This window comes from Arachis ipaensis, chromosome B8 (genome assembly GCF_059453495.1).
Source record: "Arachis ipaensis isolate K30076 ecotype BB chromosome B8, ASM5945349v1, whole genome shotgun sequence".
In the NCBI taxonomy this organism is placed as follows: domain Eukaryota; kingdom Viridiplantae; phylum Streptophyta; class Magnoliopsida; order Fabales; family Fabaceae; genus Arachis; species Arachis ipaensis.
The window spans coordinates 22,104,344-22,176,432 of NC_142443.1; the positions used below are offsets into that span (position 1 = coordinate 22,104,344).

The following is a 72,089-nucleotide window of genomic DNA, read 5'->3' on the forward strand; positions in this document are numbered from 1 at the left end:
ACTTTACCACTAATGGTTTTAAGAGGGATGCATATATAAAAATTGTAAGAACCGGAATAACCGCTTTAATAAACTAATAATTTAATGGCCCAGAATAAGTTTGGAAACTTAGAAATAATAATTAAAAAATATAGAGGTAAAATTTGAATTCAATCATTTTTCTAAGTGGGAAAATGTATCTTTTGCGAAAATTTTTTATAAAAACGCGTATCGGCACTTAACCCGACAATACTGGCTCTAGTATGACCGATACCGCATATTAAGAAAAATAAGATTTTGAAAATTGAATTTATTATTTTGGAAAGACAAAAATAATTTAGAATTGAAAACCGGACACTAATTCTAAAGGTTTTGGCCCAAAGTGGGCCAAAACGGACCGAAAATGCTAATGGGTTGGACTGGAAGCCCAACATATAAATACACATTTAATGAAATTTTAGCTCATTTCAGCACACCCAAAGAGTGAGGGGCGCTGTTTTGAGAGAAGGAAGAAGAGAGGAGAAGTTACTATTCATCTCCTCCTTCATTTGGCCATAACTTGAGCTACAGAGTACCGATTGACGAACTGTTTGCGGTCACGCGTCGCTCTCATTGAGCCCGTCATTTAACAGAGCTTTACTCATAAGAACTCGTGTCTCATGCTCCAGTTTCCTGTCCTAACATTTTTGCATTTTTGAGTAGATTTTTGTGTTTTGGTTGTTTAGGGATGATCTAGCATTAGATTATTATTGAATTTTATCCTTAATATTGTTGGGTAAGCTTGATAGTTGGTAAGTTTTGGAAGTGGTGTTGGTGCTTGAGGCTTGTTGATCTTGTTGGAATCAAGCTTTGGGTGTTTGTACTTTTTGGGAAATCGGCCAAGGTATGGTTTCGATTTTCTCTATGTAATATGTAATATTTCTGGACACTTAGGCTAGTGGACCATATGATAGGATTGAAATGATTGTTGATAATTGTTGGATTGATGATGTATGATGATTTTGATGAATGTGATGATTTTGATGAGAGTGTGATGACTGGATATTTGCACAACACAAATTCCTTCGGCAAGTGTATCGAATTGCTAAGTAATAACTCACTGTTGAGTGAGGTCGATCCCACAGGGATTGATGGACTAAGAAACTTTAGTTAGGTGATTTATCTAGTCAAGCAAATATTTGATGATTTTGTATAATTGAATGAACATAATGTAATTGACAACGACAGTAAATATGCTAAATTAAATTGCTGAAGAATAAAGAGCTGAAAGTAAATTGTGAAAGGTAAATGGCGGAAACTTAAATGACAAGAAACTAAAGAGCTGAAACTTAAATGACAAGAAAGTAAAAGCAAGAATGTAAATAGCAATGAAAGATAAAATTGCATGAAATGTAAATGGGTTATAGGTGCTGGGAATCAAAGATAACAAGAGATTCAAAGTAATTGAAAGGAATAGCAACAATGGGTGAGATTCATTAGGGATTGAAGACATTGTAATCCTTCATGAACTAATGGGTCTCACTCCTTCTCAATCATATAAAGTAGATCTATGGCGGATTGTCAATAATTGAGTTCTAATTCCTTGGCAACTCAATTTCTCTTAACACAATCAATTGCTAATTTCTTGATCTAATTGTTCATGAGAAGAGGTTAAGCTCAAGTTTCTAATCCATAAGCCACACAACCCTTAGGACCTCAATTCAAAGAGGTTTTATGTCACATACCAACTAAGAATGTGTTGATCAAAAGAGTTATGAGGGAGAAGTTTCAAACTGAATCCTATTATCCCTTTTCCAAGGCTCACATAGAGATTCAAGTATATCCAAACCCCCTTCCGGTAGTGAATGGATCTATGAAGTACAAAAGCTTTCCCTTAGCCACAACAAGCGGATTAAGAAGAAGAAGAATTGCATTAATTCATTAGAATTACAATAGAGCTCCTCCCCCTAATGATGTGGGGTTTAGTTCATCATCGCTCTGGAAAACTCAGAAAAAATAAAGTACATGAAAAGTAAAACTAAGTACAATGAAGAAAGAAAAGTAGTCAGAGTTTCCCAATTCGGATCTCCAATCCTCTGATCCTCCTCTTTCTAAGTTCAAAACTCTTCCTATATATACTACTCTTCTGATCTTCAAGTTAGTCTTCAAGTATTTAGTGGGCCCTTGGCCTTAACTGAAACAGTGAGGGAAATGTGAAGCCCTTCTCATAGCGTTGGCACTAGCGTTAACAATGTTATCAATGTTGCATTCTGGCGTTAATACTGGCGTTAGTGTGCTAACGCTGCCACCAACGCCAGCGCCTGTTGTGTGTACGCATGTTGACTTGTGTGTTCGCATCCTTGTAAGTTTTGCCTCATGTTGCGTACACACACTATTTCGTGCGTACGCATACTGACCAATTTTCCTCTGGTGCGCACACACACTGCTTCGTGCGTACGCACACTAGCCAAATCTTCTAACCCCAACTCGTGCTTTGATCGAAGACGTTAGTGTGTTAACGTTGGTGGCCTTAGCACACTAATGTTGGGCACAACGTTAGCACTGGTGTTGGTGTGCTAACGTTGCCCATTAACGCTCCCTTCCTTTTTGCCCAACGTTGACACTGGCGTTAGTGGACTAATTTTGCCACTAACTCCAGCTTCTTCTTCTCCCTTGGCCATGTTAACGCTGGTGTTAATGGGCTAACTTTGCCACTAACACTAGCTTCTTCTTCCTTGGCAACGTTGGCACTGGCGTTAGTGGGCTAACTTTGCCACTAACGCCAGCTTCTTCTTGCCTTCCTCTACTTCTTCTTTGCCTGTCATCAATCAAACAAGTGCATCAAAATTTTGCCATAATCACAAGATAATGCATCATTCATTGCATCAAGTAGTTCTTGCATAAATCTCATGAAAATGATTATAATTCACTAATGTTTGATGAATCAAGACATGCATAAGTAACTCATCCAAATGCTTGCTTATTGATGAAGATAATGCATGAAACTAGCCTAAAACATGCTAAAAATGGCTTGTGAAACTAGCCAAGATGCCCTAGCATCAGAGTGTGATGTTGAGTATTGATACTGGGGTTGAATAATGATAATTGTGAGGATTGAATATGAGATAGGATGAATGATGTTTATGATTGGTTAAATTGAGCAAAATTGTTGATATTGATACCTTGATTTGGAAGTTTGTTAAGTTTTGTTGAATTATGGTGGAAAGATTGAGTGAAATAGAGGTTGAGTTGATTGAAGTGTAATAGAATGGTAAAGTGTAGTATGTGATAGTGTTTTGTGATGAAATTGGGTATGTTTTGGTTTGGTTTGGTTTTGGAATTTGGAAACTAGAGAACTTTGATGTTTTTGTGTAAAACTTGATTTTTGGTGAACTTTGGTGGATCATAAATTGATTCTTAGACATTGAAATTGAATGATTTTTATTTCAAATTAAAGATGATTTCAAGAGCTTTAAAATGATATAAAGTTTGAGGAAAATAGAGTTTTGTAGAGGAAGTTATGAGCATTTGAAGTTTGGTATAAAAATCTGATTTCTGCAGCTTTAAGATTTTTCTAAGTTTATTACAGCATGCGTACACGACCATTACACGCAACACGAGTATTCCCTTCAGGTTGGAACACTCGCGTATGCTTGCAGGTGCCGCATACGCAGACACGCAGTTTTTCAACGTGTGCGTATGCACGGCAGGGGTGTGCATACACACAGATCTTGTTTTGTTAAAAAATAGTTTTCTTCATTTTCAATTGGTTCTCTAGCTTTCTAAACTTTTTTAATTACTGTTTAAGATTTCTATCTAGTAATTAGGCCCTAAGACTATTAGAGATGAGTTAGAAAATGAAATTGATGAATTTCTGTTATAATTTTAGAAGACGGTGATTTAGGCTTGGGAAGTTCTGTGGATGGAATGGCTGGAGTGTCTGGGCGGAGTGTTGAGGTGATTATGACTTGAGAAACATGAATGATTATGGCTAATAAGATTAGTATAAGTGGACTTGTGCTATGAGCAGTGATCTTTGAGATTGAGTATATGATTGTGATATGCATTGTTCTCCGTCGTAGAGGCTGTGGTAGTCTCCCGCCTACATTTAGATGTGAGGGCTGTGGCAGTCTCCTGCTCACATGACATGCATTGATTTGGTAAGTTGCTATGTGCCTCGGGCAAGGGTTGTGGCAGTCTCCCGCTTGTCGAGGTAGCGGTAACGGCATAGGGGCTGAGGCAGTCTCCCGCTTACGTTGAAATGTGAGGGTTGAAGCTGAGCTCCCCACTCACATTTTTCTCTGGTTGCAAGGTGGTAGGACACTATCCCACGGAATCATACGGCATCCAGAGGAAGGTGGTAGGGCACTGATGAGCGGATAATTTATACGCTTTTTGACATTGTTTTTAGTATGTTTTTAGTAGGATCTAGTTACTTTTAGGGATGTTTTCATTAGTTTTTATGTTAAATTCACATTTCTGGACTTTACTATGAGTTTGTGTGTTTTTCTGTGATTTCAGGTATTTTCTGGCTGAAATTGAGGGACTTGAGCAAAAATCAGATTCAGAGGTTGAAGAAGGACTGCTGATGCTGTTGGATTCTGACCTCCCTGGACTCAAAGTGGATTTTCTGGAGCTACAGAACTCGAAATGGCGCGCTTCCAATTGCGTTGGAAAGTAGACATCCAGGGCTTTCCAGAAATATATAATAGTCCATACTTTGGCCAAGAATTGACGACGTAAACTGGCGTTCAACGCCAGCCTTCTGCCCAAATCTGGCGTCCAGCGCCAGAAAAGAATCCAAAACCAGAGTTGAACGCCCAAACTGGCACAGAAACTGGCGTTCAACTCCACAAATGGCCTCTGCACGTGCAACACTCAGGCTCAGCCCAAACACACACCAAGTGGGCCCCGGAAGTGGATTTATGCATCAATTACTTACTCATGTAAACCCTAGTAGCTAGTTTATTATAAATAGGACCTTTTACTATTGTATTAGACATCTTTGGATTACCTTATGATCCTTTGATCACGTTTTAGGGGGCTGGCCATCTCGGCCATGTCTGGACCTTCCACTTATGTATTTTCAACGGTAGAGTTTCTACACTCCATAGATTAAGGTGTGGAGCTCTGCTGTTCCTCAAAGATTAATGCAAAGTACTACTGTTTTCTATTCAATTCATCTTATTTCGCTTATAAGATATCCATTCGCACCCAAGAACGTGATGAAGGTGATGATTATGTGTGACGCTCATCACCATCTCCCCTATGAACGCGTGCCTGACAAACACTTCTGTTCTACATGAAATAAGCTAGAATGAATATCTCTTAGATCTCTTAACCGGAATCTTCGTGGCGTAAGCTAGAATGATGGCGGCATTCAAGAGAATCCGGAAAGTCTAAACCTTGTCTGTGGTATTCCGAGTAGGATTCAATGATTGAATGACTGTGACGAGCTTCAAACTCGCGAGTGCTGGGCGTTGGTGACAGACGCAAAAGGAGGGTGAATCCTATTCCAGCATGATCGAGAACCGACAGATGAATGGCCGTGCTGTGACAGAGCATGTGAGCATATCTTTCACTGAGAGGAGGGGATGTAGCCACTGACAACGGTGATGCCCTTGCATAAAGCCAGCCATGGAAAGGAGTAAGATTGATTGGATGAAGATAGCAGGAAAGCAGAGGTTCAGAGGAACGAAAAGCATCTCCATTCGCTTATCTGAAATTCCTACCAATGAATTACATAAGTATCTCTATCCTTATTTTATTATATAATATTCGAAAACACCATTATCACTTTATATCTGCCTGACTGAGATTTACAAGGTGACCATAGCTTGCTTCATACCAACAATCTCCGTGGGATTCGACCCTTACTCACGTAAGGTATTACTTGGACGACCCAGTGCACTTGCTGGTTAGTTGTATCGAAGTTGTGACATATTATGAATGTGTAATCACGATTACGCATACCAAGTTGCTCACGTGCCAGGAATAGTTTGAGCCTGGACATCACAATTTCGTGCACCAGGCACTCATCCCTCGAAATTATTCCTCCTGAGTATACGTAACAGAGAGACTAATCCGGGAGTTGCCGATCGAATTTTGTGTCGGGATTGGCACTATAACTGACAAGTGATATCACGAGCCAAATAGGATAGATATTCATCATATGCATCTTCTACTTATTTGTTTGCTTTGCTTAATTTCGGTTATGCTTAAATGAACCACGTGTTTACTTGCTAATTGTTCTACTTGTTGTACATGTACTTTACTTGTGCTTTAATTGTATGAAATTACTTGTGTTTTCTGTTGGGATTGAGGAGATTCGGTAGGCGGTGGCAATAGGATCGCATGGAGCTTAGGCTGACGAAGGCTGTGGGACAGTGGTGCTATGTTAGTTAGAAATTCCTTAAGTTAGAATACCCTATTTACGGTTTAAGTTAATTATTTGTTTCAAGGTTGAATATTCTGTATCAATGTGAAGTTCTAGGATTGCCTTTGGCATCCCAAAACCTTATATCTTACATCACTGGACACTGTTACCATACTGAGAACCTCTGATTCTCATACCATATATTGTTGTTGTTTTTCAGATGCAAGTCACAACCCACCACGGTGAGTTTACGGATACGGTGACAGAGCGGAGGATGATCTTCCTTATGTTTTATTTCACTTTACTTTTGTTGTAGTATTCTCTCACCTTTTGTATATTTAACGTTTTTGCCTTAGAGGCTTTATTTCTAAAAAACTTTGAGAGATAGGCTGTTGCTGTTTTAAACTTCAAAACTCTGTTGTATTGTCTGTATTTGACTAGCCGGCCTAAACTCCGCAGGCTGTGACTAGTCCTCTTTTTTTATATCATACTTATATATATCTGGTTCACATTAGTTATTACCTTGTGTATCCTGGAGCTATCTATAAGGCTTTATATATATTATGTCTTGTTATGTTCGTACCTACGCGCTTAGTTACCGTGTGTGAACATTTCGTGCTTTGTAATTCCACATATGCGTCTTTGAGCTTTTATTCCTTCATCGGGCTCCTACTATTACTATTTCTTTCTATATATATAGTATGGTATGAGCTTTAGAACTGTCGTGGCATTTTGTTATCCTTTGCTTTACGGCTAGAGGTAAGGCTTAAGGTGATAGGGTGTTACAGAAATATAATAGGCCTGATACAACTCTAATAAAATTGACATGTAAGATAGAAATGCCAATGAAAGATATCGGTGTCCTAAAACTATTACTTTAAAAGGTTTTGTGTCATGTTAGGAAAAGTAGCAATATTTCACTAATATAAGAGCATACAATTAACATAAAATGGTGGAGTATTACCAATATCATACTACAATTTTAAAAATATGCATGACGATCAAGATAGGAACAACCAAAATAAACATGCACGGTAACCAATGGCAAAATAGGCCTTTAACTTATAGCTAATTCAATAGTTAGTTGTGCTAGACTATACAAATATTTTTAATTATTTAATAGTCAAATACACATCATAGTTCTTTTACTGTATAATAAATAACAATTATATTATTTGGTATTGTGCAAATTATCGACAAACTAATTTTATAAAGGTAGAGACCATTGTCAAAACATGTAAAAAGATTTATAAAAGCATACTATGCAAGCATTAAACCCAAAACATAATCCTTCATTTCTCTAACACTTAAGGGAAGCTGTTGTGTGTTGCATGTAAAAAATGAGTGACATATCTCCCAAAAGAATTCCTCTCCCACACCTTAATAATGACATTGTCTGAAAATTTTTTGTCAAGGCAGACCCCAAAACAGTTGGCAAGTGCAGAACTTTGAGCAAGATATGGTGCCTCCGACTCTCAACGCCATTGTTCATCGAGCAAAATTTTTAGGCGAACAAGAATAAGCACAGGAGTATCATTGTTAGAGCTGGGTATCCCCCAAATGACAAGAGATGTCATTGGTTTCTAATGGCCAATTTAGATGATGATGCGCAATCTCAACTCAATATACCCATTAATATCAACCATTTTGGATTATATACACTGATAGGTATAGGATCTCTGTAGCATCTTCAATAAAGAAAAAAGTCTCATACACCAACCTTTAGCGACGTATATTCACTCTTAAGAAAAGAATGTACTAGGTTATAAAATTAGGGAGCAGTCACGGTTTTCTTAGTATCAGATTAGTTCCAAAACCCATAAAAATATATGATTTATATCATTAGAAACTTGAATTCGTTATGAACGTGTGAATATAAAATTTACATGATTCCGAGTCCGTTTGTTATATTAATTATTAAATAGAAAAATAGTCACTAAGAAGGCATCAATCTGCTAAAAGAAAGAGTTAAAAGTATTGAGTGATGATTAAAGTAAAGCCCAAGATGCCATGGGAATCTGTTATTGGCTGCATTTATTTTTGAGAACAGGACAAGATAAGACACTGAGAACAAGACATAAAGAACAGAGACACAAAATTTTGTGTTCTTGTATTCTGTTTGGTGATAAAATAGAATAAATTATGAAAATCTAATTTATTCTTATTTTTTTCATTCAATAAATTTGAGACAAAAAATATAATAATAAAAAAATATAATTATGAAAAATTAACAAGAATAATAAAAGAAAAAATAAAAAATAAGTTGTGTCTCTTGTTAATGTTTTCGTGTCCTTCCTGTCAGGATGGACACAATATACACTAATTCAGTGTCTTTGGATGCATTGTCTCTGTCCATGTCTCCTTTGTTAAACACGATTTTGTGTCTCTGTGTCTTTGTCTTAGTGTCCTATTTCTGTAAACAAACGCAGCCATAGGGACGCTTACTATATATAGCTCAGTGGGAATGGCGATATGTATCGCTCACTTGAGACTATGAGTACGGCCTAGTGAGGACCGCGATACTTAATACTCACTTGAGACTGGAAGAATGATTCCCATGAGAACAACAATACATAACACTCATAGAAGGAATGTTTTCTGAGATAGGGACGGCGATACGTAACGCCTATTTCAGGAATGTTGTCGGGTGCGGATAACCAACCGACACGTGAGCTCATGGCCTGCACTAGGAAAGGCATGCGCCATATTGTTTACACATGTGAATTACTTTTGATTGTTTACTATAGCTTTCTACTTGTCTGTGATTATTTCTATTTATCTGCTATATAATTGTACTCTGTTGCGATTTTCTGTTTAGCGAGAACCTAGAAACCAAGACCCTAGGATCCATTTTTCCCATTTACCCTACTAGAAATCTTAGGTTTTCATCCTCTTTCTTCCCACGTTCACAGATGGGATCAACAGTGATATTCTTTGAGGTTCCTCTTGTCTTGAGCTATGAAAACCCTGAGCAGGGTGGAGTCTTCATGTGGGGCATGCCAAGAACCTGCATCTATGCTTTACGCGATCGTGATTTTAGATTCTCTGTACATAGCCCGTATTTTGATCCAGACATGCCATACGAGTCTTACCTGCATCTATGCTTTTGTAGTATTTTAGAGGGATATGATCTTCCAGTAGATCGGTTCTAGTTTAGGAGACCCGTGTGAGGGTTGGGACTGGTTTTTCATATTTTGTCTATGTATATATTTGATGTAGTTACTCTGTATTTGGCATGTACTTTTCGACTCATGTTATATATATATATATATATATATATATATATATATATATATATATATATATATATATATATATATATATATATATATATATATATATATTATCTATCCTCATATATCTATCCTGTAATATTACTGCGATTATTATTATGTGGTTGTGTTCTTATCTTATCTTTTTCAAAATTTGATTTCAAAATATTTTCTCTAACTTCCCAACTTCTTATCTTTTCAAATTTGTTTCAACTAACTAACTAACTTTTTGTTTGTTTCTTAACTTTTTCAAAACTACCTAACTAACTCTCTCTCTCTAATTTTCGAAAATATCTTCCCTCTTTTTCAAAAATTTCTTTTTTATTAACTAATTATTTTTATTTTTTATTTAAAAAAAAAATTTCGAAAAAAAAAAAATACTAAACTTTTTCAAAAACTATTTTCAAAAATCACTAACTCTTTTTCAAAAATTGTTTTCGAAAATTCACTTCCCCCTCTCATCTTCTTCTATTTGTTTATTGATATACTAACATCTTTCCTTCAACTCTCCAAAAATCCGAACCCCCTCTCTCTCTGAGTTCAGATTTTCTTCCCTTCTTTTCTTCTACTAACACAAGGATCCCTATACTGTGGTATAAAGGATCCATATTATTATTACTATTTTTTCTGTGCCATCTTCTTTGTCATATGAGCAGGAGCAAGGACAAGAACATTATTGTTAAAGCAGATCCAGAACCTGAAAGGACTCTGAAGAAAAAAATTTAAGAGAAGCTAAAATACAACAATCCAGAGATAACCTTTCAGAAATTTTCGAACAGGAAAAGGAGATGGCAGCCGAAAATAATAATAATACAAGGAAGATGCTTGGTGACTTCACTGCACCTAATTCCAATTTACATGGAAGAAGCATCTCCATTCCTGCCATTGGAGCAAACAACTTTGAGCTGAAACCTCAATTAGTTTCTCTGATGCAGCAGAACTGCAAGTTTCATGGACTTCCATCTGAAGATCCCTTTCAGTTCTTAACTGAATTCTTGCAGATATGTGATACTGTTAAGACTAATGGAGTAGATCCTGAAGTGTACAGGCTCATGCTTTTCCCTTTTGCTGTAAGAGACAGAGCTAGATTATGGTTGGATTCTCAACCCAAAGACAGCCTGAACTCTTGTGATAAGCTGGTCACGGCTTTCTTAGCCAAGTACTTTCCTCCTCAAAAGCTGAGCAAGCTTAGAGTGGATGTTCAAACTTTCAAACAGAAAGAAGGTGAATCCCTCTATGAAGCTTGGGAAAGATACAAACAGTTGACCAAAAAGTGTCCTTCTGACATGCTTTCAGAATGGACCATCCTGGATATATTCTATGATGGTTTATCTGAGCTATCAAAGATGTCACTGGATACCTCTGCAGGTGGATCCATTCACCTGAAGAAAACGCCTGCAGAAGCTCAAGAACTCATTGACATGGTTGCTAATAACCAGTTCATGTACACTTCTGAGGGGAATCCTGTGAGTAATGGGACGCCTATGAAGAAGGGAGTTCTTGAAGTTGATACTCTGAATGCCATATTGGCTCAGAATAAAATATTGACTCAGCAAGTCAATATGATCTCTCAGAGTCTGAATGGAATGCAAGTTGCATCCAACAGTACTCAAGAGGCTTCTTATGCAGAAGAAGCTTATGATCCTGAGAACCCTGCAATAGCAGAGGTAAATTACTTAGGTGAACCTTATGGAAACACCTATAACTCATCATGGAGAAATCATCCAAATTTCTCATGGAAGGATCAAAAGCCTCAACAAGGCTTTAATAATGGTGGAAGAAACAGGTTTAGCAATAGCAAGCCTTTTCCATCATCCACTCAGCAACAGACAGAGAACTCTGAACAAAATGCTTCTAATTTAGCAAACTTAGTCTCTGATCTGTCTAAGGCCACTGTAAGTTTCATGAATGAAACCAGGTCTTCCATTAGAAATTTGGAAGCACAAGTGGGCCAGCTGAGTAAAAGGATCACTGAAATCCCTCCTAGTACTCTCCCAAGCAATACAGAAGAGAATCCAAAAGGAGAGTGCAAGGCCATTGACATAAGCGCCATGGCCGAACCTGTAAGGGAAGGAGAGGACGTGAATTCCAAGGAGGAAGACCTCCTGGGACGTCCAGTGATCAATAAGGAGCTTCCCTCTGAGGAACCAAAGGACTCTGAGGCTCATCTAGAGACCATAGAGATTCCATTAAACCTCCTTATGCCCTTCATGAGCTCTGATGAGTATTCCTCTTCTGAAGAGAATGAGGATGTTACTGAAGAGCAAACTGCCAAGTTTCTTGGTGCAATCATGAAGCTGAATGCCAAATTATTTGGCATTGATACTTGGGAAGTTGAACTTCCCTTGTTCATCAATGAACTAAGTGATCTGGATCAACTGACATTGCCTCAGAAGAGACAGGATCCTGGAAAGTTCATAATATCCTGCACCATAGGCACCATGATCTTTAAGGCTCTGTGTGATCTTGGTTCAGGAATAAACCTCATGCCCCTCTCTGTAATAGAGAAACTGGGAATCTATGGGGTGCAAGCTGCTAAAATCTCATTAGAGATGGCAGACAGCTCTAGAAAACAGGCTTATGGACAAGTAGAAGACGTATTAGTAAAGGTTGAGAGCCTTTACATCCCTGCTGATTTCATAGTCCTGGATACTGGAAAGAAAGAGGATGAATCCATCATCCTAGGAAGACCTTTCCTGGCCACAGCAAGAGCTGTGATTGATGTTGACAGAGGTGAAATATTCCTTCAATGGAATGAGAACTCCCTTGTGTTTAAAACTCAAGGATCTCCCTCTGCAACCATGGAGAGGAAGCAGAAAAAGCTTCTCTCCAAGCAGAGTTAACCAGAGCCCCCACAGTCAAACTCTAAGTTTGGTGTTGGAGAGTCTCAACAAAGCTCTGCACATCTGTGAGGCTCCATGAGAGCCCACTGTCAAGCTATTGACATTAAAGAAGCGCTTGTTGGGAGGCAACCCAATGTTTATCTAACCCTATCATTCTTGTTTTTCATGTTTTCTTAGGTTCATGATCATGTGGAGTCACAAAATAAATATAAAAATTGAAAACGGAATCAAAAATAGCAGAAGAAAAATCACACCCTGGAGGAGCATCTGTCTGGCGTTCAGCGCCAGAACAGAGCATGGTTCTGGCGCTGAACGCCCAAAATAGGCATCTTATGGGCGCTGAACGCCAGAACAGATATGGTTCTGGTGTTCAACGCCAAAAATGGCAGACAAATGGGCGTTGAACGCCCAAAATGGCCACCAACCTGGCGCTGAACGCCCAGAGTTGTGTGCAAAGGCATTTTACATGCCTAATGGGTGCAGGGATATAAATCCTTGACACCTCAGGATCTGTGGACACCACAGGATCATCTCAGGATCTGTGAACCCCACAAGATCCCCACTTTACCTCCTCATAATCCTAGTTTTTATTTCCACATCTTCTTCTTCATCTATTCCTTCTTCTTTTGCTCGAGGGCAAGCAACATTCTAAGTTTGGTGTGGTAAAACAATTATGTAAAGGATCTATAGCTCAGTGGTAGAACATGTGGCTGCAAATCAAGAGATCCCTGAGATACCTCAGGAGATGCACTTCCCTCCACGTAATTATGGGAAGTAACTGAGGATAGAAATACCAAAAATCACTAGGAATCAAGCCACAAAGGCAAGGAAAAGACATAGAAGAGCTCAAGAACATCATTGAAACGCCATCATCACTAAGGTGGATTCATTCCTTGCTCTTATTTCTTCTGTTTTTCGTTTTTATATGTTATGTGCTTATATATGTTTGTGTCTTCATTACATGATCATTAGTAGTTAGTAACTATGTCTTAAAAATATGAATGTCCTATGAATCCATCACCTCTCTTAAATAAAAACTGTTTTAATTTAAAAGAACAAGAAGTACATGAGTTTCGAATTTATCCTTGAACTTAGCTTAATTATATTGATATGGTGACAATGCTTCTTGTTTTCTGAATGTATGATTGAACAGTGCATATGTCTTTTGAAGTTGTTGTTTAAGAATGTTAAATATGTTGGCTCTTGAAAGAATGATGACTAGGAGACATGTTATTTGATAATCTGAAAAATCATAAAAATGATTCTTGAAGCAAGAAAAAGCAGCAAAGAACAAAGCTTGCAGAAAAAAAAATAGGCGAAAAAAAAAATTTAGAAGAAAAAGAAAAAAGCAAGCAGAAAAAGCCAAAAGCTCTTAAAACCAAGAGGCAAGAGCAAAAAGCCAATAACCCTTAAAACCAAAAGGCAAGGGCAAATAAAAAGGATCCCAAGGCTTTGAGCATCAATGGATAGGAGGACCTAAAGGAATAAAATCCTGGTCTAAGCGGCTAAACCAAGCTGTTCCTAACCATGTGCTTGTGGCGTGAAGGTGTCAAGTGAAAACTTGAGACTAAGCGGTTAAAGTCAAGGTCCAAAGCAAAAGAAGAGTGTGCTTAAGAACCCTGGACACCTCTAATTGGGGACTTTAGCAAAGCTGAGTCACAATCTGAAAAGGTTCACCCGATTATGTGTCTGTGGCATTTATGTATCCGGTGGTAATACTGGAAAACAAAGTGCTTAGGGCCACGGCCAAGACTCATAAAATAGCTGTGTTCAAGAATCATCATACTGAACTAGGAGAATCAATAACACTATTCGAAATCTGAAGTTCCTATAGATGCCAATCATTCTGAACCTCAATGGATAAAGTGAGATGCCAAAACTATTCAAGAGGCAAAAAGCTATAAGTCCCGCTCATATGATTGAAGCTATGTTTCATTGATAGTTTGGAATTTATAGTATGTTCTATTCTTTTTATCCTATTTTGATTTTCAGTTGCTTGGGGACAAGCAACAATTTAAGTTTGGTGTTGTGATGAGCGGATAATTTATACGCTTTTTGACATTGTTTTTAGTATGTTTTTAGTAGGATCTAGTTACTTTTAGGGATGTTTTCATTAGTTTTTATGTTAAATTCACATTTCTGGACTTTACTATGAGTTTGTGTGTTTTTCTGTGATTTCAGGTATTTTCTGGCTGAAATTGAGGGACTTGAGCAAAAATCAGATTCAGAGGTTGAAGAAGGACTGCTGATGCTGTTGGATTCTGACCTCCCTGCACTCAAAGTGGATTTTCTGGAGCTACAGAACTCGAAATGGCGCGCTTTAAATTGCGTTGGAAAGTAGACATCCAGGGCTTTCCAGAAATATATAATAGTCCATACTTTGGCCAAGAATTGACGACGTAAACTGGCGTTCAACGCCAGCCTTCTGCCCAAATCTGGCGTCCAGCGCCAGAAAAGGATCCAAAACCAGAGTTGAACGCCCAAACTGGCACAGAAACTGGCGTTCAACTCCACAAATGGCCTCTGCACGTGCAACACTCAGGCTCAGCCCAAACACACACCAAGTGGGCCCCGGAAGTGGATTTATGCATCAATTACTTACTCATGTAAACCCTAGTAGCTAGTTTATTATAAATAGGACCTTTTACTATTGTATTAGACATCTTTGGATTACCTTATGATCCTTTGATCACGTTTTAGGGGGCTGGCCATCTCGGCCATGTCTGGACCTTCCACTTATGTATTTTCAACGGTAGAGTTTCTACACTCCATAGATTAAGGTGTGGAGCTCTGCTGTTCCTCAAAGATTAATGCAAAGTACTACTGTTTTCTATTCAATTCATCTTATTTCGCTTCTAAGATATCCATTCGCACCCAAGAACGTGATGAAGGTGATGATTATGTGTGACGCTCATCACCATCTCCCCTATGAACGCGTGCCTGACAAACACTTCTGTTCTACATGAAATAAGCTAGAATGAATATCTCTTAGATCTCTTAACCGGAATCTTCGTGGCGTAAGCTAGAATGATGGCGGCATTCAAGAGAATCCGGAAAGTCTAAACCTTGTCTGTGGTATTCCGAGTAGGATTCAATGATTGAATGACTGTGACGAGCTTCAAACTCGCGAGTGCTGGGCGTTGGTGACAGACGCAAAAGGAGGGTGAATCCTATTCCAGCATGATCGAGAACCGACAGATGAATGGCCGTGCTGTGACAGAGCATGTGAGCATATCTTTCACTGAGAGGAGGGGATGTAGCCACTGACAACGGTGATGTCCTTGCATAAAGCCAGCCATGGAAAGGAGTAAGATTGATTGGATGAAGATAGCAGGAAAGCAGAGGTTCAGAGGAACGAAAAGCATCTCCATTCGCTTATCTGAAATTCCTACCAATGAATTACATAAGTATCTCTATCCTTATTCTATTATATAATATTCGAAAACACCATTATCACTTTATATCTGCCTGACTGAGATTTACAAGGTGACCATAGCTTGCTTCATACCAACAATCTCCGTGGGATTCGACCCTTACTCACGTAAGGTATTACTTGGACGACCCAGTGCACTTGCTGGTTAGTTGTATCGAAGTTGTGACATATTATGAATGTGTAATCACGATTACGCATACCAAGTTGCTCACGTGCCAGGAATAGTTTGAGCCTGGACATCACAATTTCGTGCACCAGGCACTCATCCCTCGAAATTATTCCTCCTGAGTATACGTAACAGAGAGACTAATCCGGGAGTTGCCGATCGAATTTTGTGTCGGGATTGGCACTATAACTGACAAGTGATATCACGAGCCAAATAGGATAGACATTCATCATATGCATCTTCTACTTATTTGTTTGCTTTGCTTAATTTCGGTTATGCTTAAATGAACCACGTGTTTACTTGCTAATTGTTCTACTTGTTGTACATGTACTTTACTTGTGCTTTAATTGTATGAAATTACTTGTGTTTTCTGTTGGGATTGAGGAGATTCGGTAGGCGGTGGCAATAGGATCGCATGGAGCTTAGGCTGACGAAGGCTGTGGGACAGTGGTGCTATGTTAGTTAGAAATTCCTTAAGTTAGAATACCCTATTTACGGTTTAAGTTAATTATTTGTTTCAAGGTTGAATATTCTGTATCAATGTGAAGTTCTAGGATTGCCTTTGGCATCCCAAAACCTTATATCTTACATCACTGGACACTGTTACCATACTGAGAACCTCTGATTCTCATACCATATATTGTTGTTGTTTTTCAGATGCAAGTCACAACCCACCACGGTGAGTTTACGGATACGGTGACAGAGCGGAGGATGATCTTCCTTATGTTTTATTTCACTTTACTTTTGTTGTAGTATTCTCTCACCTTTTGTATATTTAACGTTTTTGCCTTAGAGGCTTTATTTCTAAAAAACTTTGAGAGATAGGCTGTTGCTGTTTTAAACTTCAAAACTCTGTTGTATTGTCTGTATTTGACTAGCCGGCCTAAACTCCGCAGGCTGTGACTAGTCCTCTTTTTTTATATCATACTTATATATATCTGGTTCACATTAGTTATTACCTTGTGTATCCTGGAGCTATCTATAAGGCTTTATATATATTATGTCTTGTTATGTTCGTACCTACGCGCTTAGTTACCGTGTGTGAACATTTCGTGCTTTGTAATTCCACATATGCGTCTTTGAGCTTTTATTCCTTCATCGGGCTCCTACTATTACTATTTCTTTCTATATATATAGTATGGTATGAGCTTTAGAACTGTCGTGGCATTTTGTTATCCTTTGCTTTACGGCTAGAGGTAAGGCTTAAGGTGATAGGGTGTTACAGAAATATAATAGGCCTGATACAACTCTAATAAAATTGACATGTAAGATAGAAATGCCAATGAAAGATATCGGTGTCCTAAAACTATTACTTTAAAAGGTTTTGTGTCATGTTAGGAAAAGTAGCAATATTTCACTAATATAAGAGCATACAATTAACATAAAATGGTGGAGTATTACCAATATCATACTACAATTTTAAAAATATGCATGACGATCAAGATAGGAACAACCAAAATAAACATGCACGGTAACCAATGGCAAAATAGGCCTTTAACTTATAGCTAATTCAATAGTTAGTTGTGCTAGACTATACAAATATTTTTAATTATTTAATAGTCAAATACACATCATAGTTCTTTTACTGTATAATAAATAACAATTATATTATTTGGTATTGTGCAAATTATCGACAAACTAATTTTATAAAGGTAGAGACCATTGTCAAAACATGTAAAAAGATTTATAAAAGCATACTATGCAAGCATTAAACCCAAAACATAATCCTTCATTTCTCTAACACTTAAGGGAAGCTGTTGTGTGTTGCATGTAAAAAATGAGTGACATATCTCCCAAAAGAATTCCTCTCCCACACCTTAATAATGACATTGTCTGAAAATTTTTTGTCAAGGCAGACCCCAAAACAGTTGGCAAGTGCAGAACTTTGAGCAAGATATGGTGCCTCCGACTCTCAACGCCATTGTTCATCGAGCAAAATTTTTAGGCGAACAAGAATAAGCACAGGAGTATCATTGTTAGAGCTGGGTATCCCCCAAATGACAAGAGATGTCATTGGTTTCTAATGGCCAATTTAGATGATGATGCGCAATCTCAACTCAATATACCCATTAATATCAACCATTTTGGATTATATACACTGATAGGTATAGGATCTCTGTAGCATCTTCAATAAAGAAAAAAGTCTCATACACCAACCTTTAGCGACGTATATTCACTCTTAAGAAAAGAATGTACTAGGTTATAAAATTAGGGAGCAGTCACGGTTTTCTTAGTATCAGATTAGTTCCAAAACCCATAAAAATATATGATTTATATCATTAGAAACTTGAATTCGTTATGAACGTGTGAATATAAAATTTACATGATTCCGAGTCCGTTTGTTATATTAATTATTAAATAGAAAAATAGTCACTAAGAAGGCATCAATCTGCTAAAAGAAAGAGTTAAAAGTATTGAGTGATGATTAAAGTAAAGCCCAAGATGCCATGGGAATCTGTTATTGGCTGCATTTGTTTTTGAGAACAGGACAAGATAAGACACTGAGAACAAGACATAAAGAACAGAGACACAAAATTTTGTGTTCTTGTATTCTGTTTGGTGATAAAATAGAATAAATTATGAAAATCTAATTTATTCTTATTTTTTTCATTCAATAAATTTGAGACGAAAAATATAATAATAAAAAAATATAATTATGAAAAATTAACAAGAATAATAAAAGAAAAAATAAAAAATAAGTTGTGTCTCTTGTTAATGTTTTCGTGTCCTTCCTGTCAGGATGGACACAATATACACTAATTCAGTGTCTTTGGATGCATTGTCTCTGTCCATGTCTCCTTTGTTAAACACGATTTTGTGTCTCTGTGTCTTTGTCTTAGTGTCCTATTTCTGTAAACAAACGCAGCCATAGGGACGCTTACTATATATAGCTCAGTGGGAATGGCGATATGTATCGCTCACTTGAGACTATGAGTACGGCCTAGTGAGGACCGCGATACTTAATACTCACTTGAGACTGGAAGAATGATTCCCATGAGAACAACAATACATAACACTCATAGAAGGAATGTTTTCTGAGATAGGGACGGCGATACGTAACGCCTATTTCAGGAATGTTGTCGGGTGCGGATAACCAACCGACACGTGAGCTCATGGCCTGCACTAGGAAAGGCATGCGCCATATTGTTTACACATGTGAATTACTTTTGATTGTTTACTATAGCTTTCTACTTGTCTGTGATTATTTCTATTTATCTGCTATATAATTGTACTCTGTTGCGATTTTCTGTTTAGCGAGAACCTAGAAACCAAGACCCTAGGATCCATTTTTCCCATTTACCCTACTAGAAATCTTAGGTTTTCATCCTCTTTCTTCCCACGTTCACAGATGGGATCAACAGTGATATTCTTTGAGGTTCCTCTTGTCTTGAGCTATGAAAACCCTGAGCAGGGTGGAGTCTTCATGTGGGGCATGCCAAGAACCTGCATCTATGCTTTACGCGATCGTGATTTTAGATTCTCTGTACATAGCCCGTATTTTGATCCAGACATGCCATACGAGTCTTACCTGCATCTATGCTTTTGTAGTATTTTAGAGGGATATGATTTTCCAGTAGATCGGTTCTAGTTTAGGAGACCCGTGTGAGGGTTGGGACTGGTTTTTCATATTTTGTCTATGTATATATTTGATGTAGTTACTCTGTATTTGGCATGTACTTTTCGACTCATGTTATATATATATATATATATATATATATATATATATATATATATATATATATATATATATATATATATATATATATATATATATATATATATCCTCATATATCTATCCTGTAATATTACTGCGATTATTATTATGTGGTTGTGTTTTTACCACACCAAAATAGAAACAGTTTTATTTAATCATGCTAATCCGACAAAGTCTTCTAGGAATGTTTGATAAAGAAATTCCGAGTCTAGAGTCAAGTAGACTCGTACGACAAGTAATACCTGAACGATTGATATTGGTCCTGGCGTGTTAAAAGTTTTGTCGTTACAAAACACTTGTACTAAAGGTATCTGAGTGGGTGATTAAAGAGTGGTAGAGACGAATATTCGACACGAATAATCAACAGGCTCTTCCATGTAAAAAAGAGGGAGTGATACCTATAAGGATACTTCGTTAAGTCAAAAAAATCAAATATATATTAGATTTAGGGTTAAGATATCATATCTAACTGATGTAAGGATTTTCGTCGGTTAGGAATTTCACACAAATAATCTCGTCGAAGTATAGTCCAAACAAACAAACAATCCTTAAATCAAAGGTTAGTTTTGGTTGTCACAAGTTCAACCCAATAAAAATAACCGAAAGTATTAGTCTCGGGTTGTTCTCCCTAGAAATTACAATCGAGTGCTCAATTATTGGTTATGAGTTTCACGGGTTGGGTTGAAAAGTGCAAGAAATTAAAAAGGCAAGAATTTAAATGATAATAAAGTAAATCAAACACTAAAGATAACAAATACTAAAGGGAGACATTCATGGCAAGGATTGAGAATCAAGGCTTTCTATCCTAGTCATTAATCATAATACAATAATTAACAAGAGCCAATCCTATTTCGTCATCCCTAACATCGGAAGAAGGTACAATGTTATCTTCACATTGAGAGAAAGTCAAATAAGACTAGTTAATCTCAATCCATAAGTCCTAATCAACTTACTAATTGAATTAGCAAGAGATTAGAGTCAATGGAAATAATATTAACTAACAACTCTAGATCACCAACATAAGTTGGGTATTAATGACTCAAGATTGCCTAATTTCTCTTTCCAAGTCAAGAATGCTCAAAAAGCTACTCTAAAGTCCAACCAAATATTTTGTCAAAAACTTGGAAGGTATAAAAGTGAAGCATCATAAAATTGCAATAATAATAAAATCTACAACTACCCAATGCAAGGAATCAACAATAACAACTAAAGAAAGCAACATTAAACATGAAATACCTCAAATTGCATTAAAGGAAATTGAAATTGACAAGAGTGTTTATAACATAAAATGACATAAAAAAGAAATTAACAAAAGGAACTAAGAGAACAAGGATGTAGAAACAAGAAATTGCAAAGAAAACTAGATGAAAACAAGAACTAGAACCTAAATCTAAGAGAGTTTGACCTAGTTCTACCCTAATTTTAGAGAGAAGAAGGAGCTTCTCTCTCTCTAGAAACTACCTAAAGCATAATTCCTACACTACATAATTGCTCCCCCTTATTCCCTCTTGAATTCTGCATCAAATAGTTTCAGAAATGAGATGGATTTGGGCCTAGAAGGCTCAGAAATCGCCTCCAGCATGTTGCCTTTAATGAGGTCACGTGACCAACGTCACGCGTGCGCTTGGTTGACGCGTGCGCGTCGCCTGGCAAATTGCCTCCTCACGTGTACGCGTGGATAACGCGTGCGCGTGGATTGGAAAATGTCCTCCTCACGCATACGCGTGAATGATGTGTGTGCGTGGCCTTGAATCCTCCAAATGTTCATTTTTTCGTGAGTTCTCCACTTTGCATGCTTTTTTCTTCACTTCTTCCATCCAATCCTTGTCTTATAAACCTGAAATCACTCAACGAACATATCAAGTCATCGAATGGAATTAAAGTGAATTAAATTTAGCAATTTAAATGCCTAAAAAACATGTTTTCACTCTTAAGCACAAATTAGAGAGAATTACAAAAAAAATACTATTTCATTAAATAAATATGAAATAAGTTGATAAAATCCCTTAAATTCAACACAAAATAAATCATAAAATTAGAGTTTATCACTAACAAAGTTGTGGGGCTCCCTCTTATGTGGTGACTAGTGAACAAATAAGTTAATGGGAAAGGGAGCTTCTCTTTAAAGAGGATCAAATATGTTCCCCCTTGGGAGGCTCTTCGACATTGCTGTGAGGACCATGATCCAAATGCTCCGAGATCACTTGTGCGTGGATCAGTCCTTGTGGGGTCAGGTTGTGGGGAGGCTTAGGACCGGTGCGTTGGGCCAATCCATAATAACACTCAAAATATACGCAACAAAAATATCAAATTATTAAATATATACTATAAAAAAAAAAAAAGAGATTATATGCAGTTTCTCGAGCACATATATTTTAGTGTTAAAAATAAGAGAGTTTGCTAATGTTGATTCAAAAGTTAGAAAAAAATAAAAAAAAATATTGGTCACCTTAAATTTATTTTTATTATTAAAATTTGATATTTTTTGTTAAGTGAAATGACCAAAAAAAATTTTAAAAGATAAATATAGAGATTGATTTTTTTTATGTGTATATTTTTCAAATAGTTATCTGAATATCTTCATAAAATTTCATATCAAATGCACAAGCAAGTAGATAATCAAATACAAAAATTATTTACTATTTATAAAAAAAGTAATTTTTTTTATTATTTTGTTAACATTTAAAGACATTTTGAGAATATTTTATAATTAAAATTTTTTTAAGATATTTCTGTTAATAATTTGATAATTCGAGAGCATTCTTGTAGTTAACTATTTTTATTTTTACAAGTGTAATAATTAGTACCATGTTCGAAGACTATTTTTTATTCAATATTATTATATTCTATTTGTGTCCCTAACGTTTAAATCGTCCTATTTGTATCTCTAACGTTTGTAAAAGTGATTCAATGTTATCCTGCCGTCAATTATACATCATGAGCGCTTTAGTTTGAGTTTTAAAAATCTCTTCTTGAAGTTAGAATACAAATGTTTGGGATAGAATTGATGATCTACTCCGAAAAATAGCTCATCAAATATTGAAACTAATTCCTACAACATTTACATAATTCACTTTTATAGGGATATAATTGAATATAAACATAAATAGTGGGTATAATACTAAAATCTAACACATCCAAGTGAGACCTAATTGAGAATGAATACATCCAAGTGAGAATAATTGAAAAATATAATCTGATTTGTTAGTATAATTGATAGTAGGATAACATTGAATCACTTTTATAAACGTTAAGGATATAAATAGGACGATTTAAACATTAGGGACACAAATAGGACTTATCCCAAACGTTGGGGATAAAAATGATACTTTACTCTTAGAATAAAATAACATATAGGTCAATTAATTTGTTGAACAAAAGAAAAACATTAATAAAATCACAATGGTTATGCTCGTATACTACTCAATAAAAGAGACGTTTTTAGTTTTTTTTTTTAGCAATATAAAATGTTAGTTTTTATGATTTTTTTTTTTTTTTAAAACTAGTTTTTATGAACTTTGGTCCTCTATCTTTATGATCTTTTCACGCTCCTTGTAATAGCCCGTAGGAAGTATGTATTAAAATAATTAAAATATTTTTGTCACAAAAGAAAGGAAAAAGAAAAAAAACAGGAAGAAACAACCTTAAAGGGAGGCTGGAAGTCCCTATGAAGGATGGTACAAATATTATTCATGGTTCTAACCATTCAACAATGTTGTTTTGCACTAGCTTCACTTTAACAATCTAATTCCAATCCATAATAATCTCATGAATTCTATTCACTATATATATCATTGTCTACACTAGTGCGAGCAGGGCTTTACTTCTTGGACTGCAACACAAACATTTAGATTATTATTTGTTTTACAAGTCACTTGTCCAAAACCACACTTCTAAACTAAAATAAGCCTTTTCCAATGCGAAAAAAACTCAGTGATGCAAAACAAAAGCATGTGCAAGGATCCATGTACAACTTTTCGTCCGACAGAGAAACTCACGTGCATTTGTCTTCATATAAAGTTAATAATTAAAAATTATTAGATGATTATTTAATCAAATTTATCAAATCATCTAATAATTATTAAGTCACATGCATGTGATCGTCGAGCCTTCACCTTCGTCTAATTTCCACTAGCATCTTGAATAATACACCTAACATAAGAAGATTGATCAACAATAAAAATATTAATATCACGGTTTACCTTAACTAAATGAATTACAGAAGTGGGCAACCAATCATTCAATAAAAAGGAAGATATAATAGTTATATGAAAAGAGTAGACTCAATCTAATTTTTTAGCAGTATTTCGACTAAGAATCATTACCTTTTTGAAAGATCACGGAACAGTTGGATTGAAAATGTCGTTATTGCAGTCTCTTCACACCCGCTAACTATTGACGGATTTGGTTTCCAACGTACAAATTAAAAATCTTTAATTGCTTCATGATTAAAATATGACTTTAATCTAAAATAAACAATAAGCGTATGTATATAGCAAAAGTAAATAAATATCGAAGATCAACTGCAGCACTAAGTGTTTGTTTGGATTAGATTCTTTGAACGAAGAAAGTACTTTTTTAAAAAGAATTTATTAAATTTTAAATATGTTTAAATACATTTTTTTAAACCAACAATAGTTTATTTTTTAATAAAGTAGAAACAAAAGAATTTTCAATCTTTAAATTAAAAAAAAACTTTCTAAATGAAAAATAATTTTTTTAAATAAAATATTAATATTTTTATTTTAAAAACCAATTCAAATTGACTCTAAATATTTAAGAAAAATATTAAGTGACTAATATTTTTTTATATTTGCATTTTCATTTGAGTCAATATTAGTCAACTTTTCATTTCTCTAACTAAAATATTGACCCATAATATTTTCCAAATGCAACAATATCATCTATCCTATATCATTATATTTTTCGTCCTGCACATATAACACTTTGGCATAATGAGAATCATGAGAAAAATCCTAATTAATAATTAGCAAGTAAATTAAAAGAAACATAAGAAAACTACAAAATTTAGAATAAAAGGTTGTCCTCCTCCAATCCGTCAACAACTGATTTTTCCACTGAAAGAATTTCTTCGCATGGAGTTAAAAGTTGAAGACAAATGGGTAGGCATAGAACAAGAAGATGACATAGACAACAAATTAGTATCACTCCTTTGAACAAGCGACCCTTGCTTAAGCATCTTCCTCCTATATTGCATTAACCCAATTAACTGGTTGTAATCTCCACTCTTATTACGCCCATATTGACAATTATTATTTTCTGGCCTTCTTCTTGCAGGACGCACCACATAGAACCAAATTGAAGTGTAAAATATAGCCAAAGTTTTACCCCACATGACCAAGAACAAAAGACTGACCAAAAGCATGTATGTAGCTGTGTAAGCATCATAGGAGCAACATTCCCTCTTATAATTGATGTAAATTTGGCCCTGTTTTGGGGTCCTAGGATGATTTTGTGAGAAGGGTGTTCTAGGTGCATTAATATTTTGTGGCGAAAAGGGGGTCCTATTGGAAACACTTTGTGGCGAGAAGGGTGATTTGGGTGAGGAGGAGTGCGTTGTTGTTGCATGATGAGGGGAAAATATTGAACCAAGACGAGAGGAAAATGAACTTGTTGAGCTTATAGAAGCCGAGGTGGTTAATAGAGGGGAGGAATTGTTGGAAGGATTTGATGGTAATGAGGTGGTTCGGAGATTATGCAAACGCATGTTTTTTATTGTGAGTGTTGGGGTTAAGACTTTGCTGTTATTGTTATCTTGGATGGGGCTAAAGGAGTTCAGGCTGGGGCTGGAGCTGCTGCTAGTGCTAATGCTGCTGCTGCTGCTGCTGTTATCGTTGCTGCTCATGTTGCTCAGGCTGCTCATGCTGCTGCTGCTGCTATTTGATCTTAATTTTCTTTCCTTCCTTTCTTTTCTTTTGTTAGAAAGTGTTCTTACCTGTTAAAACCATCATTATTGGGGACAAAATGTTACATTTTTCTAATAATATAGTTTGAAAAAAAATTATTAAAAAGTATGTAATTGAATGATTGGCTATATTGTAGGAAAATTAAATTCTTAAATGAAATTAAAAAAAAAATCATTAATCAGTGAAATCAATAAAAAAAACTTTAGTTACAAAATTAGATTAATTACATGTTTGTCATGTTTGCTTATTCCGAAATAAATATACAAAAATATTATTTATACATAAATATTTCTATATTTCTTTTATATTTTTTATGTATTTATATATAAATATATATAATTTAATTTTAATATTTATTTTATAACAATTTTGATATACACCTAACATAATTAATATATATTATGGTATGTAGAGAAAAAATAAAAATAAAAACAAACCAATGATGTCTCTTTAATGGCCTTTCTGAGGGCCTGCCACTTGCTCTTTCTCCGGCGAGTCTCTCCTCCGGGAGACAGCAGCATGTCGTCGTCGTCGAGGGTGGCAGTGGGCTTGAAACACGTTAGCAACCTGCTCCTTCTGCTCATACTGCTCGTGTCGCTGCTATTGCTGCTGTTGGTGCTGCTATTGCTATTGCTCCTTTGCATGCCATGATTAATTATGAATTCCATGGAGTCCATCAATATATCTCACAAAACGAATTGAGAAATAGGCCTAATTACTTTGAAGGAAATGGAAGATGAATAAGGAGAAATAGAATAATTCTTATGTTGTTGATGCTAAATAGCCTATGAAGAAAAAGAAAAATAAGAACGTTGTTAATTTGTTATTGTTATAGATAATTATATATATACTGTTGGAGAAAGCGGTTAATTAAACAACTATTAAAGGAGAAAAATAGAGAAGCGTGGTGGCGTTTGAGATTCCGTGGGTTCCGTTAGTTATTACAGTTATTTGATTTGACTTGATTTGCTATCGCTACAACGAAGAAGTGCTTGGCATCTAATAAAATCTTTTAATTAAAGTAATATTAAGTAGTTATTATGGATAAGACTTAGGTTTAATGTCTTTAAATAAATTACGAGATGTAAGTCATGTAACAGAAGAAATAAAATTAAGAGTCAAATTGAATGAAATAAAGTGTAACATTAACAAATTAAAAATAAGTCTATTATTATCATATCAAATCCGTTAACAACGCTTATTTTAACGCCACATCATGTTGAGGTTTAAAAATGAGAAAGCCAGGATAATTGTTGTGGAAGTGACCGCGAGTTATTAATTGGAATGTAAATATAATAATGATTATTTGATTAGTTCAGGGTGGATGTTCTATTTTATTCTATTTATCGTCTACCCAGCGAGTTGCTGTTTGTAGAGCAGTTAACATCAACTTTTTGTTATAATAATTAAATAATAGTAATTTTTTAAGAATTTAATTTTGACGTTAAATTAGTATAAAACATTTTATACAATCGTCTAATCACATTAAAAATAATTGGTTAACTTTAAATTAAACCTCAAAATTATTTCTAAAATTATATTTGAATCTCGAAATAGTATCTTAAGTTAATAGTTATTTAATTTTGTCTTTAAAATTACACTCCATAATTTCTAGTAGTCTTTAAAATATTTTCTGTCTATCCACTTATCATAAAAAAAACTAAACTGTATGCACTGATTCCTAGAACGCTCGCACTTAATGACTAACTGATGTGGTAAAAGAATTTTTTTTTTTTGTAATTTAATCCCTTTCCCCTCCATTAAAACCTAATTCCCAACTTATTCTACTCTTTTCATATAATCATAAAACAACTTTAATTCCCATTTTATTAACAAGTTAAATTGCACATAAGCCACACGCTGCCGTATTGGAATCACATTCCTCAAGGTGGGGTCTTTCTTTGCGATCATCAAATTGAGGTCGTCGTAAATTAAATTGAACGTTGCTCTTCCCATTCTAAATGCTTTTCTAAACTCTTATTTTTTTCGATGTGGGAGTAGTAGTTGTCATGGTTGGAATGGTGGCGGAGCGTGGCGGTAGGGTTGCGGTATTCTTGCACGTCGAGGACTGAGAACGAAGTAAGGATACCGCCATTAAGTTTTTTCATTTTCTTGTTATTCATGTTCTTCTCCTTTTTGTTGCTATTTGTCGTCTCATTCTTCTTCTTAGGCGGCGTTGATGCAGTGGCATTTTCTGGCGGTGGGTTGGCATTCGTGGTAGTTCATTTGAAAGAGTATGGAATGGAGGAAGGTTAAGAGGAATTGTGGGTCTTTAAAAGTTGAGATTTTCATACAATGCAATGAAATAGAAGTATGAAGTGTTGGTGTATAAGAAGACTAAATTGCAAAAATAGGGTTTCTTTCGCTACATCAGCTAGTCATTACAATGCCAACATTGAAAGAATTAGTTTAGCTCAACTTTTCAATAGCAATGATAGACGGAAAATGTTTTAGGGACTATTATGAATATCAGAATACAAGTTTGAGAACAAAATTAGATAACTATTAATTTGGGAGACCATTTTGAGACTCGAGTGTAACTTCAATAATCACTTTGAGACTTAACTCCTTAACTTTTTAGTAAGAAAATTGATTTTATATTAGACAAGTGAATAATAAATATTAATATGTCTATTAATTTATTCCTGCTACACATACAAACCTTTTTGGCAAACAAGTCCAAACAAGTTATTAACCCTAATCCAACAAAACCCACTTACATAACGCGCGCATGAAATCACGCCGCTCTTTTTCGTGTTTCTTATTCTTTTTCTTCGCGTTTCTCGTCCGATGTAAGAACCGGAGTTTTTCACGTAAAGCCGTTTTAATAATAATAATAATTTTAGTACCCGGGATAGATTCAAAATTTAGAAGTTTTAATTTGAAAATAAAAAAGTGAAATTTGATTTTAATGAATTTTTCTGAGTTGGAAAATGTATTTCTTTCGAAAAGTTTTTGTAAAAATACGAACTGACACTACCGGCTCTAGTCTTTCCAGTACTGCGTATTTTGGAAAATAAGATTTTGAAAGTTGATTTATTATTTTGAAAGGATAAATATAATTTAGAATAAAAAACCGGACACTAATTTTAAAGGTTTTAACTCAAAGTGGGCTAAACGGACCAAAAATGCTAACGGGTTGGACTGGACCCAAACCGGACCAAGGCCCAACTTATATAAACCCATTAATGAGCATTTCAGCTCATTTGATGCAAAAAGAGAGAGGGGTGCAATTTGAGAGAAGAAAGGAGACACTACAAGGATTTTGCTCATTTGTGGCAGTTTTTTTTTCTGTTTGTGGCGGTTTCAAACCCCACAAAAAGGATTGTGGCAGTTTCAAAAACTCCCAAAATTGAAGGTGCCACGAGCTCCTTTGTGGTGGTTTTTCACAACCCCCATAATTCCATTTGGTGGCGGTTTTCTATCCCTTTTGTGGGGGTTCTGTGCTAGCGTTTTGTGGCAATTCTTGGCTAATTATTGTGGCGGTTTAGAACCCCATAAAAAGAATTTCCAATTAAAAAAAACACATTCATGTGGGGTTTCAACCTCCACAAAGATGTCAATATTATTCATAAACAATTAATCTGAATACTAGAATTACATTATTATACTACTAAACAATTATCATTTAAAAGAAATCTTTAAATAAGACACATTAAAAATTTAGAAGGAAATTAAAATATTACATATTTGAACAAAATTTATCCCTTATAAAAACTATAAAAACTATAAATATTTATGAGAATGATCAACACTAAACTATAAAAACTACCCATATTTATCCCCTGAGAAGCAACCAGAGAGACATGAGGAAAAGGCTTCTTGATTGTTGATATGTACTGAAATCCTCCAAGTGCAGAAATCGGATAAATCTATATTAATTGATTCTTTATATTAATTGTATTAATAGAAGAACAAGAATGTAAAATGAAAATTATCAGCACAAATCTAGAAAAAATTAGAGTCGGGATCAGGAGATTAGTGCATCCCTCCTATGAGCCGAAAACAGATGAAAAAATGCAACGCAAGAAAAACCAAAAGTGCATACTCCTCCATGCAACAAGTGTGCACATGCACACTCTTATCTATATTTGATTATTTGAATGTTCTTCAACATGGTAAACTAAACAGAACATTAGAAGGCCAACCTCGACCATTTTAGCTCCTGCTTCACATGCAGACAATATCTGTATTAAGAATAATAAATGAAGATCAAACGAATGCTCGAAAAGATGCACAAGGTGTGGACATTAAGGAAGCAAGCATTCATGTTAATAGAATCTCTAAATTAAGCCTTACTTCAGTTGGAGTCATTGTGCCAGGAATGTATAAAACTTCACCATTCTGAATGTAATACATAACATCCTGGTAATTGATCGGAGCGCCCAAAAAAAAAGAAATAAAGAAAAAGAAAAAGAAAATGAAAGAAATAACAAAACATTGTGACCAAGCACTAGCAGTTGTTATCTGACATCCTAATATACTACTAAGATCTCAAAATTCAAACCTTAACAATTGCTGGAATCATAAAAAATTTTGCTCGAGCATTGATTGCAGCTTTTGCATCCTCAATCTTGAGAACAGTCCCAACCTAAGAGCAGATGAGAAGAAATGTAATCTCATGTAACGATTATCTTAAAGGAAGCCTTTTTTTTTCTTTTCAAATTATTTTTATTAGAGTTAATTGAGAGTTTTGATGATCTATATGTCAATACAAATCATAAGAATCTGAAATAAGGTTGTTTTACAACCATTGATAATAATCACAATATGATGCTTCAACCAGCAGATCGAGTCCATGGTGATGCTTTATATACAGACACAATCTCAAATTTCAATGAAACGAGACAATGCAATGATGCTTCTCCATATCATAAACTTGATGTAGGTTCATGTGAACATATACACCAAAACAAAGAATATTGGAAGAAAGAGAAACCAGAAACTTAAATGGTGCAAGCATACTCCGAGTGCCATAGTCGGGTGCTCCTTGACCAGCTAGTTTAGAACCTAAAAAGACCATGATTAGAACAAATCTATCTCCTGCTACATAGGTCTGTATAAGAATAGGCAGAATTCAATTATATGGCAGAACTACAAATCTATGATCTCCAAGAAATAGCCATGTTTAATGATTTTGCACCCAGTGGGATTCTGCCTAGGCAAAACTGATGATTTATTACCTCTTCAGTGACAACACTATAGCTGACTAGGTATCGCTATGCATTTAGGGGATACCCTCCATCACAACCAGATCCACACAAAAAGCCACAGCATGCGAGAAGATCGTTCACACAGAGAGAGATATTCTGCAATTAAATATATAGAGCATAAATTCCTCTTTAAATATCCTCAATAAGATATGTATTTATTGATATTCACACACAGCAATATGTTGCTCAGTAAGAAGAATACTTACCACATCAAAATGAATGCAAAATCGATCTGATAATGACTCTACAACACCAAATGCATGTCCTCAACACAGCATCATATATGCAAAATCGATCTGATAATGAACACATCAACACAGCATCATAAATTTCCTCATTCGATGCTGCGTGTCCTCAACAAAAATAAATAACTTCCCATCTGAGTCACATTCATCATCATTTGAAAAACAGAGAACTCTTCGTAACTGACTCATTTTTAAGAGAGAGAAAAATAAAAAATTCAAAATTTTTGAAGAAATAAAAACAATACCTCCACATGACAGGTGTAAGACATAATGGTAGAACTGCTGTGCAAAGATATGGGAGAAGGATAGAAGTCAACCAAAACCAAAGCCTTCACTGGCCTCATGAATGGCTAGTAACAACCGTTCTTGAAGCTGTTCTTTAGAGGTATACTCTGGAAGGTATAGTTGATTGAAGCTGTAGAAAGTAATTGGGAAAAGGGAAAAAGAAATTAGGATGGGACGGCCATCTGATTTGTAGCATATGAAAAAGAAAACTGCATACAAAACTCACCATGTATGAGCCGACGACAATCAATCTGGAGCTCCATATGCCTTGTGAATCTGAAACCTCTGAGGACCAGAGATGCCTTGCAAGGCCTTAAAACCTTCCAAAGGAACCTGATTACCAACAAGCTTACAACTATAAGTCTATGCCAACAAAAAACAAAACACACAACTACAACAGCACAACCGTTTACACCATACTTTTACAAACAAAACAAAAGTAGAGTATGAAAATTAACAATGTTCATAGTAAATCACCTTTGATGTTCCAGTCGCAAATTTCAGAAATCTTGCCATGTCTTCCTTGTTAAAAGTTTTGACCACCTCCCAAAACCATTGAACGACATTTGACGCCACAGTATAGCCAGTATATTCTGTATTGGCCTTCAAGTCTTCCACTGAAAAGAAATTAATGCTTATTAATGCTTAGAAGGATATCAAAGCACACTACATAATTTAACCAAATAGATAACTCTACGGCATAAAGTAAGGATATTAAAAATTGTAACCTTCTTAAGTCTTTCTTCCAGATTATATCCAATTTGGGATTAGATCGAAGCTAAGCCCTTCCACATTCACTTGGTCTGCTTTCTTTGGTTGTCTCTTGTACTCAAACCAGTCAATTCCTATAATACAGAATGTGTCATATACAATTCACATAATTAAAACCACAAATTTTAAATCTCGTACTAAACAAAAACAAATTCTCACCGTAATGACTTGGAACGACATGAAAATTCGTTCCACGAGATCTGATAGCTTCGAACGCAGCTTCAATCGAAGCTCTCAGAGACTCCAGCTCGCTCACCTTCCAGATCTTCTCATCCAGTGCCACCGAGTCTGTGAAGAAACCGCGCTCTGAGTGCTTCAAGCTGCCAGAGCAAAATCAGAACCAGCAAAAGAAGCCGCCGTGGAAGACGACGCAGAAATGGAATATCTAAGCATTATCTCAACGATTTGAATGGAATCGTCCCTGAAATACTATTCCGAGAGGCGAGAAATCCACAAATTGAGAGGCTCCACGATCACCTCGTCCTCCATTCATAACTCCAGCGGGTGACGTGTTGACGGAGGAAACTTAGCGGCAAGGAGATGAATGGCGGTGGCGATAGAATCCAGATTTTAGGGTTTCAGATCCTCGTTCTCTTTCTCGAGTAACTCCTTTATTTTTATTTTTGGTATGGGCTTGGTAAATATTTGTTTGATTTGGGCTTTTTATAATTTATTAGGTTAAAAACAAACCGTGGGAGTTTTTGTTAAATATTTAAAATAGTTACAAATAAAATTGATTGTGGAGGTTCTGATAACTCTCACTAAAAAACTTCCACAAACAAATAAAAATTTTGTAGTGAGAAGGGGTGATGTTACTATTCACATCCACCTTTTGGGAGCCATAACTTGAGCTACGGAACTCCGATTGACGAGCCGTTTACGGCCACGCGAAGCTCTTGTCAAGCTCTTCATTTCTATCTAAGAGAATCTGGTAAGAAATTGTGTCTTAAACTCCAATTTCCAGACCTAGAATTCTGCATTTTTGGGGTTATAGTTTTGAGTAGATTTTGTGGTTTTGCTTGTTTAGGTGATCTCTAGTAGCGGGTAATTATTGAATTTTACCCATAATCTTGTTGGGTAAGGTAAGGTTTCACTAAATCCTTGTGTTTAGTTATTTTGTGTATCTTAGGTTTTGATTTTGATATATATATATATATATATATATATATATATATATATATATATATATATATATATATGTGATGTTAGTTTGAGCTTTGGTGACTTGTTGGTGAGTTGAAAGCTTGTTGGATTCCAATCTTGGTACGGTGAGCATTTTGGGAAACGACCAAGGTATGGTTTCGGTCTCCTCTATGTAATATGTAATATTAATGGATACTTAGGCTAGTTGACCTTAAGATAGGTTGAAAGATGTGATTGAATGGTTAATTGTATATAAATGTATGCTTGATGATGGTTTGGATGTTGGATGAATGGGTTTGAATGTGATGATTTACATATTATTAGATGATGATTATTGATGAGTTGTGTTGGTGGGTGTTGAGAATTGAAGATGGATGTTGATGATGATATTGATTGTTGGTTATTGTGGTTGATGATGAATGTTGAGAATTATTAAAGTTTTTGAGAGTTATTGGTATTGTTGATGATTGATGATGAGTTGTGAAAATGTTATTGGTGAATGAGGAGAATTATGAGTCCTTATAATGATTTTGGATGTTGTTGAATAAGGATTTTGATGTGTGATGATATGTGTTGAAGATGATCTTGTGGTTTTGAATCGTGTGATTGGTGTGGATGAGTCTTATAATGGATTTGGTTAGTATTAGATATTGTTGGTGATGATTTCTAGAATTGATGAGGAGTTGTTTTGGTTGCTGTGGACTGTGGTTGTTGTTGGTTGATGATGATTATGAGTGTGGATTATGATTGAATTGGAAATTATGGATTGGTAGTGATATATGGTGCAATGGTTGAGTAATTTAGGTGTGGAATTGAGGAGAATGATATGAAAAGGGAAGATGTTGTGTGTGGTAGTGGTTTATGATGACTAAGCAGGTTTCGATTGGTTTTGAATGGAAAGTTGGTTAAAATTGAAGTTTTGAGGTTTTTGATAAAAATTGGTTTTGTGAACTTTGACGGATTATAACTTGTGCCTCAGTTTTCCAAATTTGTTGAAATTGTTTATAATTAAAGTTCATTGAAAAATCTTTCAATTGATATAAAGTTTGTAAAATTTGGATTTTTGTAGAGGAAGTTATGATCATTCAAATTTTGGTGTCAAAATCTGAAATTCTGCAAAGTTACAGAATTTTGTGATTTCTGGTAGGTGCGCACGCACACCCCTGTGATTTTTCGAACCTGTGCATGCACACATCCAATGAAGTTTTACAACTTGTGCGCACGCACACGTTGGGAAGGGCAGTCTGTTGAGGGTGCTAGCACACCTTGTGCGAGCGAACAGAATTGTAAAATTTGGTACTTGTGTTGTACACCTCTATGCGTACGCACACTTTTTGAAAATCTCTTTGGGCGTGCACACGCACACCCCTGTGCATACGCACATGCCCTGTTTTTCAACTAAAATTTTGTTTTTAAACTATTTCACCTTCCCAACAAGCTTGTATACTTCTGTGACACCTAATTAAGACCCTTGGGGCTTATTTTCGGACATTAAAACATGGAAAGGGTCCTAGAAGGTTTGATTTGGTATTATTTTGAAAAGTTAAAGAACGGAGGCTTAGGTTTCTAGTGTACTGAGGATGGGTTTGGTGGAGTGCGAAAGAAGAATGGTATATGAATTAAGAAATTGACAAACTAGTGAGTTCGGAATGGAAAGTTATGAATTGATGATGGTTATGATGAATTGAAAACTTGGAAACGAATGATTATGGTTGATGGAATGAGTATGAGTGGAAGTGTACTATGAGGAGTGGCCTCTGAGATTGAATACGTGATTATGATATGCATTATTATCCGCTGTAGGGGCTGTGGCAGTCTCCCGCCTACGTTCGGATGTGAGGCTTGAAGTTGGGCTTCTCACTCATGTTTATCGCTCAAGAGGAAGGTGGTAGGGCACTCTCCCTCGGAATGTTTTTCCTCTGAAAGGAGAAGGTGGTAGGGCACTCATCCCTCGGAATTTTCCTCCTGAGCATGGGTTTCTCTCTGGTTGCAAGGTGGTAGGGCACTAACCCACGGAATCATGTGGCATCCAGAGGAAGGTGGTAGGGCACTTATTCCTCAGAATTATTCCTCCTGAGTATGCGTAACAGAGAGACTAATCCAGGAGTTGTCGATCGAATTTTCTGTCTAGTTTGGCACTATAACCGACATGTGATATCACAACCAATAGGACAGACATTCATCATATACATCTTCTATTTGTTTGCTTGCTTTGATTACTTGAGCTTGCCTAATTGTATAATATGCCTACTTGCTTCTTGAATTACTTGTATTATATGAATACTATCTGTGTTTTACTTGCGTGCATTATCTGTGTTTGTCTGGTGCTGAGGAGGTTAGGTAGGCGGTGGCGATGGAATCGCACGGAGGGTAGGTTGGTGAAGGCTGTGGGACAGCGGTGACTAGTTTTAGTTAGAAATCCCCTAAGATTAGATACCTTGTTTATTATGTACGGTTTAAGTTATTTATTCTCGTTAAGTTTGACTATCTGTTTAATATGAAGCTCTAGGATTACCTCTGGCATTCCGGGGTCTTACATCTTACGTTACTGGGTACTGTTACCATACTGAGAACCTCCGGTTCTCATTCCATACGTTGTTGTTGTTTTTTAGATGCAAGTCGCAACCCACTGCAGTGAGTTGTGTGATGGTAGCAGAGCGGAGGATCTTATTCTATTTTGTTGTCATTTTGGTTACTTTGATTAGTACTCTCACTTTTGTACTTTACTTTTGCCTTAGAGGCTTACTTTGAGAGTGATAATTCTGTATAAGCTGTTTACTTTGAAACCTCTGTATGTCAGAATTTAACTAGTCGGCCCAAACTCCGCGGGCTGTGGCTAGTATCTTATGATCATTATACTCTTATATAATTATATATATCTTGTTGCCTCACATAGTGTATCATATCTCTTACGCTTATAGCTTTGTGTGAACGTTCGCGCTTTGTAATTCCGTATTTGAGCTTATTTCCTTCATCGGGCTTCTAGAATTATTATTCTTTCTATATATTTTTTTATATATAAGCCTTAGAATTATCGTAAACCCTTGATTAACCTTTGCTTTACGGCATGAGGTAAAGCTTAGGGTAATTAGGGTGTTACATCCGACAGTTTGTATCCCGCATTCCTCCTCTTCCTCCTCCTGCTTCTTCTTCTCCTTTTTCTTCGTGTTCATTCTTCTTCTCGCGTGTTTCATTTTCTTCGTCGTTCTTTTTATTGCTGTTGTTGTTGCTGCATTTTTTTCTCATTCTCTTTCTATTGATTTTGTAACATTATGTATTTTTTCTTTTTTGTTTGATTTTTTCCTCTAAAAAAGAATTAGGAGAAAATGAAATAAGAAGATGAAGAAGAAGCAGAAGATGAGGGGGAGGAAGATGAAGAGTTTTGAATTATGCAGAATTTATTAGAACAAAAATACACTAAAATTTCTTAACAATAACACATAAATTTCTTAGTTTTTACACCGAAATTTTGCTATAAATGCACAAAAATATTTTCATTAATGTATTTTTTTCTTTTTCTTCTTTTTCTTATTTTTTTTCTATCTTTTAGTTTTATGAATGTAGATTCATCATCTTTCAAGTAATTTTGCAGCATCATGTGTTTCTTCTTCTTCTTTGTTTAATTTTTTGTTTTTTTTCCTGTTAAGAGAGTAAAATAATGTGAGTTCAAAAAGACATGCATAAAATGATACCAGAAGCACTAGAACAAAATTCTATGATTTGCTACAAGAAATCGATGAACAAAATTCCTGATAAATGGACAAAAACAGTTGCAAATCACTCAAATATGTACAAAATAATATCAGAAGCACAATACCAATATTCTGTTGTTTAGTTACAGCATAAAGAGGACAATAGAAACAAGTACACCTCAATTCACATGAAATACACCGAAACACAAACTAAAATACATGGCTATTATTTTTTATTACATCGTACAATGTAAATTCAAAAAGATACGCAACTCAATGAAACATGCTTAAAATGATAGCAGAAGTACTAGAACAAAATTCTATTTCTTACAACAAATCAATTAACAAAGTTTCTGATAAATGGACAAAAACAGTTGTAAATCACTCAAATATATACAAAATAATATCAGAAGCACAATAACAATATTCTATTATTTAGTTACAGCACAAAGAGGACAACAGCAACAAGTACACCTCAATTCACACAAAAATACACCGAAAGATAAACAAAATACACCGAAACATAAACCAAAATACACGGGTATTATTTTTTTATTAGATCATACAATGTGAGTTCAAAAAGACATGAAACTCAATGAAACATACATAAAATGATACCAGAAGCAATAGAACAAAATCTATGGGTTGTTACAACAAATCGATGAACAAAATTCCTGATAAATGGACAAAAACAGTTGCAAATCACTCAAATATGTACAAAATAACATCAGAAGCACAATAACAATATTTTGTTGTCTAGTTACAAAATAAAGAAGACAACAGCAATAAGTACACCTCAATTCACATGAAATACACTGAAACACAAACTAAAATACACGGCTATTATTTTTTTATTATATCATACAATGTGAGTTCAAAAAGACATGCAACTCAATGAAATATGCATAAAATTTCTTCTTCTTCTTTTTTCTTATTTCTTTCTTTCTTTTAGTTGAATGAATGTAGGTTCATCATCTTCCAAGTAATTTTGTAACATTATGTGTTTTTTCATCTTCTTTGTTTGATTTTTTTTCTTGTTAAGAGAGTAAAACAAGAAGAAACTTAAGAAGATAAAACAAGAAGAAAAAGAAGAATAAGAAAAAAAAGATGATGATGATGACGATGAAAAAGAAGAAGAAGAAACAGTAAAAGATGAGAATGAGAAAGAAGAAGAGTTTTGAATTATGCAGAACTTCAGAATATAGATACACCGCAATGTCTTAATAATAACACATAAATGTCTTAGTTTTTACACCGAAATTTTGTTACAAATACACAAAAATAGTTTCTTTAATGTTGTATTTTTTTTCTTCTTCTTCTTTTCCTTATTCATTTCTTTCTTTTAGTTAGATGAATATAGGTTCATCCTCTTCATAGTAATTTTTGCAGCATTATGTGTTTCTTTTTCTTCTTCTTTGTTTGATTTTTTTTATTCTTGTTAAGAGAGTAAAACAACAAGAAACTTGAGAAGGTAAAATAAGAAGGAAAAGATGAATAAGAAAAAAAAAAGAAGATGATGATGAAAAAGAAGAAGAAGCAGCAAAAAATAAGAAAGAGGAAGAGAAAGAGTTTTGAATTATACATAACTTGTCAGAATAAAAATACACCGAAATTTCTTAACAATAACACATAAATTTCTTAGTTTTTACACCAAAATTTTGCTACATACCTCAATTAACTCAGAAATGCACCAAAATTACTTAATGATTGCGACACACAAACTCAGTTTGAAAATAACACACAAAAATGACTGAATTATCAACAAAAACACATCCAAATCAATTTTGGATCAAGCAACGTCATCAATATAGAAAAATTCTACGATAATGATAACAATAACAACGATAACGATAACGACAATACGTATAAAAAGAAGACGACGATGACTATAACGATGATGATCATGATGATGAAAATGATAGAGAAGAAGGAGGAAATGGAAGAAGGAGAAGAAATTCCAATGAAAAAAAGAAAGAGGAAAAGGAGGAGGAGGTGGTGTTGGTGACAACGATAATGAAAAAGAAAAATAACGAAAAAAAGGAGAAAACATGCAGCAGAGGCGCGAAGAAGAATGTGCGCGCGTGAGTATAAATGACTTGATTGGACTTGTATATAAAGATTAATTATAATTTATTTCTTAGACTAAAGTACCAAAATTGATCATGAAAGATTGTGACGCTGACAAATCTGATCATAAAAAAATTAAAATTAACGTATAACCATAAAAAATGAGTTTCTCCCGATAAGATTATCTTATATAAACTCAAAAAAACTATTTAAAATTCCCAAACCACCTTTCTAACTTAACCTAACTACTCCCAAATTCTAACCCGACTTTCCCCCACCATCTCAAACTTTTCATTGCCACCACTCCAACCTCATATCCCAAAAAGGCTTCTTGGCTAATCCCCTCGCTGGTTGCTACCAATGCGAACAACTCCTATTCCTTAGCACAATCCTTCACCTCCGATGACGGTGTTTGCAACGGCCAAGATCGCTTCCTCCGCGGCAACAACACCATCAACGCCGACTTCTACAGCTCCGAGGGTGTCATCACACCTCTGCTGTGCCCTATCGTTTGGATTTGGATTCGTGCAACTTGCTGGCAAGTCTCCTGTGAGAGGTGCTTCAGAGACACCGCAGATGTGGTTGTTGGTAGCAGCACATATCTCCAAGGGATGGAGGGAAACCTCCAAAAGCATTGAAAAATATCTCCAAAAAAAAAAAAAAAACGAGGGAGTGATATTGTTGTTAACTTGAAAAATAGCACATTTTTTTGTTTATTCATGTTATGAATCTAATTCGTTTTGGATTTTGCTATGTTTAAATCTAGAGTATATAAACGTTTTTATGGCTGATGGTTGATTTTTTAATTTGTGATTTTTTGTTTTTTATTTTTCTGGATTTTATATATCTTTTATTTTTATTTTTAATCTGGTCTTTTTATAGCTGATTTTAGAGTAGTAGTTTTTAATAAATAGTGAATTATTGGCTTGGTATCTTAATTTTACTTTTTATTTATTTATTTTAGGTTTGCTGGATGAAATTTTAAATTTTCAATTCTTTGGGAGTGTTACAGTAGAGTACATGGTAGTGATAAATAAAAGAGTTGGAAATGGGGTGAGAAAGAATTAGAATAAGGGGATAGTTAGATAAAACAAAAAAAAGAATAATTTAAAAATTTTGAATAAATTTTTAAAAGTTGAATAATTTTATCTAGTAAAATTCATCTTTTATGATTATAAGTGAATTTTAATTCTTTCATAATCAGATTTAGGAGTGACTAAATTTTTTATGGTCAATTTTAATATTTTATTCTTATTTTTTATTATAAAATCTAATATCTGCAATAATAACTAATAAGTATGAGATAATCAAGATGACAAATATATATTTCTTTACTAAAGATTATTTGAATTCAATATTTGAAATAACAAAACATTTTTTATGAATATACGAGAAGAACATTTTATGTGAAAAAAATTGTACACCAGATTCCTGAGTGATAAATTGATGATTAATAAAATACAAACAACTTATTCTATGTCTATAAAAGAAATGTTATTTAAATAAAAAAATTTAATTTTAAAAATAATAAGTAAATAGAAGCTGTTATGAGAAATTAAAAAGGTGTAAATCAATAAGATCTTATATTATATAATTATGCTTTGCAACTTTGGTCAGATTGATTTAATTAGCCCGAAGTTTTCGCAACTTTAATCATATTTTGGGTTAAATTTAAATTAGATTAGATGGGCAATTTTAATTGAGTTCAACTGTAATAATTATGTTGTATTGGTGATAAATCGAATATGAGATAGAACAAATAATAATATGTTCGATTTATTTTTATTTTTTTTACACAAAATTTAGAATAAAAGAGAACAATAAAAAATATTATAAAAATTTAATAGTTATAATAAAAAAATAAAAAATAAGTTGTATCTTCGTTTAATTTTAAAAAAGGACACTAAATATAATATTTTTGTCTATATCTTACTTGTCAAATATAATTTTTTATTTCTTTGTCTATATTTCATTGTTCCATCGTTATAAAGAAACACAGCTCAACATATAAAAAAAATATATTTCAAAAAAATAAAGATAGAAAAATAATTATGTTACTGAAGAATTTTGTGCTAGACTTATAAATATGTTAGGAGAATAAAATAATAAATCCTAAAAAATTGCGAGAGATTTATAGAATTTTGAAAAAAAATTCAAATATTCTTAAAAAATTACAATGATAAATTTAGAAGAAAAATATAATATTAGACGAAATTCATCCTTCTTAATCTTTCATTCCCTAAATGTTATTATCTTTTTGAGTATTCCATCACAAAATTTTAAGAGACTTACTTTATATTTTTTCTTTAAACACTTATAAATTTATCACAATTTCTTGATATTTTATTTTCAAAATCTATAAGTGCAACAAAAATTTTTTTTAAAGAATTTCCTTTGACTTTATTTCACTTGAATTTTGCTTTTTCAACCTCGATTGGAAGTATCAGCTAAACTTGTATTAAAATTTTAATTTGAGGAGCATATACAACTTTTTTTTTTTATTGTTTTTAGAATTTAGAGATCATATTCAATAAAAATATTTTAAAAATAATTATAGAAAGTAAGAGGTAAAAAAAAAATAACAAGTACAAAAAATAAAGAATTAAAAATTACAAGACTTATATTAAAATTGCAAAAATTGATAAGGGCTTGAATGAAAATGACAGAATTTAAATAACAAAAAGGAAAAAACAAAATTGAAAATGACTAAAAAAATGGAATCTCCCGTTATTTACATGGACTCGTGACTCTCATTTCCATACATTAGTGTGACTAGGAATTCTTAGAGTAAGTGAGTGTATGAATGAATAGAAACTCTCCTAATTTATTGAAACTAATCGTATTTATAGAGAAAAAAAAATCATAAACTAATTAGTATAACCTTGGACTTTAAGTAAACTTGTACTTCAAGTAGTCTTATACTTCAAACAAACTTGGACTTCAAATAATCTTGAATCTCAAGTAGTCTTGGGTCTCAAGCAAACTTGGACCCCAAATAGTCTTACCCCTTAAGAAAACTTGGGTTCCAAGTATAAAATAACTTGACCACCAAGCTTAACTCATTTTTTTTTCCAGCTATGATGTACTTCATACATATATGATCTTTAACTTTAACGGTTGAATTCCTTCCAATGTTGATCGTTTGTGCCAAATTTTTGGCACAACGGACTTAAAAAAAAAAGAGTAAATGACCATTTGTACCATGAAAGATACATACGCTGACAAATGTACCCATAGAAGAAGGAAACTCACCTTGTAAGCACGAAAGATGACTTTCGTGTGCCAGAAGTACCCTGACGTTGGTTATGCACTTGGTCCGTTAATATTCAAACCTACGTGGCAACAAAACCCCTCCAAACCTATCTACATGTAGCCCAACGTATACGTCTACAAGAATTGAAACCCTAGCATGCCTTTCTTCTTCCTTTCTTCTCTAATTTTTATCGTAACCCAAAAATTGAAATCATTTCATTTTCGTTTCTTCCTCAAATACGAACACTGACAAATAAAAACCCTCTAACCTCTGGCCATGTCTCTGTGCAGATTTAAATCTGCTATGTGTAGTGCAAGTTACAGTAATGCTTCGAGTTCGAGGAAGAAGAAGGAAAAGAAGCTTGATAGGAGATGCTTCTATGGGCTGGAGTTTGCGTTGATGGAATCTGGCACAGTAACAAACCCAAATAGATGGTTCATTCGATGTCCTCTCTGGAAGATAATGGCTTAGCATTTTTCATTTTTTTTAAGGTTCCATTTTTTTTTATTTTCATTAACTGTTGGATGGGTGTGGATATTTTGATTTTCCAAACAAAAGACTGCAAATATTTTGTGTAGGTGGATGAAATCGAAGAAGGTTGAAAAGGTCTGGCAAGATCGTTAGTTAAAAGGAATACAGAGCATTCTCATACAAGATATGAAGATGGGTTGACAATCACTGCAGTTGAAAAGGAGAATTATGAAAGCTTCTCTATGATTGCAAGGAAAATGGAAAAATTCAAAGGTGAAGTTAGGACAAATAGAGTGTTGCTTGTAACCATAAAATTGATAGTTGTGTTTTGTTTAGCTTGTAACTTGTATTTAGTGATGAAAATATAGGATTGATGTAATCTAAAGATTGTTGTTGTTTATGATCGTCGTTTTTTGTTAAGAATGACAAACTAGTTTAAACCAATTCAGTTTGTTATATTTGACAGAAGTACCCATGAATGATTAATCAGATAGCATAAATAACCATAGCATAAATAACCATGTATATTTGCTTTATTTGACTAAATAGGTCCTATAGAATTAATGAGATGATGTCCAAAATATGTATTTCTCATGTATTAATTTCTGTCATACATAACTGAAACACAAAACTCTAATTCTATAACACTGTCTTTAAAGGTTAAAACAATATACATCACATGATACATTGTGGATTCATAGAGAAACACAAGAGTCTAGTATTTGTTAAAGAGTACTTCATATTACCAAAATAAAATTGAAGAAATTAGAGACTATACTCAGAACATCATAACAGCAGAATGAGACAAAAGAGTCTACTGTTTCTCTTGATCACATGAAAAAAACCAACAAAACAAACAAAAATCTAATTCAGATTAAAACAAGATTGAATTAATACAGCAAATAATATAGTTTTCATTAACTAAACAACTATGATATTAGAGTTGAGTTGTTGCTCCCGCTTGATACAACATTTTTTTTAGATTCCAGATCTCTTTTATCTTTTTTTTTTTAAATCTGGTCTTGTTATAGCTGATTTTAGAGTCGTACTTTTTAATAAATGGTGAATTATTGGTTTGGTATCTTAATTTGCTTTTTATTTATTTATTTTGAGTTTGCTGGATGAAATTTTGATTTTTTAATTCTTTCCGAGTGTTACAGTAGAGTGCATGGTAGTGGTAAAGAGAAGAGTTGGAAATGGAGTGAGGAAGAGTTAGAGTCAGGGGTTAATTAGATAAAAAAAAAAGTAATTTAAAATTTTTGAATAAATTTTTAAGAGTTGGGTAGTTATATCTAGTGAAATTTATTTTTTATGATTATAAGTGAATCTTAATTCTTTCATAGTTAGATTTATCAGTAACTAAATTTTTGATGATCAATTTTGATACTTTACTCTTATTTTTTATTATAAAATTTAATGTCTGCAATAATAACTAATAAGTATGAGATAATCAAAGATGATAAATATATACTTTTTTACTAAAGATGATTTGAATTCAATATATAAAATAAAAACATTTTTTATGAATATATGAGAACATTTTATGTAAAAAAAAATTGTACACCAAATTCCTGAGTGATAAATTGATGATTAATAAAATACAAACAACTTATTCTATGTCTATAAAGAAAATGTTATTTAAATAAAAAAATTTAATTTTAAAAAATATAAATAAATAGAAGATGTTATGAGAAATTAAAAAGGTGTAAATCAATAAAATCTTATATTATATAATTATGCTTTACAACTTTAGTCAGATTGATTTAATTAGCTAAAAGTTTTCGCAACTTTAATCATATTTTGGGTTAAATTTAAATTAGATTATTACATGAGCAATTTTGATTGAGTTCACCTATAATAATCGTGTTGCATTAGTGATAAATTGAATATAAGATAGAATATATAATAAAATGTTCGATTTATTTTTATTTTTTCTTTCACACAAAATATAAAATAAAAAAGATTATAAAAATTTGATAGTAAGAGTAAAAAAAATAAAAAAACAAGTTGTGTCTCTATTTAATATTAGAAAAAACATAAAATATAATATTTTTGTTTATATTTCATTTGTCAAACATAATTTTTTATTTTTGTCTACATCTCATGATTCCATTGTTATAAAGAAACACAGCTCAACATATCCAAAAAAAGTATATCAAAAAAACAAAGGTAAAAAAACAAAGGTAGAAAAACAATTATGTTCCTGAAGAATTTTGTGATGGACCTATAAATATGTTAGGAGAATAAAATAATAAATCCTAAAAAATTCTGAGAGCTTTATAGAATTTTAGAAAAAAAAAGTTAACATTTTTTAAAAAAATTACAATGATAAATTTAAAAGAAAAATGTAATATTAGACAAAATTCATCCTTCTTAATCTTTCGTTCTCTATATGTTATTATCTTTTTCAATATTCCATCACAAAATTTTAAGAGACTTACGTTATATATTTTCTTTAAACACTTATAAATTTATCATAATTGTTTGATATTTTATTTTCAAAATCTATAAGTGCAACAAAATTTTTTTTTAAAGAATTTTCTTTGACTTTGTTTTACCTAAATTTTGCTTTTTCAACCTTGATGGGAGGTATCGACTAAACTTGTATTAAGATTTTAATTTGAAAAGCAGATATAATTTTTTTTGTGGGTTGTTTTTAGAATTTAGAAATCATATCCAATAAAAATGTAAAAAAAAATATAGAAAGCAAGAGATAAAAAAGAACAAGTACAAAAAATAAAGAATTAAAAATTACAAGACTTATATTAAAATGTGTAGAAATTGATAAGTGCTTTAATGAAAATGACAGAATTTAAATAACAAAAAAAAAAGAATAAAGGACAAATTTGTCCCTGATCTTTATTACTACGGACATTTTCGTTCCCGAAGAATGGAAAATACCTTAATGTCCCTGACCCCCCAGAAAACTGGACATTTTTACCCCTCCGTTAGAGTGTCTCCGTTTGCCCTGACGGAAAACGGTGACGTGGCTCCCGTGGCGCTGACCTGGCCGTTACGGGCTGCCACGTCGGATGGGCTTTCGAGAAGAGGACAAATTTGTCCCCAGAGTCCAAAACGCTGCCGTTTCTCCCCCACCTTTCGAAACTAACCTTAACTCACATACGCAATATCCATAACACCAAAACGATCAAAATCCCTCCCCATGTTTCTCCCTCCAAAAATTGCACTACGTGGAAGAGCAATCGGCGGGTGGTGAAGTAGCTGTCAGAGGCAAGAAAGAAGGTTGCTGTGGAGGTCAGAACTGCCGTCTTTCTGTCAAGGTAAGATCGCCTTCCTTACCCCTGAAGTTTCTGTAGTTCATGTTTGTACTAAGGGTGAAGTCATCATGTGTGCATGTTGACAGTGTGTGTAACAGTTGTGTAATGAGGGCTAAAAATGATTTTTAGAGCATGGTGTGTAGTAGTAGTAGGAGGTATTGTGTTAGGGCAACAGGGGGGTTCGTTAATAAATTTTGAATGTATCCTAGTACTGACACATAGTTGTTTCTTGGTCAATTTCAGATGGTGGATGTTTTTGTGGTGCCAGTTTTTCACCACGGAGGCAACTTCGTGAGAGGTAGCGATGGTGTCCTTGTTTATGAAAATGGTAAGGAAGAGAGGTTCCCGGAGATGGACTTGGATTTTGTGAACTTCGGGGACCTTGTAACCTTATTTAAGGGTTTGGGATACCAGTTATACAAGGCAATATACTGGTATAATCGAAGAAGTGGCTTTCTTGAGTCTGGGCTAAACGAGTTAACCGGGGACACAGGAATCAATGCAATGCGAGAGAACTTATTGAAGGACCAAAAGTCTCTTGAGTTCCACATTTACTTTGACCACCCCGTTGATGCTCCGGAGGTAGTAGATGATGCTGGCAAGCATGGTGATGATGAAGTGGATGTGGATGAAATTTTAGAGGAATTAAAGACATGCTCTTCATCGGATGATGGGTACGAGAGCACCGAAGATGTATTGTATAAACCTCCACCAGCTGGGTTTGAGAGTGATGGAAGTGATTCTGACAGTAATATCGGGATTATTGGTGGCAAGAGAAAAAGAGTAACGGAGCCCAGAAAGTAGGTGGTAACCCCCAAGAAGAAAGTCACAAAGAGACATGGGATGAAGGATAATTATAAGAAGGGTAAGGAGAAGGTGCAATATGGTGCGAGGGAGAATGTAAGTGGAGAAGACAGCGGTCAGGCTAAAACAGGGGCAGCTAGTGATAGTGGAATGGACTCAGCTGCTGGGTCGAATGATGGAGGAGGTGGTGGCAATAGGCCTGAAGTGGTGCCGGATAATGTAGGGAGATACTATGTAAGTGAAGTCCTGACAGAGCCTGAGGAAATCATGTTTGAGTACGAGTCCGAGGAATTACACACACCTATGGGATCAGAGGATGAAGGTGAAGGCCACAAATTTCCAGAGTTTGATGATGACTATGCTCATGGTCAGGGCAGATTTAAGTTAGGGATGAGGTTTGCAACTGTTGAACGGTTTAAAGATGTGGTGAAGGACTCATTCATTGCTGAGGGGAGGGAGGTTAAGTGGATCAAGAATGATAGGGAGAGAGTGAGAGTGGGCTGTAAGGATGAAGAGTGCAATTTCTTGGTTCATCTGTCTTACAACAAAACCCTGCAATGTTACCAAGTTAAGACGTACCAGCCAGAGCATAGTTGTGCAAGGAATTTAGGGAGCAACGCAGCTGACCAGCATTGGATCAGCAGGAAAATTGTGAAGCCGATGGCTACCCAACCACACATGACCACTAGGGAGGCAACTGAATTCCTAAAGGAGGAATTTTCATTAGCTCCCTATCCTAAGATGGTGTATAGAGCAGTAGTTGAGGCCAGGGATAAGATAATGGGAAACAAGAAGGAACAATACAAGAGGACAAGGGACTATTGTAAGCAGATTTTGAGTAGTAATCCAGGATTTACTACAAGGTTGGAACTTATGACAATTCCAGAAGCCCCGCCCGTTTTCGACAAGATATACATATGCTTAGATGCTTGTAAGCTAGGGTTCATGGAAGGCTGCAGGCCTTTGCTGCACCTGGATGGTTGCTTTCTCAAGACATACTACATGGGGTGGCTTCTAGCAGCAGTTGCCCAAGACGCAAACAACCAATTTTATGTTGTTGCATATGGGGTTGTCAGGGCTGAGACAAAGGATGCCTGGAAGTGGTTCCTGACTAATCTTCAGGCAGACATAGGAGACGATATAAACCACAGCTGGAACTTCATTTCAGACAATAGAAGGTATGATGCATTACTGGTTCATTATTGTACACTTAATATATTTGCTAAATTGTAAATGTTTGCTGCTCCCATTCAATGCAGGGTTTACTCCCTGCCTTAAAGGAGGTCATGCCACATGCCAGGCACAGGAACTACGTCATGCTCATGCACATGTGGAAGAACTTCATAAATAGGTTCAAGGATTTATACATAAGAGAGGTTGTCTGGGAGTGTGCCAGATGCACAACAGTTGCGAAATTCAAGGACTGTATGGAAAGGCTGAAGGCAGTGAATCAGGGGACTTGGGAGTACCTCTCCAAGTTTGAGCCAGAGACATGGGTCAAGGCATATTTCTCGCATGGGCCGAAGGTTGATAACCTCACTAACAACATGTGTGAGGTGTTCAACGCCAAAATTGTTAACTACCGCTGCAAGCCAATCCTCACTATGTGTGAAGAAATCAGGAGTTACTTGATGAGGAGGATGGTAAATCACAAGCGAGTATTGGAAAATCACCCTGGTAAACTAGCTCCAGTACAGCAAAAACGGATGGAAAGATTAGTTACTCTTAGCACAAAGTGGACAGCAGAGTGGGTTGGAGATAATGAAAGAAAAAGGTTTGAGGTGAGCCGTAAAGGAAGCAAGGTTGATGTGGACCTCATTAAATACACCTGCTCCTGCAATCAATGGCAACTTACTGGTAAACAACAAATCTACTTATAATGCATTGACTACATTGTTTACTGTTTGTTCACCTGTAATATAACTACTCTTTGCTATCCGATCAAATTGAATACATTTTTTGGTTAGGGATGCCATGCACACATGCACTTGCTGCTATTGTGAAGAGGCGTGACAAGGCAGAAGATTATGTGCACCCTTGGTTGTGTATGGAATCAATCAAGAGGACATATTCACACTGCATCAAGCCAGTCCCCAGTGCAGAATTCTAGCCCCGAACTGACTACTCATAACCAGAACTACCCATCATCAAGAGACCTATTGGCCAGCCAAAAGTTCACAACAGACAGAAAGATCCTACTGAGCCATTGATGCAAGGGAAAAAATTGAAGAAGTCATTCTCGGTAGCTTGCAATAAGTGTGGTGAAAAGGGGCACAACTACAAAACCTGCAAGGGAGCTCCATCAAACCCCAACTGGAAGCCGAAAACAAAGAAGCCTAAGAAGAAAGGAGGAAGCAGCTCTCAACAACTGGTTGTGCTTCCTTTGTCCCAGTCAGCTCCACCCCCAGGGGTAAGTTTGCATTGTGTATTTTTGGTTTGGATTATACACTCCTATAGAAATGCTTATTTAGAACAATAGTTTGTCAGGGACTGATCTGTCTTACTGCCATATAGTTTAGGGGTTAATGAGTATTAGTAACATATTCCTCAAGGATCAGTATGTCTTGATGTAGAAAAGTTAGGGGACTAATCTGTCTTATTATCATACTGATAGATCATGTTCATTAACTCTCCAGGATTCTTCAAGTAGCCAACCAAGCAACACAACACCCCTGCAACAAACAACTCCTGTAACTATTTAATTTGTTGTCTTCGTGATCAATTTGATATATGAGTTGTTTGAATCCCAGTTGATGTGCTTTATTTTTTCCCATGGGTTGTTCTCCTACTGCGTGCAGGTTATGAGTGCAGCCGCACCAAATCCTGCAAATGTTGCACCAGCTCCAACTATGGTTACTAGATCCACACTTGTGATAGCACCTCTGGGAGCAACAGTCACTCCATTTAGGCTACCAGCCCCAACTACAACCCCTCCAGGTAAAGCTCCAGGCAAGGCTCCATCGATGGTTAACAACACTTCTCGCCCGAAACCATCAAAATTCATACCAAAGCAGAAGATCTTCAGGCCATCGGCACCACTGGTTCAAGGACAGTCTAGCACACCGCAGGTTGCACCAGCTCAGGAAGTCTCCCAAAGAACAACACCAAGTGACCCAACATCTAGGGAATCAACATGAGTGAAGGCTAATGATATTATGCTTTTTTTGGTTTAGATGTGACCCAATGTAACTGATAACCACAAATTCTAGATACATTTTCCTTTTTTTGGTTTGGGTCTTTATTTTGGTTCAAACATTACTTGTGAAGTAAGGAGATGTTAATGGTAGCATGCCATACATGTGTACACATTTCCGCGAAACTAGTTTCCTTTTATTTTGATGTCAGTTTAGATGATGAATGTATAGTTTCACACTCTAAATATCAGTGGTTGAAACTTTGATTTCCTGTACTTTTGCCAACTTTCGTTTCATACATACATAATCACAAACATGACCCAAAGTGATACCAAATACACAAATAATTAATACATTTCATTTTCAACATTTCGCATGTCTTACATCATTTCTTACAACTAAATAAAGCAAATATCAGGACAACAAACATCACACATATGCTCCACCCAATTGGATTTTTTTGAACCTCTAACGCTTCTATCCTCTTCTCCAACAACATTATCCTGTTTTCCATTTCTTTGTTCCAGTGATGCTCTTCACCATGCAAAATTTGCTCCTACCCCAGGTACCTTGTAAAACCAACACCAAGACCAGCTATGTGCTCGTCTAGCCACAAAAACAACTTGCAACATGGTTGTCTTACCTACACAAAATCAATCCTCAAAGCTCAGAAAATCTGGAATTGAGGATAAACCCTAACACAAACGGAGTTACACATATTTCCTTTGCATACCTTATAAAAGGGACATCCCAGAAATAATCTGTTCGGATTGCTGGTCGTCCTCGACATGAACAGGATTGTGTTTTCTCCATAGAAGCACTTTGGTGACATGTCCTCTTTTCCATCATTTCCGTTTGGAAGTAGGCCTCTTCTCGAGCTTGACGACACTCCTTCGGATGCCATGGTCGGAATGCTCCCTTTCTTCCTTCACCTGCTTCGCCCTCAGACTGCATTTGAAGGATTAGGGCTCAAGGTTTTCATAGATTGGGGATGGGGGAGAAACGGCAGCGTTTTGGACTCTGGGGACAAATTTGTCCTCTTCTCGAAAGCCCATCTGACGTGGCAGCCCATAACGGCCAGGTCAGCGCCACGGGAGCCACGTTACCATTTTCCGTCAGGGCAAATGGAGACACTCTAATGGAGGGGTAAAAATGTCCATTTTTCTGGGGGTCAGGGACATTAAGGTATTTCCTAATCTTCGGGGACGAAAATGTCTGCGGTAATAAAGGTCAGGGACGGATTTGTCCTTTACTAAAAAAAACAGAATTGAAAATGACTAAAAGAAAGCAAGCCCGCTACGAACACAAGCCCTTTTGGCATACAAGTTCATACAAGTTGTCCCAAGTCCAACAAAAATAACCCTCACATTAACGTCACTCAATCGTTCAATAGCGCGCTATTATGAAAAACGCTTCTTCTTCTTCCTCGATCAAAATCCCAACCCTGGAGATTCAAACAACGCTCGAAATCTCTGAAAAACTGTCAAAATTATCGCGAAAACTCAAGAAAATCTATAAAAGAAGTTCAAAATCTTCATCAAGAAACACCGAAACAAAAGATGAAAGATTATTAAAGGTACTGTTCACTAATCGTCCAGTTTTTTCACTTTTCTCTTTCTAATTTCGATCGCGAAATACTAGATAGTCATATTTCTGTTTATTTAGTAGATTTATTATGCGTTCTTGCTTTAAAGTACATATCACTGTTCTCATCATACTGTTCAATCAGTGATAACTGTTTTACGTACTGTTTCACGTATAATTTAATGTATATTTTCATGTGTTTGAGTGATTTTAATGTGTTTTTGTACATGTTTGCATGTTTCGAACTGAGTTTGTCTATAGAAACTGAGTTTCTATAACTAGAAACTTTTGTTGTATTTCAAGTGAATTCGCGTGTAATTGGTGTTGTTGTCCTATCCTTGCTGCAACTAGAAACAGAATATTTTTCTTGTGCTTCTGATGTCATTTTATGCATGTTTGATTGAGTTGAATATTATTTTGAACTAATATTATTTCATGTAATCAAAAAATAATAGAGGTGTATATGGCTTGTATTTCAGTATATTTCAAGTGAATTTGCGTATAATTGGTGCTGATGTTGTCTTATCCTTGCTGTAACTAGAAACAGAATGTTGTTCTTGTGCTTCTGGTGTCATTTTATGCATGTTTGATTTAGTTAAATAGCATTTTGAACTCATATTATTTCATGTAATAAAAAACATAGAGGTGTATATGGCTCGTATTTCGGTGTATATCTGGTGAATTCGCGTGTAATTGGTGATGTTGTCCTATCTTTGCTGCAACTAGAAATAGATATTGCTCTTGTGCTTCTCATATCCTTTTATGCATATTTGATTGAGTTGAATATCATTTTGAACTCATATAATTTATGTAATAAAAAATAGAGGCGTATATGGCTCGTATTTCGGTATATATCTGGTGAATTAAGGTGCACCTGGTGCTGTTGTTATCTATTAACGTTATTTTTTATTCATTATAGAAAAAATGGCAAGCAAGAACCCTGCACTAAAACATAATGTAAACACATATATCTTAGACCAACTCGATTTTTCCTTGTATAAATATAGTTTATTTAGATGATTCTCGTTTGTTTACAGAAAACTCGCGAGTTGAGATGCTCTACAAGACTCCTTCATGATAAATCGAAAACATGAGTCATGAAAAGAAAGCCATTGTCCAAAAAATGGGATTTGCTAGTTTGATGCACATCCCTCCCATGAATGTGCCGCATAAGCTCTTGAAAGAGTTGGCATATTCCTTTGATCTAATAAAAAACATATTGGACACTCGATGCGGTGTATTGAACATCACCCAGAAAAATATAGGAGCTGCCCTTGACTTGAATGCATCCGGTAATCGATTACATAAACGGTTTATACTTGCATTTTTTATAATCTATTCTGTTAATTGTTTTGATGTATTTTTACATTATATCTGTGTTATTGAAATATTTTTGCTGCTTTTGTAGGGCCGTTCTTTGCAAGCAAAGTTAAATTCTGAGAGCTTGCTGAGGAGGACAAGGAAGTTTATAAAACCTTCCAAGGCAAAACTTTGAAGCAATTGACAGACTCGATGATGGAGATCAGTATTGACAGGAACGAAGATTGGCTTAAGTTCAAGAGGACATTCATCCTCTACATTTAAATGTCGTTCTTGTTGCTGACAACCATAAACAAGGTTTCTCTCGTTCACATACGCTGGTTTTTTGTGTGCACACCATACGTGAGTGGAATTAGGGTGATCATATCCTCAACTTCCTTATCAAGGGCATAAGTGAGCACATATTGAAAAAGAAAAAATTCGTTGATGGCTACTTCTATGCTCTCATGATTGTACACTTTCATGAATCCACACACAAAAACAAGCTGGTGGATACAATTTTTGGACCACCCTGGTTGTAACACTAGACTAAGGAGTTGCTGGTTCAGAGGATAGAAGCTGAGATTAAGGATCATATGGTAACTCAACAGAATTCTTTCTTTAATTTTGGTGTATTTGTTTTATATATCTGATATAAACTAATGTTTTACCTGTTTTAGGGCATCGTCAAGAGAGCATAGTTGAGAGACAAATTGACAAAAATGAAGAAGAAAGAAAAAAAAGGAGAAAAGAAAAACGATACAAAAGAAGAAGGACATTTCTTCAGAAAGTGATAATGGCACTGACTTTGAGTTCGATTCTGAACAAGACTCAGAGGAGGCACCAAAACAAGAAAACAACCAACAAGAAAGGCAAAAAAGTAAGTATTGTTTTTCGTTATATTTTGTTATTTTATTGTGTTTATTGCCTGATGATTGTTTACTGTCCAGGATGCAATCCAAAAAGAGCAAGCACATTGTTCAGGATTAATCCTCGAAAAACCAAACTGAATTTGATAATGAGTAAGATTCAGAAATTATTATTCGAATGCTATATTTTTTATTTTTATCAAAATTTTATTTATTAACAGAATGTTTCAATTTATTGTCAGAAGTGAAGAATTTGAGCAAATAACAAAAGGAAGATTGAAAAAAAAAAGTTCACAGTCCGGCAATAAAGTATGCATTGCTTTCGGAAGGTATTTTATCAATTTTGTTGTGTGTATTTTCTTGATGATTCCTTACTTTCCATGATGCAATCCAAAACAAGAAAGCACGTTATTGAGGATTCATCTTATGAAAAAGAAACTGAATCTGATCATGAGTAAGATATTGTAACACTATCTTTTCTTTTTCATCAAAATTTTATTTGTTAACATAATCTTTTGCATGTACTGTTAAAACTGAACAAATACAACAATTAAAAGGAGCAAAAAAGAAGAAAACAAATTATAAGGCTGCACAAAGGTATGTTTGCTTTTCAATATATTTTGGTAATTTTACTATGTTTTTGTTGCCTGATGATTGTTTGCTTTTCCAGAATGCAGGAAAAAACCCCAGATATACCAGAAGGTGGGTTTCACTCTACAGAAGCCCACCATGATTCTTTGCAAATGTAAAATTCAATATGTAAAATCCTTTCTTTGATAAAATTACCTAAATCCTGATGTAATTAATTACTCTAGTTTTACTGAATAATGTTTATTTTGTCCTTAAAATGCTGGATATGAACCTGGCAAGTGAAAATGATCATGTGTTTCAAACACAGACAGATCAGAGCAGTATAAATAAGCCAAGTGATAACATGTAAGTTTTGTTTCTCTTGTCATTTCCTTAATTCTTGTGTTACCATATTCTGCTTCTGATTCCATATATATATATATATAGAAAAAAAGCCCTTTAAAACTTTATTCAAGAAAAAAAAGGTAGAAAAAACTGCAACTATGTAGGTTCTCATGCAAAAGAAGTTGTGTTTTTCTTCAATGCTTGTGGTGTAGTTGTGATGTGATTTCGGTGTACTTCAGGTTCGCGAAACAGGAAGAATCATTCAAGGAACCAGCTTCTGTTCCAGGAAGTAATAATGAATGATAATTCTGAAGGACAAATCAGTGTTCTTCCGAAACAAACCCATTCTGAATCAGAACCACTGGACATGTGAGTTTTCCAACTCACTTTCAATGTTCTATTTCATTGAGTTAACCATTTACACTTGAATGTTTACGCCATATTAACCTTTTCATTTTTCTTTTCCTTAGAGTCCCACTTCAAGTATTTGTTCCTGCTTCAAGCCCTCCCCAAACTCAACAAACTGCTGCAACTTTACCTGGAGAGGGAGATATAGAAGAAGAAACTACTAATGCGTAGGTATTCTTGTTAATTAAGGTGCAGTTGATGTTGTTGTGCTCTTTTTGTTGTAACTAAGCAAAAGAATATTGATTTTGTTCATTTATTACTTCTGCTGTCATTTTGTGCTTATTTTATTGAGTTGCATATCTTTTTAAATTTTGGTTATTTGGTATGTATTTTTGTGTATTTCATGCGAATTGAGGTGCACTTGGTTTGAATGTATTAATTAAATTCTATTTCTGTAATCCTAAAGTTTCCCACAACATCAACAAGCTGTTGCACAACAAGAACCTCAACAACCACTTCAAAAACCTCAATAACCACCCCCTCAAAGAGTGACTGATGTAATAATGATGGTTGCCAATGTTGCCTTGAAAAATGACTTTCTTGCACCATCATTCAGCCTTGGATTCACTCAATCAAGTGAGGAGGCTACAGTTTCTAAAGAGGATGAAGCACAAGCTGTCAGGAGAAAATCTCAGGATAGCCCAATATTGGTGAAAGACTTGGAAGAATTGGTGAATGTCATAAATACTGGGGTTGCAGCAGCTTTAAATTTTGTTAGAGATAAAAGTCCCTCTCCAAAAAAAGTGCAGCCTACAATGAGCTTCCTCGACAAATTCAAAACTCCCATGAGGTAGAAGCAATATCAGATGAACTTAAGGAGAAATGCTTTTATTGGGTGACAAATATCAAGACTTATCAAGATGATAGCACCAATGAGTGGGAGACAATTTTTATATTGAAGCATGAAAAATAATTGGAAATAAGAAGAATGCACTTTGAATTCTTAAAAATTGAATCCGATGTCGAAAGTCTGGTAATCCTCTAATAACGTTAATGATTTTCTTATCAATCGATATGCCATATATGAATTAAATTTGGGTTTTTGTTTTCATAGGTTGTCTCGGAAATGTGCCAAATTCTCAACATCAGAAAAATTGAAAGATTTCAGAAACTCATACTGTCTGCCCCCTAATATTATTGTAAGTTGTAGTACATTAAAATTTTGGTGTATTTTTAAAATATATTGTTTGCTGTAACTAATTCTTTCGGTGTTATACAAATTTTGCAGAATTGTGCATTGTCGAGTCATGAGGGCAACTTCCTTCATCCAAAAACTAAGAAGCCCTTCCGAGTTGAAGACTATGAGGACCACCTCCCATTTTTGGACAAGAAGAAGCTTGCATCCCATCCGTTTGTAAGCTTTGATTTTATAAAGTTTCTTAAATAATTCTTACATTAGGTAGCAATTAAGCTAAAAAAATTGTTCTCTCTGGTGAAACTTCAAATATTTGTCCTGGTTTGCGCATTGGTGGTTATGAATAGCAGATGTTGAAAAGAAGAAAATTCATGTCCTCGACCCAATAAACAAAAAAGCTCCTACAAAAGAGAGAACAACAATCAATACATTTGTTATAAGTTATTTATTTGATACAAATTTCTGTTTCCTTTATAAATTTTTTTGTTTCTATCTATTTGAAATAAGGTGCACTTGTAGTTCTATGGAAAAAGAATAATAAATACTATAATGCACAGAATTGCTTTTCGAATACACTGAAAAATATTCAAATAAATATTGAGTTCGAAAGGTTGAAATTATACTTGCCTTGTTTTGTTTTTAGGACTTCATCATTTCAAAATTGAGGGGTGTTTCCTGTAGAAGCTTTGATAGAAAAGGATGAGGGTGTCGAAGCACCATACAACAACATCAGTGGGCAGTTGACAAGGTATCAAATCTTTCTATTTAATAAATTTTATGGTGTTTTCTCTTACTCTACTATTTTATTGTGTTAATTTGTTCTTATTTTTAGCTATGATTGTGCAATATATGTTATGAAATGGCTGGAGTTAATTGTTCCAACAAAGATAAAAAAAATATTCGTGGAAAAATTGGAAATAGGTAACTATCTTTAAAAATAAATAACTCTCTATTACTAAATTAACGAACTTTAATAAAGAAATTACTTTAAACTGTAGGATCAATTTGATCATTTTAGAGTGGAATATGCTTCAACCATTCTATTTGAAGAAATGAATCGACTGAGAGATAAAGTCATTGAAGAATGTGAAGCAATTAGACTATCTAAGCCGTTTGCTGCACTACTTAGTCCTTACTGTACATTGAAATCATCAGATATTGATAGTAGATAGTTTGATATTGTAGATTGTATCTTTGTATTAGCACTACATACATTTTTATGAACTTGTCTATACTGTATTAAAATGCTGTAAATCTGAATGAATCCAGGTTAAAAAATGTAGGATAAGAAGAAGAATTATATTATACGCCGAATTAATTTTTGAATATACCGAAAATTTTTCAGATAAACACCGAATTCTCTAGGTTGAAAGTAATCCTCTAGGGTAATTTGAATTATTACCCTCCTTAAGTATTTAATTGTCCATGTATTGTATATTTAAAACAAACAAATTCCTTCAGATAGTTTAAGACACTAATTTCCAATCAAATAGCAACATGTCAAAAATGGAACAAAACAAGAAAATATAAAAAAAGAAGAGCATGCAGAATACACTGAAAATGTTTCGTAGTACACCGAAATAGTGTCACGCTACACCGAAAAAACTATCCTATGCTACTGAATCTCTGAACTGATAATTCATAACATGCCCATGATATTGGCTGGAATTTGACTGTACCACTGAACCACAATTAAAAGGTTCAACTGCAAAAAATAAATCATATATTAGCAAAACTATTAACAAAAATAAACTAAATTTTCTGTATTTAAAGAACATCACTTTTACCTCACTTAGAACTTTTGTTTTCTTTTTCTTTGAAGCATTTGCAATCTGTTTTTCCATCTTTGATCCCAATATATTTTTGGGACGTCCTCTTGTTCTCACGCGTGGAGGGCTTTGAAGCTCGTTAATATCTTTCAAGGAAGCATCTTTGTGAGATAACGAACATTTTCTTTTACTTTTGGCTTTGTGTTCTTGCATCTCAACCATAGCATTATCATAAGCGCGGTGTAGAATCATAGTCAACTCCTCAGATTCTAATGCAAATTTATAGATATTTTGTGACCGAAACACCAAATTGTCAAATCTCTTGCTTTTTGGCTCCAACAGAGGTTCGTCATGGCTACTCTTGATATGTGTGTACCTCCTATTTACATTCTTACTCCATCGTTCTAATATATATCTTGGTGACACTTTATTTACTCGCTCAAAGTTTAACGCGCTCAGAGAACGACGGCACAATATCTCTCTTGACTCGAATAATAAGCACTAGTATTTAACTTCAGCTGATATCCTGTCGTATGTAACTACAAACTTGTTGAATGTTGAGTTAGAAACCTATTCTATAACTTCATATACTGTATAACCTAGAGCGGGGTGTATTGATCTTGTGATGCAATTCACATTTCCTCTGAATTGTGCTTGGACTTTCCTGAACTTCTCGTCAGTATACACATGTTGAAACTGAGCTTCTATTGATGATTTTGTTACACACAGTATGACGTTATGAAAATCTGCAGCATTCTCTCTCTCTCTCTCTCTCTCTCTCTCTCTCTCTCTCTCTCTCTACTCTCTACTTCCTAGGCAGTTATCGTATTGTTTGACAAATTGGATGAGTGAGCTGTTGCGCATAATAAACTTGTTAAAAAAAGCATGCATGCTCTCGCTCCTTTGAGCGCTTCTCATCTCGGCCCAGAAGTAGTGATCAAGACAAACTGAAATTCATAAATGACGATATTAAAAAAGTTCTGAAAAAACATCTAAATTAGAACTAAAATAGACTAAAAAACATACAATTTGACACCTATATTGCACAAGAAAAACATATACTAAAATTAACATCAGTTAATCCTAATAAAAACAACATTACCTGAAAGCCACTTATTGTCCCCAAGACTATACATCATCAGAAAATCATTCCAATTCTTATCAAATGATTCTGTTATAAGAGAGTTCCAAACAACTTGACTCGTCTTGTGTTCCATTTCTTCGTATCGCTTGTAGCCATTTAATTTATTTGGGATCGTCTTCATGATATGCCAAATGCACCACCGGTGAATTGTTTTGGCATACAAGCCTTAATAGTCCTTTGCATCGATGCACATTGATCGGTAAGAATGCCTTTTGGAGTATTTTTTCCCATGCAACGAAGCCAACATTCAAATATCCATTTGAATGATTGAGTATCCTCGTTTTTCATCAAAGCATATCCTAGAAGTGTTGAATGACCATGGTGATTTACCCCAACAAAAGATCCAAAAACTAGATTTTATACTTGAATACAACGACACAGAAACAAAATCATTAATACACCGAAATCATATCTCTGTACACCAAAATTTTACCAAATACACATAAATTAGAACATCATATTACATGTTTGTATTGTAAGTGGTATCAAATGAAATAATATCTCTAAAATACTCATAGGCAACCTTGCTTCTTGCGTCGGCCCAAAAAGCAATCTTAATCAACTGATCAACCACAAGTTCAAGCTCGAAAAAGAAATTTTAATTCTTCTCTTTCATTCTTAATAAGTATTTCCCAAATTCTTTTGCATCCTCTAGTTCCGAAACATTCTACACTTCTCTTGTGATATAATTTTTCACCTCTTTTTCAATGAAACTTAACTCACGATGACCCCGTAATGCTGCGATAAATGATTGAGATGTTTGCTTGGTTTGATTCTAGCTTCCTCATTATTCTCTATTGTACGTCATACGGACATGCTTAATTTCCTGTGTTGTTTAAGCATCTTTGATTGATTTGCACAACAGAGATGTAAATGATGCAACACACCCTTCAAAATGATCCAAACACCAACGTCAGGCAATATGTGTATATAAATTCTTGCAAGACAATTTAATCCAGCTGGGGGATTTGTCTTCTCAGTTAGAGATATGTTTGATTTCATTTTCACTTCCCCTCTTTGCTACATGTAATCAATTGGTTCTTAATTTCATTTTTCTTCTTATTTGTGCTCAGAATTCTTGTAGAAAAATTTGCAACTTTTAAATAATCTTTGTAGAATTTTGCAGCATCTTCAATCATGTTAAAAGTCATCCCAACCTTTAGAACAAGCTGCTCATCAACATTGCACAGAAGCTGCAAAATACACCAAAAATAGTCCACCAATACACCATATTAAAGCTAGCATACACTGAAGCTCATCATATAAAATAATTAAAGCTAGCATACACTGAAACTCATCATAGAAAATAATAAAATCAAATTCAAAACTCATCATCAAACAGAAACTAAATGATTTAATTACAGAATTATAAACTACTAACAAACTACTTTATCTAGATTCAAATCACACCTCACTACTTGATTCAATTCAAAACAATAATACAATTCACCCTTGTTCAATCAAAAATTCTGAACCTATAAATACACCGAAAAGTTTCCACAATACACAAAAAAAATTCTAATATACACCAAAACAAAAATGGAACAGATTTATCAGAACTCCTACATTACTTTCAATTCAAACCATCAATGATGAACAACAATTTTTACAAACAAGAACAATATTATTCACCTATAGAATCATAAATTACCAACAAAAATATTAACTAGAATCAAACTGTACCTCAGCCACTTGATTGGATTCAAAATAATAATCCATTTCGTTCTGGTTCAATTGATCATCTGAACTTGAATCATTCATTATCTTTAACAACAAGATAACTGTTCAAAACGAATTTTAGAGCTTGATTTAAAAAACATAGAGATCGAAGGAAAATTGCGAAAAACTAAGAAAGAGAATGTAGAGAACGAAGGAAGAGAAACACAAAGATGGAAGAGAACGTAGATCGAAAACGATGAGAAAATTTGAAAAAGGAAACGAAATCCTTTCGAAAAAGGCAGTTATATATTCGCGCATTGAATGAAAAATTGGTTAGATAGTGGCGCGTGAGGTGAATTAGGTTAAAGAAACTTGTATGAACTTATATGTGTAAATGACTCGTATGTGGAGAATATTTGAAAAGCAAAATGGAGTCTCCCAATACTTATATGGACTCGTGACTCTTATTTCCGTACGTTAGTGTGACTAGGAATTCTTAGAGTGAGTGAGTGTATGAATGAAAGAAAATTTCTCTAATTTATTGAAACTAATCATATTTATAGAGAAAAAAAATCTAAATTAATTGATATAACCTTGGATTTCAAGTAAACTTCTACTTCATGTAGTTTTAGACTTCGAACAAACTTGGATTTCAAATAGTTTTAAACTTCAAATAGTCTTGAACTTCAAGCAAACTTGAACCCCAAATAATGTTACACTTCAAACAAACTTAGGCTCCTAATATAAGGTAACTTCCACCAAACTTAACTTATTTTTATTTTCTCTAACTATGATGTCATACATATATGATCTTTTTTTTTTGGTTTACCCAAACAATATCCCCCAACCCAACAGGTTAAGAACTAATCCGTCGCGGATCTGACCTCCATTTAAGGGTCATTGCTTGCCAATAAATTACTGCATACACAAAGCAGATTTCGAACTCTGACACTTACTTAAGCGGACAAGTGAATTTTTTCCAACGTTAACCGTTTGTGCCAAATTTTTAGCACAAGAGACTTAAAAAAGAGAAAAGGACAGAGAAGCCCAATTGGGTTTTGTAGAAGCAGGTAGGTACAAAGGATATACTTAACTTGGCATAGTGTTTTAGGGCAAATACCGATTCTCTTCCTTTTTCTTAACCCCAGACCAAACCCCTCTTCTTCATTTCTTCTGCTACTCAAATAACTCTTTAACTCTCTCTATCTCTCTCTCGGAGACCAAAAAGGATTCCTTTCTAGGGTACAGTGTCGCGAGTGGTGTGTTTGGTAAAGAATAATCGATGATGGAAGTGGAGCCTATGGATTTGCTTCGATCAAATCTTTCCCGCGTTCGCATCCCCGAACCCACCAATCGCATCTTCAAGCATGAATGCTGCCTCTCCTTCGATACCCCCGTAAGCTAAATTCCAAATCAAATTACTATTAGGGTTTTTCTTTTCTTTTTCACCCCTGAATATCAGAGCTTCACTGAGCAATTTTTCTTCTTCTTTGGATTCCTACTGTCTTAGCTCATTTTAGCTGGAAATGGAATCAAAATCAGTTCTTTGATGGGTTTTGTTTATTCAAATGATAGGTTATATATAGATATTGTTGTTGTTGTTGAATGTTGAGCTGCACTGTGAGTTGAATTTGATGCATGTTGATTGGTTCTGAATTATCATTTTCTTTTTGAATTCTATTTTTCAGAAGTCAGAGGGTGGGTTGTACATCGACATGTTCACTTTCCTTGCCTTTGGGAAGGACTGTGTGGGTTGGAATTTCGAGAAGACTGGTAACCCTGTTTATTTGCATGTAAAGAAGACCAAGAAGCTGGTTCCAGAAGACAGGCCTACCAAGAAACCAACCCGCTTGGCGATAGGTTCGTGAAATGAAAATTAAGCTTGCTCTGATATTCAGTGTTCTGCCGTTGCTTCTGCTGTTTTCTGTGATGAATAAGGGGGCTTTCTACCAGTTTGACAAATTTGCTGTTCTTTTTGTGGATGTATCATCTTTTATATATCTTGTTGATTTGTAGGGGTTGAAGGGGGATTCGACAACAATGAACCCGAATATGAAGAAACTCATAGTATAGTCATTTTACCAAACTATATATCTCTTCCATTCCCATCTGTTGAATTGCCAGAGAAGGTACTTGTTTATGGTTCTTTCTGTCTTTTGTTATGGTGGTGTATTTCTTTTTTATTTTTCTTATTTCGTTAAAAATACTCCAGGTAAGGTTGGCTGCAGATGCTATAGTACTAGCTGAGGGTGCTGAACGGAAGGAGCAGGTTGCAGCTTGGACTGCTGATAAGAAAACAGTTAGTACCTATGCAATGAATTTACAGCAACTTGACAATGGTGTTGTCATCCCTCCGTCTGGTTGGAAATGTGCCAAGTGTGACAAGACGGATAATCTTTGGCTAAATCTGACTGATGGGATGATTCTTTGTGGGAGGCGAAATTGGGATGGAAGTGGTGGAAACAACCATGCTGTTGAGCATTACAATGAGACAGGCTACCCTCTTGCTGTAAAGCTCGGGACTATCACTGCTGATTTGGAAGCAGCAGGTGATGCCCTACAGCATATTGTGCTTTGACATTCTTATAGTCCTAGTAGTTTCAATGATTTACTTGTATTGCCTGATTCACTTTGCAATCATGAAGGGTTACCATTGCCCACATGATCATTATGTTGACAAACTTCATTGTTTTGCTATAATGTTGGTTTTAAATAAGTAATGTGAAGGAGAGGCTAGTAGGTTTTTTTTCCTTTAAATTTTTTTTTGTTTTCACATTCGGTGCTAATTATGGATAATGTATTTTGGCAGCTCAGACGTTTACTCATATCCAGAGGACAACAGCGTCTTAGACCCACATCTAGCACAGCATCTGGCCTTTTTTGGCATTGACTTCTCATCACTGCAAAAGGTTAATTCTTTCTCTTGTGTTGATAACTTGATATATTCCTGATGGTACTTGAATTCCGTGGTATTTTTTCACCCGAACTTATGACTGTGCCCTTTGACCATCTTTAAAAAGAAAATGTTTCATTGTGCAAATATATGCCGATTGCTTGTCAAGCTTCTTCCCCTTCTAAGCATTAGGTTAATGTGAGTATTGTTGGATGTTTATGCAGTGGACATGATGTCACATAAGAGTTTGAATGTTACATGTTATCTAATTGCCAATTTATTATGTTCAGACTGAAATGACGACCGCCGAAAGAGAACTTGATCACAATACCAATTTCGATTGGAATCGGATCCAAGAAAGTGGAGAGGAAAAGGAACCAATTTTTGGACCTGGATACACGGGATTGGTCAATCTTGGCAACAGGTAGAGTAGGCCTGTTTGACTCTTGGTTGCTACAGTGTACTACTTTATCTGCTTTCTACTGTACTCATTTTTATTTCTTTCAGTTGTTACTTGGCAGCAACTATGCAAGTTGTGTTCACAACAAGATCATTCTGTTCAAGGTCTGTTCGTGTCTTGTATATTTTTGCCTTCTTCAAATTGTTTGAACCATATTTGCAATTTCGCAGTTGCTTCAATATCTTATATCTGGTATGATTGTGTGGCAGGTACTATATAAACCAAAGTCTGAAAAAGGCATTTGAGACGGCTCCTGCTGATCCAACCGTCGACTTGAATATGCAACTGTAAGTAACTAGATTATTGTAATTTATTAGAAATCTGTTGCAATCTCTTTTCTAAATCAGTATGTGCTTTGTGTCTTAATTCTTGGAACAACTTCGGCACTGCATCTGTGGATCTTTTGTTTATAATATACTATTATACTTCTCGGATGGTAAACATGGATTTGGGTATTAATTACACATGACATTCTCTCTTCTTAATAAAGCAAAAGGTTATAAATAACGAATAGCTTCTTCAAAACAGATTTATCTTCCCATACAAAAATCTTCAAAAGAAAAGTATAATAATGGTTCGTCTTACTCCAGGACAAAACTGGCCCATGGTCTACTATCTGGCAAATATTCTATGCCAGTTTATGAGGTGCGTAACCATCAATACATTTCTGTTGAAGATATGTTCAGATATGTTACTGTTCTTAATATCACCTTCTTTCCTCCAGAATGATGACAATTCAAGCATTGATGCCACAACTAAGACTCCAGTAATTTCTCTATCTCTTTGATGACTACGATTTCTAGTCAGCTTTTGTCATCATGAATACTTAAAATTTTTAATTGATCAGTTTCCTCTGCGGGCAGTGTATTTTTCTAGGATTATATTCACTACTAGTTTTTGTCAATGGGTCCCCCTCCCCCCTTTTTCTTTTTTAATGCGCATTCATCAGAATTTTTTATTTGTTTCATCTTATTGTTTTTAATTTTGATTAGTTTTTTCTTTCCTATTTTCTCTGGTTTCCCTCTGCAATATACTCAAACATTAGAAACAGGAAGGGATACCTCCACGTATGTTCAAGTCTGTGATTGCTGCCAGTCATCCTGAATTTTCATCTATGCGGCAACAGGTATTTTTATTCCCTTAACAGGAATCAATAGTGTGTTATTATGTTGCTGGAGATGTCCATAGTTATTTATGAACTTGCATTGAAATCTAATTTTAGTATTTTATGCTATATATATATGAACCTTAGAATGTATCTTCCTCTCATCACAAGGCACTAGAAGATGGGAAGTAGATATGTTTTACTTACAATTGTTATGATGAATTTTACGTCTTATAATTAATTTTGGCCTATTACTAGCGCTAAAACTGACAACTTAAGGACTTCTGTTTGAAAATAATTTGTTCCTTCTATTTTCGATATACTAGATTTTTTCCATTTAGGGACATTTATTATGCTATCCTCTTACAGTTTGTTTCCAACATATTGTTAGGATGCTTTAGAATTTTTCCTTCATTTTCTCGATCAAGTTGAAAGATCTAATGCTGGGAAAGCTGAACTAGATCCTGCAAAGTGTTTCAAGTTTGGTATTGAAGATCGAATCTTGTGTTCATCTGGAAAAGTTGCATATAATAAAAGACGAGACTACATTCTATCTCTTAATATCCCATTGCACGAAGCAACTAATAAAGGTGGTTTTTCAAATCATAAGCCTGGACTTAAATGGGAATTATTTAGATCTAATATCTAGTGCTTTTGTTTCTTTGAGAATTGCAGAAGAAATGGAATTATTTCGCAAATTGAAAGCAGAGAAGCTTTCTGAAGGGAAGGATGTGTAAGTCCAGATTCTCAGGAATCTTGCTATTTCCTAGATTTGCTTATATAGGTTTTTCTAATGATATTTTTTCCAATAGGTCGGCCGAAGAGATTGTACGTCCAAGAGTTCCTTTAGAAGCTTGCCTTAGAAACTTCTCAGCTCCTGAGGAGATACATGATTTTTACAGCACTGCCTTGAAAGCAAAGACAACAGCATTGAAGTGAGCATTCAATAAAATTTAGCTTATATTACAATGACATGCATGTTGGTTCATATAGGATAGAAGTTACATATGGTATTTCATGGCTCCTTGGCTTCATGAGAAATTTAATCTGTTATCCTCATTTGTGCTGGGTAGATAAAAATATGCATTGGTTGGTATATTTTGTTGCTGTCCTAAGTAGTGGTGGTGTTATTATTAATAGTACATTGGAAGTAATTTTGCTTCTGAAACTCTTGATCTGCAGGACAGCTGGTTTCACATCATTCCCTGATTACCTCGTGTTACATATGAGGAAATTCGTTATGGAGGAGGGATGGGTGCCCAAAAAGCTTGGTAATTCTTCTATCAAGATGTCATTAGTGCACTTTGCCTAGTATTATTTTTCAAAGAATTTCATATTACTAATAACTTGTTTTCTTTCAGATGTGTACATAGATGTTCCTGATATCATAGATATTAATCATATGCGTAGCAAAGGTCATCACCCAGGGGAAGAACTGTTACCAGATGCGGGTATGTGACTTTTTAAGTAGATAATAGATATTTGATTTCAGAGAAACATGCTTGTGTCAACTAAACTATATATTTGATTTCAGAGAAACATGCTTGTGTCAACTAAACTATGTTGGGATTAATCAGTCTGGATATGTATTCTATATATGCTTATTTATCCATTCGGTCGCATCAATGGGTTGTTTACCATGTCAAGTTTTCATTTTTTGAATGAGTTGCTTGTATTGTGTAATATGTTCTCTATTAGAATTCCATGTTGGTTACTTGGTTTTCGAAGATGGTATTTAAGTTAACTAACCACATCTGCATCATGTTGCACAGAACCCATTGACGAGGATTCAAACCAACCTTCCGCCAATGAAGACATTGTGGCACAGCTGGTTTCCATGGGTTTTAACCAGCTTCATTGTCAGAAGGCAGCTATTAACACCTCAAATGCTGGAGTAGAGGAGGCAATGAATTGGTTACTATCTCACATGGATGATCCAGGTTTCTATTTTGCTTTCCTTTGTCATGCGAATCAATTACTTTTAGCTGATCCTGTGGTTGCTTTTTGTTGTAAACCTAATATTCAGGGGATAATGGTAATTTTTTTCTATTAATTAGATATTGACAGTCCTATTTCAAAAGGGAACAGCTCTGACAACGTTGATCAATCAAAAGTGGACATACTCATTTCTTTTGGATTTGAAGATCATGTTGCTCGAAAGGCATTGAAGGCATCGGTAATTATTCTATGATGTTTTCCTCTCCCCGTTGTTGGATTTTGTTGGGTGAGTTCGTCCAGACAGTCTTTGAACTGGTAACACCTGCCTTGTAGGGTGAAGACATTGAGAAGGCAACAGAGTGGATATTCAGCAATCCCGATGCATCAGTTTCTAGTATGGATGCTAGTGCATCAAACACAACCTCTGCTTCAAATGATGTTGGCTTGTCAGATGGAGGAGGAAGTAAGTTATTACCTTTTTCAATTACTTTGTTTTGGTATATGCTGTAATTGTCATTGCCCTATGGTGTGATACTTCATCCTACTTCTCTGCTCATATTCCATTATTTTTCATTTAAGTGTTCATGTTGGTTTTAATTAATTTTTGGGTACCTTTGGCTTTTCACAGAATATCGACTTATAGGAATTGTTAGCCACATGGGAACCTCGACACATTGTGGGCACTATGTAGCTCACATTTTGAAAGAAGGTAGATGGGTTATTTTCAATGACGCCAAGGTTGCGGTTTCGGTCAATCCTCCCAAGGACATGGGCTATCTATATTTTTTCGAGAGGATTGATGGTTGAATTAGATACTGTTTTTTTGATCACATGTTTGAACATTGTGATGATGAACATTTCATCTGTAAAGAGGATAGAATGGCACAAACCAGCTACCTACACTACATACCTTTCTTGGTGGCATGGTAAACACTCATCTTTGGCTGTACCATTATTTTTTGGGTCTGCCAGTTGTGCTTCCATTCTGTGAGAACTAGACCGAACGTTCATACCTTTTTCAGATATTTATAGAAATGGACTGTTTAGAAATTGAATAGCAAAGCGTTATTTAGTGAGTTTATCAGTTTATGCACGAGATTGTGTTTCACATTATATCCCGGCAAGTACTACTTAGTGTAGAAGTTGAATGGAAGTTTAAGGAACTAATGTGTGTTTGGTTTGTTGATATATTCAAGGTGAATTTTAAGAGAATCTTTTAGGATATAGATAGACCACACTGCATCTAATATATTTAAAGATGGGACGACAAAATATTTTTAAATTTCAGAGAACTTTAAATAGTGTTACGAGGAACATATCTTAGGACTCGGCTTTCAGGTGAATACGTTTACGTTGATGTGTCAGCTGAGAGTTGTTATATGTTAGTGATATGGTAGCATATAATTGCAACGTCAATATCTGTGTCGAGTGTTAACTTTCAAAGTATAATTGAAACATTAGAATAAAATTAAAATAAGACATTTTAGAGATAAAGAATATACTTTATTTCTTATTCATGTTATGTTTTAATTTACGACACGTGAAACATGTAGTGGATTTTATTGGGAACTTTAACAGAGAAAAAAGGAGAGGGAGTCAAAGCTTTGAAACAGTTTAGTAGATGCGTAGACGGAAGAAGTTGTAGACTGTTGTGATGATGATTTATGAGTGTATGTGTTTCTATTCAGTGTAGCGTTCAAGTTCCACAATTCGCTTTTTCTCTTCACTTTCAAATTCCAATTATGTGGTCCCTCCCAAATATGGAAATGCATCCAGAATAACTAGTCTTTAGAGTTCCTTCTTCAGCAATTATTTATACCCCAATTTCTTTCCATACAAGACTCGCAAAAATCTATCTAAGCTATTTACGAGATTATTGTTCATTACATATTTGCAACATGCAAGAAACCTAGAGTTGTATGTGACCACACTATGGTAACTTTAATTAATTAACCGTCTTCATCGATGACTTATTATCCACAATAGGCCAATAACGTCACATTTAAAAATCGGTAATATTATATGACCAAATCATTTTAGTAACTAAGTTTAATTAAGTTGGTTAAATAATTTAAGGATTGATAATAAAAATTTTTAATTGAAGAAGAACAAAATAGAAGAGACATAAGAAAAAGAAAAAATATACTTAATTAAATGTAAATACAAAAATAATTTATTCACCTAATTTTTTTTTTTGAAAATTATCTAAATAAAGTTACCATTCGCTTGATTAGCTATCTCTCAGGGATGGAGCAATGTTCACACATTGTTTGATTAGTTAATTAATGCATGGTACATGCTCACTAGGACTTGCCTAACTTTTGAACAATTTGAATTATAAACTAATTAATCAAGCTATCCATATATGCTTTGTTGTGTGGACGAAATCTCAAATCCTCAAAGGATGAAAATCTTCTGTCCCATCAATTATGTTCTGCCAGTTGCCAATTGAAATGTATGTTTATTTATCTCTATAGTTGCCTTACATTTTTTATTTTAATAAAGTATAAATTACCTATGTTCAATTATGCATGTGTATCTATATTATGTATCAGACTAGAAAACATTGTGATTGGTGGAGACAAAAGATAATATAGAGCTTGTTTCATGTAACAAAACACTTGGTAGATGTAATTATCATATATATATATATTATGCATATTTCTTTAATTAGATACCAAAGGAGTAATAATCTAATATACATGAGTTCTGTGACACAGCGTGCCATTTTGGGTTTAAATTTTTTGGGTTATTAAAATTAAGTAAATGTGATATTATATTTTATATAGTTAGTTACGAATCTTGCAAGATAATAATAATAATAAATCATCTAGTAAATAATAAATTCATGAGTGTTATAAAAAAGAACCTTCAAATAAAAGTCTTAAAACTGAACTAAACAAATGTAAAGTATTGACAAAACTAATAATATAATAATGAGCATATTACAGCACAACTTGAAATGATAAAACTGAGTTCAATGCAATCACAAAAGTCCAGAGTTATTCAATCTATTTGATATATTATATTTATACATCAACATGTTGCTTCCATAACTGTCCCTTTCATCTTCGGTGGTTGTTGTCCCATTGACAAATGTTGTTGAAGATGATGAATTCAAATTACTGGGGCTAGAAGATGAAGCTGTAGAAGTGGATAACATTGAGTTCATCAAATTGAAATTAGCCATAATCTCTTCACGACACAAAATCTGATTATTTTCCAGCAAGGAAGGAAAACCTTGTTGATTAGCCATGTAACCGCCACCATTATAGTGCCACAAATTTGGTAATGTATTTTGATGGTTAAAAGGGATTTGAGGCTCTAATTTTGATTTCATGTTTTGGGTTTCCACATGAAAATTATTAGCACAAGGTTGGTTTGGTTGGAAGGCTTGGCTAGGGTTAAGGTGAATTTGATTTTGCAATAATAGAGGGCTAATAGTACCAAGTTGGTTTTGTTGGATGAAATATTTTTGACTAAAATTGCTGTTATTTTCTGTCGGAGACAATTCTGTTCGAATCTGCTGATTTAAAATGTTGTCATTGTTTCTGCTTTGATACGATAGAAGAGATGCGAGCAAACTTAGGACTTGGCTTGGATTATTTGCAACACTTGATGATCCAATACCAAAGAGGGTAGGGTAATAATTATTATTAATTTGGGGTGAATTATTGTTATTGTATAAGGTTGAGCTTAGAATTGAAGAGAGTTGAAGAACATCAAGGCGTGGTGTATGAGTAATTGGATCAATCCCCATCTTCAACAATTTCTTCTTGATGTGAGTGTTCCAATAATTCTTAATCTCATTATCTGTTCTTCCGGGTAAATTAGCAGCAATTGTAGACCACCTAATAAGCATTACACAAAAAAGTTTAGTTCAATTATAAATAATGCTGTTCAAATTAATTAAGTTAAGCATATATAATTGACTTTGAACAGTACTGTAGTTTCCTTGCCTAGCTAGCATTCTAACTATATATATGAAATGAATTTTAATTCTTTACACAATCGAAAAGTCTATGAATTAGTTGGCAATAATTCTGTATATTACATGTGCAAATTCAAAAAGGTTCTTCTTTAATATAATTTATACATAGACTAATTAAAAATGAAGGATAACATGCACATTAAAAAAATAAACAAGGAACATTATTTAGGTCATGCTAGGTTTGATTTAATAATCTTACTTGTTTCCCAAAACAGTGTGTAACTGGATGATCATTTCTTCTTCTTCAAATGAGAATCTTCCTCTCTTTATATCAGGCCTCAAGTAATTAGCCCACCTTAGCCGGCAACTCTTTCCACATCTCTTTAATCCTATATATTAATTATGTATTCATACATGTTCATTCAAGATTATTAAATCATTACAAATATATTCATGTTAAGTATATACATAAATGTATAATAATACCTTATTATCTAACACACGTACACTTAACTAAGATGATTATTAATTAAAAGTGGCTTCTGAATATAATTGGGCATTATTATATAGTTAAGGGTTATAATATAATTAAGTAGCTAAGGTAGCACAAATTAAATTAAAGTACCTGCATTCTTAGGAAGGGTTCGCCACTTGCCATGCCCATGTTTCTGAATGTAATCAATGAGTTTTTGATCTTCCTCCGGAGTCCATGGACCCTTCTTCAATCCATTATTATTGTTCTTTTCACTAGAACAAGACTTGGCCATGATGATTAATTACTTAATTAAGTTAAAAAACAAATATTATGAACACTTAAGCTTGTTGTAAGGAGATAAAGGAAAAAAGGTTATTGCTCTACTACTTGCAAGCAATAATAACGAGTAGGAAATAAATAAGAAAGCATAGAATATATATATAAATAGTTAGAGAAAGG

The 72,089-nt window shown here is 34.6% G+C and overlaps 4 protein-coding genes and 1 non-coding gene across 5 annotated transcripts; 2 read left to right on the plus strand and 3 right to left on the minus strand.

Moving 5' to 3' along the window:
• Nucleotides 1-10,790: 10,790 nt before the first annotated feature.
• On the minus strand, nucleotides 10,791-10,898 carry LOC148547426 (small nucleolar RNA R71). Its single transcript, XR_015897131.1, has one exon. It is a non-coding gene; the product is annotated as a small nucleolar RNA R71 (small nucleolar RNA).
• A 13,794-nt stretch (nucleotides 10,899-24,692) lies between these two features.
• LOC148547427 (uncharacterized) lies at nucleotides 24,693-26,478 on the minus strand. The gene is made up of 2 exons (XM_088497580.1): nucleotides 26,128-26,478; nucleotides 24,693-25,719 (listed from the first exon to the last, which is right to left on the minus strand). Exons 1-2 carry the CDS (start codon nucleotides 26,365-26,367, stop codon nucleotides 24,823-24,825), a joined length of 1,137 nt encoding a protein of 378 aa, XP_088353706.1. The 5' UTR covers nucleotides 26,368-26,478; the 3' UTR covers nucleotides 24,693-24,822.
• Nucleotides 26,479-46,951: 20,473 nt separating this feature from the next.
• Nucleotides 46,952-49,022, plus strand: LOC148547428 (uncharacterized). Its single transcript, XM_088495432.1, has 3 exons — nucleotides 46,952-48,106; nucleotides 48,172-48,769; nucleotides 48,880-49,022. The coding sequence occupies exons 1-3, from the start codon at nucleotides 46,952-46,954 to the stop codon at nucleotides 49,020-49,022; spliced, it is 1,896 nt and encodes a 631-aa protein (XP_088351558.1).
• Nucleotides 49,023-61,881: 12,859 nt separating this feature from the next.
• UBP14 (ubiquitin-specific protease 14) lies at nucleotides 61,882-68,279 on the plus strand. Its single transcript, XM_016314948.3, has 20 exons — nucleotides 61,882-62,224; nucleotides 62,517-62,688; nucleotides 62,845-62,957; nucleotides 63,041-63,377; nucleotides 63,643-63,737; nucleotides 64,012-64,145; nucleotides 64,229-64,285; nucleotides 64,391-64,468; nucleotides 64,772-64,826; nucleotides 64,906-64,947; nucleotides 65,227-65,307; nucleotides 65,678-65,876; nucleotides 65,962-66,019; nucleotides 66,099-66,221; nucleotides 66,469-66,557; nucleotides 66,648-66,737; nucleotides 67,059-67,226; nucleotides 67,344-67,462; nucleotides 67,558-67,687; nucleotides 67,853-68,279. Exons 1-20 carry the CDS (start codon nucleotides 62,111-62,113, stop codon nucleotides 68,029-68,031), a joined length of 2,433 nt encoding a protein of 810 aa, XP_016170434.1. The 5' UTR covers nucleotides 61,882-62,110; the 3' UTR covers nucleotides 68,032-68,279.
• Nucleotides 68,280-70,055: 1,776 nt separating this feature from the next.
• LOC107611999 (uncharacterized) lies at nucleotides 70,056-72,034 on the minus strand. Its single transcript, XM_016313849.3, has 3 exons — nucleotides 71,781-72,034; nucleotides 71,415-71,544; nucleotides 70,056-71,075 (listed from the first exon to the last, which is right to left on the minus strand). The coding sequence occupies exons 1-3, from the start codon at nucleotides 71,920-71,922 to the stop codon at nucleotides 70,211-70,213; spliced, it is 1,137 nt and encodes a 378-aa protein (XP_016169335.1). The 5' UTR covers nucleotides 71,923-72,034; the 3' UTR covers nucleotides 70,056-70,210.
• Nucleotides 72,035-72,089: the final 55 nt, after the last annotated feature.

Bases quoted from the DNA above. Each gene is read 5' to 3' on its own strand.
- LOC148547427 (XM_088497580.1), bottom strand. From the start codon at position 26,367: ATGGACTCCATGGAATTCATAATTAATCATGGCATGCAAAGGAGCAAT. The intron at 25,720-26,127 runs GTTTGTTTTTAT...TGGTTTTAACAG, and splicing joins CCATTAAAGAGACATCATTG to GTAAGAACACTTTCTAACAA.
- LOC148547428 (XM_088495432.1), top strand. From the start codon at position 46,952: ATGAAGGATAATTATAAGAAGGGTAAGGAGAAGGTGCAATATGGTGCG. The intron at 48,107-48,171 runs GTTCATTATTGT...CATTCAATGCAG, and splicing joins GAAGGTATGATGCATTACTG to GGTTTACTCCCTGCCTTAAA. The intron at 48,770-48,879 runs GTAAACAACAAA...TTTTTTGGTTAG, and splicing joins CAATCAATGGCAACTTACTG to GGATGCCATGCACACATGCA.
- UBP14 (XM_016314948.3), top strand. From the start codon at position 62,111: ATGATGGAAGTGGAGCCTATGGATTTGCTTCGATCAAATCTTTCCCGC. The intron at 65,877-65,961 runs GTGGTTTTTCAA...TGAGAATTGCAG, and splicing joins GCACGAAGCAACTAATAAAG to AAGAAATGGAATTATTTCGC. The intron at 66,738-67,058 runs GTATGTGACTTT...CATGTTGCACAG, and splicing joins AGAACTGTTACCAGATGCGG to AACCCATTGACGAGGATTCA.
- LOC107611999 (XM_016313849.3), bottom strand. From the start codon at position 71,922: ATGGCCAAGTCTTGTTCTAGTGAAAAGAACAATAATAATGGATTGAAG. The intron at 71,545-71,780 runs GTACTTTAATTT...ATTAATATATAG, and splicing joins AACCCTTCCTAAGAATGCAG to GATTAAAGAGATGTGGAAAG. The intron at 71,076-71,414 runs GTAAGATTATTA...AATGCTTATTAG, and splicing joins CACACTGTTTTGGGAAACAA to GTGGTCTACAATTGCTGCTA.